This window comes from Lygodium microphyllum, chromosome 12 (assembly GCF_053477565.2).
Source record: "Lygodium microphyllum isolate KBCC chromosome 12, Lygodium_microphyllum_v1.1.10, whole genome shotgun sequence".
NCBI classification, from domain to species: Eukaryota; Viridiplantae; Streptophyta; class Polypodiopsida; order Schizaeales; family Lygodiaceae; genus Lygodium; species Lygodium microphyllum.
This window is the reverse complement of record NC_141146.1, coordinates 8,980,554-9,052,642: the sequence shown is the minus strand read 5'-3', so window position 1 is coordinate 9,052,642 and position 72,089 is coordinate 8,980,554. Positions and strand designations below refer to the sequence as shown.

At 40.1% G+C, this 72,089-nt stretch overlaps 1 protein-coding gene across 1 annotated transcript; it reads right to left on the bottom strand.

The window, feature by feature from the left end:
* Positions 1-34,470: 34,470 nt before the first annotated feature.
* On the bottom strand, positions 34,471-64,419 carry LOC148027435 (MICOS complex subunit MIC10-like). Its single transcript, XM_087689120.1, has 3 exons — positions 63,985-64,419; positions 48,380-48,528; positions 34,471-34,718 (listed from the first exon to the last, which is right to left on the bottom strand). Exons 1-3 carry the CDS (start codon positions 64,196-64,198, stop codon positions 34,713-34,715), a joined length of 369 nt encoding a protein of 122 aa, XP_087545246.1. The 5' UTR covers positions 64,199-64,419; the 3' UTR covers positions 34,471-34,712.
* Between the last annotated feature and the right edge of the window lie 7,670 nt (positions 64,420-72,089).

Sequence of the window (72,089 nt, the reverse complement as noted above, 5' to 3'; positions counted from 1 at the left end):
TTACTCACTCAATGTTGGTCATGATCCTCTAGAAAGCAAGTGCCATGCATCCAGGAGATATTGTCTGATACCTTTAAATTTCATGCTTTATGCAAATTGTGAATGTCCATGTGCTCAAACAATTAAGAAAATCAGCATTGGTGCACATGTGCAAAAGCATTCTTTCAATTAATTTAACTATCGCTCATATACGGCATTGCATGAACCTAGCACCGAGAAACCCTTGTGCTAGTAGGTCCGTAATTTTTAATTATCGACCAACCTAAATGGTATGCATAAAAACTGGCAAGCTTTTCATCATTTCATTCAGCATTTAAACACCTTTCATACACTCTACCCCCTCACCCGTTTAGGTTGTACATGTTGCATATGTTTAGGGTAATATTTTCCATGTTTTTATTGTATGAAAAGCAATAAAAACTCACTAAAACATAAAGGTAGGGCTGAACTGAGACTAAAACTCATACTTCAGACCCCCCATACATCCACAAACATGAATCTTATTTTTTCTTAATTTTCGGCACTCAAAATCCATTTTTTCCCTATTTTTCTCCATTTTCTCTATTTTTCTTGTATTTTTTGCAATATTAAATGACTGAAAATTCAAAATGAGTTAGAGTACTAGCTTATGCAGTTTAGGGCAATGGTAGGTAGGGTACTAGATTCATGGCCTACATATACTCTAATTATGTAGCAGGACATGTAAATAATAGGAAGTCCACCTCTGGCTAGGTAGGATACTAGAGTCATGCAGCCTTCCTTGGAAAGATGATGGGTGTAGGATGAGATGATATCTATTCCTCATCCTATTGTACCTATATGTACACATTGTATTTTAACACCCTTTTTTTTTCTTTTTTTCTCCACACTCAAGCACATCCACCTTTAAATGGGATGTTGTTAGGAGTTAAAGGTCATCTGTACATTTATTGCCAATCACATCGTCACATCATTATTTATACTTTCTATGACAATAGAATAAGGGAAGGTAGATTATACATAGTGACTATTGGAGTTCCTACCATCATCTTGTTTCTCTCTTGTTTGAACCTCCATAGCTCTTGCTTTTCTCTTCCACTTATGCTTCCACTCTTGCTCCACCTTTAAAGACATGGTGGAAAACTGATTTGCAATGTGTACCCATCCATTTTTCCCAAATTTTTGCATCCAATTGCATGAATCTATGACAGAATATTTGCTAGGCAAGGAGTGCCTACAATGTATGCTATGATCTCTCCCTAAATTATAGCTACTATTCTAAAAAAAAACACAAACACACATACACATACATAGAGAATTCCTAGGACATCCTTAGAATCCTAGCCAATCCCCCCATTATACCATCTTAAGGCACCTCAAGAGTAGGACCTACCAAGCATGCCCGAACAACCTATCACCCTAAGCACTACTCCACAAAAATATCCATGCACCAATTGTGTCTTCAAGTATAGGAGAATGCTTTAGGCTTGCTCAATGTTCAATCTATCTCTCGATTACACTAACTCAAGCACCATTCCCTCCTCGAAGAAGCAGCCCCATACTCCTAGGGGGTGCACTGAAATTGCAAGCACATGAAGATCTATCCTTTGATACTAGTGGCCATGCTCCTTTCCTCTACCACAAGTCATCATAATCAAATTTGGCACCCTTGATAACTACTCCTCCTCCTCCAAGTACTAGCACGTGTGACCATCTGCCTACCACAAATTTACCTTCCATTGAGTGCCATGGGGATTTGCACTCATCTATAGGAGGTGTTGAGAGTCAAGCTCATCTACCTATCCTACTTTATTGACAATAGGCATATGTAGCTTTTAGCTAGACTAGACATGTGTCTGTCTTAAATAAGTCAGGTAGGTTAACTCTAATTAGTTAACTATGGTCACTTACTAGACCTATCTCTTTACACTATTGTAGACTCAATTAGAATGTGTTACATAGAATGAATTAATAATGCAAATGAGAGAGTACACTACTCTCAGTTCATGGCTCCGTGACTTTGTGTGTCTCTTCCCCTCTCTTTGAACATGGTATTAGAGCTTGGCTTCACATTACATAGGAGTAGTGGAGCTTGACCCGACCTTCAAGCTGAGAAGAACCCTGCAGAGGTTCATTGACATCCATAGCTACATTTGAAGTGGTATGTATCAGTGTGTTTTGACCTCTACTCTTGAAAAAGCCTATTGAGGCTTTAATAAGTGGCTCATTGGCATGTATTGGAGCTTGGTAAGTGATCATTATCGCTAGCATTGACATTAGCATTCAATCTTGAATCTTGACATATCTGCATCTAAATTTTCACGTTAGTTGTTGGGGGGTAGCACCATAGCTGACAAGGCAAGTATATTAAGCCTTAGCATTTATGGGTATATTTACTATATATGTTGGAGCATATTTAGTTCAATGGAGTGCTCACCATGGCCATCATAAGTAGCAATCAAACAACATATGAAATCAACATGAAAACTATGCTTGTTCTTGTCAACAACTTTAGAAGTTTCCAGTCATTTAATGCTTGATAATGGCATACTCAAACATCAATGAGATGTTCAAAAATTATCCTAGCATTCTTTTCATACATTTGGGCATCCTTGGAGTGGATTGAAGGTCATCTATTAGATGTATACAGTAGACTATGTGCTATCATAAAGTCTATGATAGTTGTACTTGTTGGTTTGGGCTCACTGAAGCTTGAGTTGTTGTTCATTAATGCTTGGATGCCACATGATTGGTGGATAGTTTATGAATGGCTATGAGCACTAAATGCTCAGTTTTGGACTTGTTTATAGCTAGTTTAATAGGTATGTTGGCTGGTTACAGCATGTGAGAAGCTCCTTTGTCACTTCTACTTGATGTATATACAAGCATTGATGCTCATATGTCCATGTATCGACATCCAAAGGTTATCACACATGTCTAATATGCTTCAAGGCTATTATGAGTAGAGAATACCTTAGTTATAGTAGAGGTTTTATGACTAGTTGTTTCAAACTACTTGTTAGTGGTTATTGGAAGGTACATCTTCATATTTGCATGAGGTTTATGCAATCAATGATATCTACATGAAGTGCTACTATTCATATAAGGTTTTTACCATATATTTGGGGATTGAAATATCAATGGTTACTGCAAAATATTGTTGGAATCTACTGTAGGATTGAAATTGGCCTATCTAAGCAATGGCAAACCTATGTTATTTGACTGAAATTATTGGGATTTTCATTGAATAACTAATGTCTGTTATACTGATGAGTAGCTACAAATGTACTTGTTGCTTGAATGTTATGCAAGAGTTTTATCAGTGAAAAGACATCTTGGTCTACAATGAGACATGCATTATTAGTTCTAACAACTTAGATATTGCAGTAAATACTTGCAACTATAGATATGGCAAATGCAACAAGAACTAATAATATCCCTCATATTTTGGGGGAGAAACTTGATTATAAGAACTTTTCTTTATGGAATTTTAGAATGTAAAACTTCCTAATTGGCAAAGGATATTGGGATCTATGTACTAGAATTGAAGAAAACCAAAACTACCATAGAGAAATTTGACTCCTGAGAAGCAGAAGGCTCATAGATAGTGGTCAAAAAGAGTGAGCAAGTGCCACATTAGTTCTCGTTATGTATCTTGGATACAATTGCTATGTAGATTACTAGATTTAGTCCCCAAAGGATGCTTGGGACATTCTTATGAAGAATTATGGCAATGTTACTCATGCACTGAAAATTCAACTGAAGCAACAGTTCAATAACATGACAAGAAATGGCAGGAGCATGCAAGCTTATACTACAAAGATTTAAACCATTGCAGATTAGGTTGCTACGATTGGTTCAAAAGTTGAGAATGATGACCTGATTGCAATCATCTTGAATGGATTGGGTAAGGAATATAAAGCCTTTGACACATTGATTCCTATGAGAGAATACCCCCCTAATTGGAATGAATTACTGGCATTGCTACTACATGAGGAAGTCAAGCTTGGCTAGAATACAAGTTCAAGTAACTCTTAGAGTAGAGATACCATATTTTATTATAGTCAGAGAGCTAGAGGTGGCAGAGCTCATGGAGCTTCTTGAGGTTGTAGTGGTGATACTTGGAATGCCTATGAATAGCAACAATAGAATGCATGGCATAGTCAAAATGCAGAAGGTCTAAGAGGATCAGGATCCTTTAGAGGCAAGGGAAAATCACCTCCCTCGAGGCAAAGGTGGTTCTTGTTAGTCTCATGATTAGTTGAATAGAGACAAAGGTTGTCATTATTGTGGTAAGTATAGGCACATAGCAAAGGACTATCATAAAAAGCTGGTAGACATAAAAGTGAAAGGTAGACATCATGGAAACTATGCATCCTATAATAACACTCATGATGATCAAACAAATAGGTTGTTTGTTATGCAATATGTTTTTAATGATATGCCTAAAAAAAGCAAGGCTAATGAACACTGGTATATAGACTTAGGTGCATCAAATCATTTGACTCCGCATGGTGAGTGGTTTGATGAGATGCTTGCAAGCTCTCATGGATATGTATGCAGCATTGGTGATGATATGCAACATGATATCGAGCATACATGTATTGTACTGTTGGTCATGCATGATGGCAAGAAAAAGGTTTTGTATGATGTGTTGCATGTACCATCTCACTAAGAATCTACTATCTATTGGGAGCAGAATTTGCAAGTCAGATTCAACAGAGATATCTATTTTATTAAAGAGTATGGAAATAGAAGAAAAAGTTGATTACTAAGGTAAAAGAGATGGCAAGATTTTCACTCTAGATGCTTCTATTCTTGAGTTAAAGCCAGACATGTTTGCTCATGATATGATATGGAGCAGTTAGAGATGTGAAAATCTAGCATAAGTGCATTAGACATGTAAATATACAAAGGTTAAACACCATGCAATAGAAGGAGATTGTACTTGGCTTGCCAAAGTTCAAGTATACATATTTAAGACATGTATATTCCACTTGTCAGCTTGGGAAACAAGCAAGGTTTCCATTTGTCAGACATGTCCAAAATAGTTCTAGATCTTTGCAATTGGTGCATTGTGATGTATAGGGTCCTATGCATATGTATCTTTTGGTGGTGCGAGATACTATGTCTCATTTATTGAGATTATTTCAACAAATATACATGGCTATATATTTTGAAGCACAAAGATGAAGTGCTAGATGTTTTCATGGATTTAAAAATACATGCTGAAAATGAATTTGGGTGTTATATCTCATGCTTGAGATCCAATGGAGGTGATGAGTATGTTTCTCAGGAATTTGACAAGTATTTGACTATGTATGTCATTAAAAGGCAGCTTACATGTAGTTATACACCACAGTAGAATGGTGTGGTAGAGAGAAAAAACTGAGTGCTTATGGAAGCTAAAGGGCCATGCTCAATGAAAATAATTTGCCAAATTGTTATTAGGCTGAAGCAATTGTAACTATAGTTTATGTCTTGAATAGAACACCTATAGCTAGCATTGTGGATACAAACCAGATATTAGCCACCTTAAAGTATTTGGCTACATTACTTATGTATATATGCCTAATGCGAAGATGAAGAAGTTAGATTCAAGGGCTACTAAGTGTGTCTCTATTGGTTAAGCAAAGTACAGAAAAGCCTATAAGTGCTACAATCTGTCTATTCGTTAAACACTGATTATCAAGGATGTAGTATTTGATGAGTTGGCTTCATCGTATGGTGGTCAAAATGCAATGGTTTCTAATGGACCAACCAATCATACTCATGATAAAAATTATCCTTCTAGTAGTAGTATAGTGAGTGGACCTATAGGTGATGAGTCTTCCATTATCACTCCTAAGACAAGATGTCTACAAAGTCATGGTTTTGTATCCATTGATAGGAATATTTCAGTGATGAGGGGGAGACTATATAAAGACAAAGAGAACATGTTTGATGATGTTATTGGCCCACTTACCCTTGTATATGAGTCACCTAGTAGTGACAATCTTAATAATGAAATGGGTATACCATCTGTTACAATGCCTAGAGTTAGGTAGAGAAAGTATGTACCCCCTCATGAGAAGGAATCAAATAGTGCATCATAGTTAAGAAGGTCGAAAAGGGTCAGAAAGCCTATTGATAGACTGACTTACAGTGGGTATTCAGCTAGACATTTTGCTTACATGACTAAAGTGATGGGTCACAAAGAGCCTATAAAGTTCAGTGAGGCAGTTGGAGATAAAAAATCATGTGCTACCATGGATAAGGAATATGCAACATTGGTTGAAAATGAAATATGGGACTTGGTCGATGATTTGCCTGAAGGCAAAACACCCATTGGTTGTAAATGGGTCCACAAAGTGAAATGCCAGTTAGATGGATCATTGGAAAGATACAAACAAAGCACAGCTGGTTGCTAAGGGTTATGAGCAGCAGTATGGCTTGGATTATGAGGAGACTTTCAATCCACTTGCAAATATGGAACCATGAGAATTGACATCACTTTAGTAGCATCTAAGGGATGGAAGCTTTGGCAAATTATGTCAAGAATGCATTTATGAATGGAGATTTTATTGAGGAGGTGTATATGGAATAGCTTGAGGGCTATGTACACCCTCATAGTAGCTTAGTTCTCGAATGGGAAATGCAGATCATAGTCTATTTATGAAGAGGGCAGAGATAGGTTATGTATTCTTGGTGATTTATATAGATTACTTGATCATTACAGGAGATGATGACCATGGTATTTCTAAAATTAAAACCATGTTATAAGCTGAGCTTAAGGTAAAAGAATTAGGAGAGCTAAAATATTTTCTTGGCATTGAGGTTGTGTCTACACCTCAAGAAATTTGGATGCTATAGAATCAGTATGCACAGGATATGCTATTGAAATACGAAATGATTGTTAGCCCATAGAAACACCACTAGATTAGAATGTTAAACTTGTAGTTGATATTGGAAGTGAGATAGAGAATGTCACCATGTATAGGTAGATAGCAGGCATCTTGATCTACCTTAGTATTACCCCGTCCTGACCTTAGTTATTTAGTGGGGCTCATTAGTTAGTTTATGTAGAAGTCAGGAAAGCCTCACTTGGATGCAGTCAAGAGGATTATGCAATACATGGAGGGTACTACTAACTATGGGGTATTTTATGGGCTTGGAAATCCAATCGATTTGACAAGATATATAGATGTTTATTGGGTTGGTTGTACATAGGATAGAAGATCAACCAGTGGTTATCCTTTCAATCTTGGCAGTAGTATGATCAACTGGAGCAGTAAAAAGTAGCCTATCATTGCTCTCTCTAGCACAAAGGCAGAATATCGAGGTGAAACCTTAGTTGTATGTGAAGCACTTTGGCTTTTGAAACTACTACATGACTTGGACGTACATATGAACAGGAAGGTCATATTGCATTGTGACAACATGAGTAGCATGTTGTTGGCTAGCAACCTAGTCTATCATGCTAGATCAAAGTACATAGAAGTTTATTATCAAACTATGGTCAGTTGCTAGACCTATCTCTTTACACTATTGTAGACTCAGTTAGAGACTGTGTTACACAAAATGAATGAATAGAGTACACTACTCTCAATTCATGTCTTCATGCCTTTGTCTATCTCTTCCCGTCTCTTTGAATAGGAGCGGGTAATGTTTGACCCTCAGCAACAAAAGAAAAGAAGGTCAAAAAACCCCAAATTTAGTATATGTTTTTTGTGATTGCATTTTCTTCAATATTAATGATTATCTAGGCCACAATGTAATTAATGACCCGATGTTAATTAATTTTGTAAGAGTTGAGCTAACTTTTGTGCAAATTGTAAAAACCTTCTAATAGAACTTTAGGTAATTCAATCCTTAGTTAACAAGAAAGGGTTCTTAGTACCAAGTGTTGAGTGGAAAAGGGACCATCCCAACAACCTCAATAAAGGATAGCATGGTCAATTTAAAGGGGAACCCTAGAAAAGTACATGTATAAAAGTTGGCAAAATTGAGCAAAAGCTCATTCTAGTGTGTGCCACTTTGTGTTCAAGCTTCTCTTGCTCATGCCTTTGAATACTTGCATACTAGTATGAGAGAGAGAGAGAGAGCGAGAGAGAGAGAGAGAGAGAGAGAGAGAGAGAGAGAGAGAGAGAGAGAGAGAGAGAGAGAGAGAGAGAGAGAGAGAGAGAGAGAGAGAGAGAGAGAGAGAGAGAGAGTGTGTGTGTGTGTGTGTGTGTGTGTGTGTGTGCGTGCGTGCGTGCATGCATGTGTGTGGGACTTGAGTGAGTGACTAAAGAGTAGAGAGTGAGCATGAGCTCAAGAGAGTATGAGGGACAAAGCACTCAAACAGATTTGCGATCTCCATCTTCTTCTTCCTTCTTGTCTTCATATTTCTTCCCCATTTTCTTATGTGGCGGCTCAAGCTTGGAGGAGGTTCATGAGTATAGAGTGATGGCTTGGAGCAAGAAGGAGGTACAATAAATTCTGAGGCCATCTCCTAGACTAGATCAAGACTACAACAAAAGGAAGAAATGAGGTATGTTTATGATAAACCTGGAATTATCAGTTTGCTTTTGCATGCTTGTGAGGGTGAGCTTGGTGGTTTGGAGAGGAGAGGAAAGTGACTAGGTGAGAGCTAGTCTACAAATGTGATTTAGCTCTTGAAAGAATAAGGGTCCTGCTCATGTCACAATGTTGAGTGCATGAAAGCCTTGACAAGAAGTCCCTTCCAATGAACTAAAAATGCACCAAGGATGGTAGTGGACATGGGCATGAAATGAAGAGGCAAACCATCGGAAAGGCCTCTTCCATTGGTAGTCTTCTGCTGAAAAACATGAGTAGCCTTGAGATAGCATTATCATAGTAATGTGAACATAAAGCCTCCATAGGGAGGGCCACAATAGCCTTGTGAACCTTCTTCTACACATATAGAAATGTGCATTTATTTTCTTCATTGAGTTTGTGCATGTTAGCAACAAATGCTTTAAGAACTGATTTTGTATCAAGGTGTACAATTTTTACCTGATTATTTTACATCTCAACTTCCATGCCTTTCCCATTAGACCTTGGAGGAGAGTAACTAAAGCTCAACTATTACACAAAGCATAGAGCATTGAAAAGAGATTATTTTTATTAAAATGGATATGTACAATGGAAGTGTGAAACTATAATAAACTTTCAAAAGAAAATCAAAACCGAAAATCAACCTTCACAATAAAAACACTTTCAAAAGAATGGTATGTTCAAATGAAACCCTTCAAATAAATTCTAGTTAATGGTTTCAATGCAACTAAAATTAAATTTGAAAAAAAAATCTAATAATAATTTTAATTCTGAATTCTCAATATCTTCTTTAATAAGTGTGTAAAAGTAATGATAATAAATGTAAAGTGACAAGCTTAACTCTAGATTGTAACCTCTCTCTCCTCTCAAAATGAGCATGACTTGTCCTCACACAAACACAAACACACACACACACACACACACTCTCTCTCTCTCTCTCTCTCTCTCTCTCTCTCTCTCTCTCTCTCTCTCTCTCTCTCTCTCTCTCTCTCTGTGTGTGTGTGCATGGATGTGCATGCACGAATGCACTTGCCACATACTTGGACTTGAATTGGCACGGGAGTTTACATCTCAATATTAAATTCATTGCAACTATTCCCCTTACTACCAATATTCATTGGTTACAAATAAATTTGTTATCATTCTTTTTTAAATTTAAAACAACATAACAAGGGCCTATTTAAGTATTGATTAATTGATGCCATCATGATGTTCAATGTTGAACATTTGAGTTAATTACGTGCAAGCACAAATTTGAGTTTTGGAACTTGACAAATCACTATAATAATGCATTTAAAGTTTTAGCAAATCTACGTGAGTTCCCTATCCATTTCATCCCTTCATCTCTGTTTTCATTGTGTGTACCCCTTGAATTTGATTTAAAATATTACAATTATATTTTTTGTTCTTAGTTTCTTTTTATGGGTATCTTAATAATATGTCTTTGTTGCTACATCAATAGCTTTGTAATGCATTCATGCTATTTGTTCTATGTATATAAAAAGAAATGAGTGGATGTGCATGAGTATGTAAGTGTTGCATTTGTCTAGCTTGCACATACATATATTATTAATTGTCTAGCTCGCACATACACATGCATTTGTCTAGCTTGCACATACATATATTATTAATTGTGTGCACATTAGTTTAAGGTTTGGTCAATATATAATTCTAAGGATGGGAAGGCCTTGGAAAGACGAGCACCAATTATTACTAGATTAATTAGGGATCACTCTCCCACCCATTGTAATCTTATGGTCTACGAATTGTGACATTTCCTTCCTGATTGATGGGTGCTAAAAGAAACTTCCTAGCCTACGCTTCTCCAAAGCAAGGCCTTTTCCTGGCAAGTTATCATTTTATCATGATCTATTATCATCTTTTTCAATTGTTACTTAATGCTTGTGTAGCTTAATTTTTTATAGCACTCGCTCCACATTTCTACACATTGCAATGGCTTCTTTTTTCAGTTGCATCCTATAAGCAAATAAAATATACTGATATAAAATTTTTTCCCATGATTTTGACAAAATCATATAATGAATGAATATGAACAAGATCCAATGGAATATTGAAGATGGGCTTCCAAGTGTGATCTTCTTTATTGCACGTCAATGCAATACGTCACCCTTTGCTATAGTTCTTCATCATGTCCTTTCCTTCCATCCTCTTTTTCAAGTAATATAGCCATGGATGCTTTGCATTTGCACCACTAGAGATTCCACACATGCATTTTTTAGTTTTTAAGTCTCCCACAATATGCCATTCCACCAAGTATTGACCATATCCTTCAACTAAGAGCATCTTGCCATGTTTTAGACAATGGATAATGTTTGGAATGCTTGTGTGCATAAAGAACACCTATAGCACCTCGAATATTTCTTAGGAACCTCAAATGCAGCAAGCCACCACACATGGTGCTCTGATTAAACAATTAATTTCCCTAGGTTTCTCTTGTCAAATTGTACATCTCTATTCATCAAAGTTACACTAACTCTTTCAAGATTTACTCCTTTGAAAGCCTCACTTTCATCTAACTTTATGACAAACTACAGTTTATCATTACATTTCTCAATAGACATATTGTAGTACATTACCATTGTCATCTACGTCTTGTATAGATCTAGACAATAATTATTGAGATCAGTAAGCTTCACCTCATATGCATTTTTTGGTCCCAACCTTTAGTGTTTCCATACCTTGAACATGCATGGGATCTCCTATCAACTCCAAAACCTTTGCATTAAGTTGCCGTTGGGCCTCTTTTAACTTTGAAGATCTAAGAAGAGGCATTACTCTATTTCTCTTCAGCAAATGACAAAACTCAACCTTCACACCCTTGAATATTTTTTAGTAAAGTCGTTGTACTAATGTCACCCCTATCACAAATGGATTGTGCATCCACAACTGCTTGTTTGATACATCTTTCGATGTGGACTCAATCACCTTCTCCTTCACAACCTTGAACTTTGGATTTCTCAAAGTGTTTTCCAATATACTCGCCTTTATCAATCTTCTAATAGATGATCCAAGCTCATCTCACCTAGATTTTCATTCTGGGCTTCCTTGTATGCTTTAATATGTCACTTCTACTAGTTGCTATTCACAATTAAATCATTGATTGAATTTTTCTTTCGTTTGCACTCTTACCTTAGCTTGTTGTTTGTTGATCTTTCTAGGGTCATCTAATTGTGCCTTTGCCTCCTCATATAAGATACCAATGTCATGGATAGTGTCATGCATTGTGACAATTTGATGATTTTGTCGAATTATAGTCTCATTCAGGTACGCCACTTGTCGTATGAACTATTGTACATGAAGTTGATATGCAACGATCACATCATGACAAATTTTTATGGTTGCTTGTTATATTCTAAACACTTTGAATGCCTGATCATTGAGCTTCTTACCCTCACATACATAATTCAAAAAATGTGTAATTCCTATAAGAAAGTTGGAGATTTACTGGTTAGGGGATCAATTAGGTAGATTTTCCCATCAATCCACAAGTCTACATGCTTCAATCCCATCAAACTATAACTCTATAGAACCTAAGGGTTGTTACTAGTTTGTTGGATCCTTTAAAAAATGGGGTATATTTGATCTCTACCGCAATATGCAACTCTTTCTTTCCTATATGCATTTTACTTATTGCTTGTGCCCCAGTTGCAGGTATATGAATTGATTACACAAAGATGCTAATGAGAATATGAGGTTTAGTATTTAGAGAGTTAGACTAGAGAGAAACCCAATGACACACTTATATGTTAATAAAAATAGGGCTATTGAGATTACAATGATAAACCAGAGATGCACAAGTAGAGACACTGAGATAGACACATAAAGACGTTAATCGAAATAGTTGGTTTGGTATCTATATGGAGATAGATTGGAGGGGATGCATCGAAATATTAATAGAAATGGAAATCCATTCTTGGTTGTCTTACCGAGATAAAGTAGAGATGCACATAGAGGTACACAAAGGGAAGGAGGTAGCTTAGTGCAAGGAAGGATAGATAGATTGCATAGAGTGGTTATGGATGAGTGATTGTGAGCAAGAGAGATGTAAGTAGTTCTCTATATTAATGAAGGTTGCATAATCACATAAAATAGGTCACAATAGGACCATGAGAGAGTGAAGAAATGTGAGAAAATGGCTCAAAGAGTAGGGCTATCCAAGAGTCCTTGTATTTTTTAAAATATCTAAAAACATCTCTAAAAAATAAAAAATTGACCAACGTGTTTATTTTTGACCAAAAATTATGATATAAAAATTTATTGAAATATCTTAAAATGAAATTTTAACATTTTATTTTTCTTATTTTTATTTAAATATCAATTACTTTGTATCTACTAATCATTTTGCATTGAAAACTAAGCACCACACTCATGTAACTAACTCTTTTTTAAATATAAAATTTGGTTAAAAAGGTTCTTGAATGAGGAGAGAGAAGGAATCTACGAAAATCCTTTGTGGATAATATAAAAAAGGCAAAATGAGATTGCAAAAGTAGACAAAGAAGATGATTATTTTACTATTCTTCTCTTCTCTTTTCCTTGTTTAAGGAGGGACAGAGAGAGAGGGGCTAAAAGGTTCATTTTTTGGTTTTTTTTCCTAATAAATGCCCTTGGTTTTTTTGGTTTAACTGTGAGCTTATCACAAATAAAGTTTGGAATGGTCTAATAGAGTTACAAGAAGTCCAATAAATTTCCTCCTCAATCTTTAGACTAGTTAAAATTGGGATCAGTTGGAAATACCACTAGTAGCAAGGGTCTACAATGTTGTCAGGGGAGAAGGAGATGAGGGGGGCATATGTGTTAAGCCACTAACTGCTCATGTTCAAAAGACAAGATAGGAGACATGAAAGAATCAAGATGAAACCAAAAGACATTGAATAAACTCTTGAAGAAGACTCTCTATGTTGTAGTAGCACACACAAGTTACAAACCCTGTGTCCAAGGAGATGGCTCGTTAAGATGATAGCCTGACCACACTATGCAACCTATAATCTATTTACTACAACAATACAATGAAAATACAATGCTTTAGTCTCACTAAACAAAGATAACCTAAAATGCACAATAGAAAAATCTTAACAGATTTCCACTTGCTTTCTCTATCACAATCTTATGAAAAAGACTCTATTATAGAGTAAAACTCTTCCAATTAAATACCTACAATAGGAGGTATCTCTTAATGCAAATTTATCCCAAATTTTGTACTCTCTAGAAAGCCTTTCTAGGCTAGGGGCACTTGAGAAGTGGTAGATTTACTTCGGCTCTCTATAGTATAACAGTAGATCACTTCTATGATTGCCTAGGCCTTCATACATCAATCTATGTACCTTATATAGAAGTTCATTGCCATGCTTTCCATGCTAAAAGCATAGGGTTTTTCCTTTTATGCCTAGCTTTTTGCTTTTCCCTACATTTGTTTTTGTGTAGGCCTTGAGTCTAGCTATAACTTGATAAGGCTCTAATTTTGTAACACAAACTCCAAATATGATTGTCCAGGTACTCAAATTGAAGGGAATAAACATGTTCTAGAAGTCAACATGGACAAAAATGTAAAGATCTTCTCAGAATAGCCAAAAACACCACTTTTTATAAAATGCATAACTTTTTTATATTTTTGGGCTTGGATAACTTGTACCACTTAAGATAAGTCCTTGGATATATCTAGATCCACCCAAACTTCACATTAAATCATTAGAACTTAATAATGGGCATTCAAATTATTTTGGAGACTAGTTTTGAACCTAGAAAAAACTATTCGTATCCTAATTAAATCTTTCATAAGCATATATATATATATATATATATTCTTACTTTTTCTTCACTAAGCATGTAGCCATATGATATCCATCCCCTCTGAACTTGCACATTCTCCAACATGTGCCACCCTTACTCTTCTACAAGTTCAAGGTCTTTATCACCTTCCACATGCTCATCAACCTTATCATCTTTAGTGTCATCTTGCCACATGTCTTCTACTTCATAGTATTCTACTCTTTTCTTAAATATCTTGATCCTCATTATTTTTCATAACCTTTATATCTTGCTCTACCTCTTCATCTTCAAGCTCTATCTCTTCAAACTCTTATGATTCTCTCCTCTTGAATAACTTAATTTTTCTACCTATATTTAGTATTCTAAGCTTTGTTCCATCCAATTCATGTGGTATTATTATTCAAATGTTGATGTCAGTACTTTGTATCCATCATGATTAATCACATCCTGCTTCGGAAACTGTCAATCAAGACGGCCCTATAGAAAACTACTTAAAACATTTGATCCATAACTCGGATTGTCAACCTTTGTAAAGCAAAACTATAGTGCTACTGTCAATCTACAACTTTTGTAAAGACATTGAAGGGGGTGTGCACAGCAAGAGTGTTGTGTGTGCAGTAGTAGAGAGTGCAAAGAGAGCCAAAAAGTGACTAGGGTATGTACTAGTGCGGTACACAAAAAGAATTAAAGCATGTATTTATACTTAGGATACATTACACTTGCACCCATTAGGGTGTGTTTACATATATAAGTAAATATATACATGAAAGCGTAGCAAAGGGCCTTTACACCCAACAACCTCCCACTTAAAGGTCCGAAGTGCAACTCCCACTAGTCAAATGAAATGCTCATGTTGAGCCTTTGCAAGGTTCTTAGTGAGAACATGCGTAAGGTTATCCTGTGTTTTAATCTTAATCAATATGACTAGACCATCAACTAGAATCTATCAAATTAAGTGGTGCCACACATCAATGTGTTTGATATGTGCATGAAACATGGCATTCTTAGCCAAGCATATAGCACTTTGGCTATCACATACAAGTGTTTTAGTGGGCAACCAAAAATTATTGACCAAACTCCCAAGCCAAATAGCTTCTTTCGAAACATCAGTGGTGGCGGAAATATATTTAGCCTTAGTGGTAGAGAGTGCTAATATCTTTTGCAATCTAGAGCACCATAAAACTAGCCCACCACTCAAGGAGAAAATGTACATGCTAGTAGACTTGCAAGTATCCAAGTCACCTACTATGTCTGCATCACAATATCCTTGCAAATATAATTGACCCTTTCTGTAGCATATACATCTTCTTTGTGTGTTCTTAGGGTACCAAAAGATGCATTTCATTGCCTCCCAATGCACTTTGCAAGGGTTTGAAATAAACCTATTCACAACTCCTGTTGTATGAGCAAAACACATTGAGGTACATTACCATTTTGTGATAGAGAAGATGCTTGTAAGGGAGATTGACTTGGTATATATCAACACACATGATCATATAGCTGATATTTTCAAAAAGACATTGGATATAGAGAAGCTTCAAAATTCTTAAAGCTTACTTGGAGTTGTAGAGATACAATTGAGTTTAAATATTAGGACTACTATGATTTTATTGTGCTACATTTATTGCATATAAATATTCAAACTTCAAGATAATATAATGAGATCAAATAAAATTTCATTACAATAAGTTGTGGTGGATGAGTGATCCACAAGCTAAAGCATAGGGAACATCCTTCATAGTACTGGTTGCCTTATATCTTTTGGGCAATCTGCGCTTTGCTAAGCTTAGTGTATGGTGGTAATGATACACCAAGAGGCTTAGCATCAACCATGGAAAACATGCCAAGTACTTTGCCTACATATTTTTCTTATAAAGAAATAATATCTGCTGCTCTCTATCTCTGATTACCCGCATGCCCAAAATGTGTTTAGCTACACCCAAATCCTTCATGGGAGAAGGTTGAATTCAGATGTCGTTGCAATGCATTAACCTAGCTCTTATGCTTACCAACAATAAGCATATCATCCACATAAAGAACAAGAATAATAAGGCTTCCATTTATCAGTCTTCTTTGTATATAAGCAGTGATCTGCATTGCTTCTCTTGAACCCATGTGTGAGAGCATGAAGGTATCAAATTTCTTATACCACTATTTAGGAGTCTACCTTAGAACATACAAGTTTCTCTTAATCATGCACACCAAATGCTCATTTTCTAGCATAACAAAGCCTTCTCCAGCTACTTCATGTCAAGATTGTGGGAGAGAAGGAAGGAGTCTCGCTTGAAGCTTTCTTGCTTGCACAATGGGGGAAGACACACAAGGGTGGAGGCTGAAAATAGTTTTCCTCTTCTTAGTTGTGTAAGCCAAAAGAACTCAAGTACAAAGAAATAGAAGAACCCTCTATATGGGTCTCAAACCAAACTCAACTAACTAAGGTGGCATACTAACTGAGCCACGAACTAGAGTAGATAAGGATAGCTATCATGTAGCTATTATTCATGGGCGGTGTACCAACCGCGTCTGCAACTGACAAGTCGGTGACATAAATACACAACGGTCACCCTGGCGTATCACAAGTGGAGCTCGATATCTCAACACTCCCCCTCGAGCTCAATCCCAATTCCTGCACACCAAGTAGGTCTCTGAACTTGCGCAGCTTCTCTGCGCCCAATGCCTTCGTGAATATGTCAGCTACCTGATCCTCTGTGCTGACATAAACTAGATCAATAAGACCTAGTAAAACCCTCTCTCGCACATAGTGATAATGCACCTCAATGTGCTTTGTTCTAGCATGATAGACTGGGTTATTTGCCAAGTATATACTACTCATGTTGTCACAATAAATGACAACTGGTCCATCTGTAGACTGATGCATATCATAAAGTAGCTTATGCAACCAAGCTACCTCACATGCAGCCATTGCTGCACCCCTGTACTCAGCCTCTGTGCTCGACAAGGCAACTGTAGGCTGTTTCTTGCTGCTCCAAGTGACTGCAGCACTCCCAAAAGAGAACACATATCCACTGGTAGATCGTCTATCAGAAATACTACCAGCCCAATCAGCATCAGTGTATCCATGCAACTGTATCTGAACCCCAGTCTCATAAAATAGTCCATACTGCAATGTGGACTTCACATACCTGAGTATGCGTCTAGCCGCATCCAAATGTGGTTTCCTTGGAGCCTGCATAAACTGACTTACCAATCCAACAGCATAGCTCAAATCTGGCCTGGTAATAGTCATATAAATCAAACTTCCTACTATGCGTCTGTACATAGTAGGGTCTTCTAGAAGCTCACCTGCATCTGTGCTCAGCTTCACATTCTGCTCCAAAGGAACTGAAATAGGCTTACAGCCTGTCATCCCATATTTGGATAGCATGTCCAATCCATACTGCCTCTGCAAGAGCTGTATCCCACTTGGTGATCTAATCACCTCAATGCCCAAGAAATAACGCAGCTCTCCCAAATCCTTTATCTCAAACTTCTGCTTCAATAGCATTTTCACATGAAGGATATCTTCATCACTATCACCTGTCATAATCAAATCATCAACATAAATGACAAGTAGCATAATACCTTTCTCTGTTTTTCTCACATAAAGTGAGAAATCTGCCTTGGAAATCTGAAAGCCAATAGTGACAAGATACTGTCCTATCTTGTCAGACCATGCTCTAGGTGCTTGCTTCAAGCCATACAAGGCTTTCTTCAACCTGCAAACAAACTTAGGATGAACAGCATGCACATAACCTGGTGGCTGCTCCATATAGACCTCTTCTTGCAAATCACCATGCAAGAAGGCATTCTTTACATCCATCTAATGTAAAGACCATCCCTTTGATGCAGCCATAGCAATGACTACTCTTACGGTTGCCATCCTTGCAACCGGACTGAATGTTTCTTCATAGTCAATGCCATATGTTTGTGCATACCCCTTGACTACTAATCTTGCCTTGTATCTATTCACAGAACCATCTGCATTGTGCTTCACCTTATAAACCCACTTACAGCCAATTGCATTTTTACCTTTAAGCAAAGGTACCAATTCCCATGTAGCATTTGCTTCCAAGGCATCCATTTCTTCATCCATGGCTTTCTCCCATTTTTCTTTTCCCATGGCTTCCTCAAAAGAAGTGGGTTCTGGTTCCTGTATCACTTTAACCATATATGCATAGTGAATGGGTGTAAATCCATCATATTTCAGCCTATCCACAGGATACCTAGCTCTCGTAGACCTGCGCAAAGTAGGTTCACTCCCAGGTGCTCTCAAAACATCCCTGGTCTTCCTTACTCCAGGTGTAACAATAGAAGGAATACCCAACTCATCATCAATGCTCTGTTCTGAGCCACTGGATTCACCATCCACATAAGAGTGACCTACATTCACATCAAACATGGGCTGATCAACCTTCTCTTTTCCTTTTCGTGATACATGCATACCACTATCTGCATTACTTTGAGAAGATTCTCCTGATCTCAATCTGCCTGTCCATGGCGAAGAATGTGAATCACTGCTAGAGGACGCTCCAGGTCCACTAATATTTTGTGACTGCTGTTGTGAATTCTGTGCAGCATTACCATTTTGTGCATCTACATCATCAATCACATTTACTGGTTTATACCAGCTACTCATCTCATCAAAAACAACATCTCTGCTCACTGTAAACTTACGAGTAGAAGGGTTATAGCATCTATACCCTTTTTGCTGCAGAGAGTAACCAATAAAGATGCACTTCTCAGCTTTTGAATCCAACTTGGATCTCAACTCATCTGGCACATGTACATAGGCAATGCAACCAAAAATTTTCAAATGAGAAATATCTGGTTTCCTACCAGTATACCTCTCCTCTGGAGTCATTCCATGTATTGCTGCAGTGGGAGTCCTGTTCATTATGTAGACTGCTGTAGCAACTGCTTCAGCCCAATAAAAATCTCGCAAGTCTTTTTCATTGAGCATGGCACGAGATACCTCTCCAATATGCCTGTTTTTCCTTTATGCAATTCCATTTTGTTGTGGGGTATGACTGCATGAATATTGCTGCTTTATGTCATGCTCCTGCAGGAACCTTGCAAACTCATTTGAGAGGTACTCTCCCCCTCCATCTGACCTTAGGCATTTTATCTGCAGGCCTGTTTCTTTTTCAACCATCGCTTTAAGAGTTTTGAAATGCCCAAAAACTTCACTTTTCTTTTTCATAAAATACACCCAAACTTTTCTGCTATAGTCATCAATAAAACTGACAAAATAATGACAGCCTCCAAGAGATACAGCTTTAGTTGTCCACACATCAGAGTGGATTAATTCCAATGGCTTCTTACTCTCTTGAACATGTCTAGGAAATGGTTTCCTTGCCTGTTTTCCAAATTGACAGGCTTCACATACCTTATGCATTTCTGCAACCTTGAATTTCGGCAAACCTGCAACAATATTTTGGGCCTGCATTGATTTAAGTCGCTGTACATTAACATGACCAATGCGTTTATGCCAGATATCAATATCTGCAACTACACCGGTCCCATGTGCAAACATTGCTGCACTCAATTCAGACATGTCTGCATCCAATGTAAACATTCTGCCCTTCTTCTTTCCTTTTGCTATCAAGCGACCTTTATTTTTCATATCCTCAACAAAGCATCCATGAGGATTAAATCTGACCTGCAAGCCCTGTTCAACCATTTGACCAACAGAAACCAGATTCTTGGTGATATTCGGGACATGAAATACATCGGACAGGTATTTCTTTTTCCCATCCTACATAGACAAGGGAATTTTTCCAATCTGCACAATAGGATGTGCAGTATCATCACCAGTCTCCACAAATCCTGGTTTTTCCATTTTCCTTGCATCCTCCATCCATTCTGCATGACATGTCATGTGGTTTGATGCACCTGAGTCAACATACCATACATCGTTGCTTTCTTCTGCACTCGTCACAGAATTGTTCATGTGCTGCACCATAAACAGATGCTCATTTCTGTCATCACCCTATCTACTAGAGGATGCATAATTTCCTTGTTGCAGTTTTCCATTCATGATGTCATTCTGCTTTTTATAGCAGTCTTTAGCCATATGACCCATTTTACCACAATAGTAGCATTCAACATTATTGTTTGCATTTTGGTCTCTTTGCCATCTACCACGACCTCTTTGGCTCCCCCTGCCTCTAGAGTTACCACGTCCTTCTCCATAGGACTGGTTTTCTTGAGTTTGCTGCATTTTCTGATTTCTGCCACGGCCTGCAAATCGGCCTCCTCTACCTCTGCCTCTACCTCCTCCAGCATTTGAGTAGAAGACAGCTTCTTTTGAAGTTCCTCCTGAAGAAGATGCACCACCATTTCTCTGTTCCTCAGAAATTAGAAGAGCAATCAACTCCTCAAAATCAGGAAATCTTTCACGAACTGAAATGGATGTCCGAAACTGTGCATAATCCTTTCCTAGACCATTCAAGGTCACAGAAACTAAATCATCATCTTCCACTAGTGACCCAATGGAAGCAAGTGCATCTGCAATCTTCTTCACCTTCATGTGGTAGTCGTTGATGCTCATATTTTCTCTTTGCACATTGTGCAACTCTTGCTTGAGCTGCATTTTCCTGGCTTGCGTATTTGTGCTATACATTTTTGACAAAGTATCCCATGCCTCCTTTGGCGTACTTGCATCCTGAATATGCACAATCATAGAGTCTGAAATGCTGATAGACAGCCAATACATAACTTTCCTGGCTCTCTCATGCCATGCTTTAAATGCCTGCATTTGCTGTTGATTGGGAACATCAGGAAGAACTGGTTCTTCTTCATTTCCCGCAACAAATTCCCAATATCCTTTTCCCATAAGGAAATTCGTCATTCTAAACTTCCATGCTTGGAAGTTGTTCTTGTCAAGCTTTTCAGTGACAATCTGTGAAAGAGAATCAGATGCCATTACAGAAGACTGCAAAAAATTCTGTCACTGCAAAAACCACAGCTTCACCCTCACAAGGGAAAATCTGCAAAACTGGCGAAAGTGGTATTTGACCACAGAGTCACTTCCTAGTGACGATTTTGCATCAACAGGCAACAGGGATGATTCTGTAACTCCCGATGTCTCCGCGCACAAGCATACAATGCAATTTTTACAGTAACTATTCACCGACCTGTAGAACAGTGGCTGCACAGCATAAAACTGGGCCTTTTCCTGAGTGCGTGCAGAAAACTTCCGCCTCCAAAACAAGCCCCGAAATGGCCTCAAATTAAAAAAAACAAGGTCGCCAAGGGCTAAAGCCCTTTTCCGCAGCATATACTGCCCTTTTGCTTCACCACGAAGGGCGTCTCAACCTGAGACAATGCACTCCTGCACTTTCCGGCTGTGCTACCTGCAGAGATCTGCTCCCGAAACAGAAAATGAAAGCAACACTGCTCCTCTTACCAGAACACCGCGAGCTTGGCTTGCTTTCTTGAGCTCCTTACCACGAACAAGGCTCTGATACCATGTCAAGATTGTGGGAGAGAAGGAAGGAGTCTCACTTGAAGCTTTCTTGCTTGCACAATGGGGGAAGACACACAAGGGTGGAGGCTGGAAACAGTTTTCCTCTTCTTAGTTGTGTAAGCCAAAAGAACTCAAGTACAAAGAAATAGAAGAACCCTCTATATGGGTCTCAAACCAAACTCAACTAACTAAGGTGGCATACTAACTGAGCCACGAACTAGAGTAGATAAGGATAGCTATCATGTAGCTATTATTCATGGGCGGTATACCAACCGCGTCTGCAACTGACAAGTCGGTGACATAAATACACAACGGTCACCCTGGCGTATCACGAGTGGAGCTCGATATCTCAACACTTCATGTACAACTCTTCTTCTAAATCATCATGGAAGAATGAGGTTCTGACATCCATCTGATCAAGCTTCAAATCCATAGATGCTATAATGGCAAACAATACACATACAATGGTCATCTTGACAACAAATGAAAGCACTTCCTGAAAGTCAATCATCTCTTTCTATGTATAATCCTTAGCCACAAGCCTGGCTTTGTTTGTATTTGGGTTTGCCATTTATACACTTGATTTTATAGACCCATTTGTTAGGAATGGCCTTCCTATCTTTGGGCAATGGGACCAAATCCCAAGTATCATTCTAATACAAAGATTTCATTTCTTCATACTTTGCTAGCTCCCTCTTTTTCTTTAACTCACAAGATTGTGCCTCTTTGTATGTGAGAGGCTCACCCTCATCTATGAGTAAAATGCGATCCAAAGAGGGATCAAACATTGATATAGGTCTTATGACATGTATAGACCTCACCTAATGATCTGTATTCTCGAGCAATGGGTCTACATCCAAAGAAATGTCAATAACCTCATTATTTGGCTATTGTAATCCATTTTTAGCATGTTGATTATGCTGCCTAACATAATTTTCAACATCCCTTTACTGCCCATTTTCATATGGTTCAATAATGACATATTGATCATCAAAACTAGCATCAAATGAGGCTAAATTTTTAGTTGGTTGATGGCTATTCAACTGATTGATCATGCTAAAATTTCACATTCTTCTTGTTTCAGTCACTAGATGGATAATAGTTGCTTGAGTGGTTGATTATGTTGAAATTTTCAATGCTAATGGCTATCCAAGTGACTGATCATGCTAAAAGTTTACTTTCTTCTTGTCTAAGTCACTAGATGTGGCATTTTTTAATAGCTTTGATTCATTAAATACCACATTTCAATTGCAATTTACCTTTTTCGTGCTTGGAATCCAAACTCTATAACCCATTTTACCTTCATCTCCATAATCCATGAAGATGCCTCTGATGGATTTCATGTCAAGTTTGGTTCAAACTCTATAACCCATAAGTGGTCATATGAAGTAGGCTTGCCAAACCAAACCTCTTTATGGATGCCATTATCAAGCGCATAATGTGGGGATCCATTGCAGCCTCTCCCCCCCAAAATGATCATGTGACTACACTTCTGCAACTACAACAAACTTTCTAGGAAGTGCCTTGAAGTGCAAATAATACAAAGTTCCTTTTTCATTGCCTCTAATGATAAGCATGGATTCTTTCTACACCTTCCACATTGCACTACCAAAAGTAGTGAAGTAACCCTTGCTGTCTAACTACCCATCTAAAAGCAAACTCTTCTTGATGCCAGGTACATACCTAATATCATGAAGAATCAATTCCTGGTCATTTTCAAGATCCAAGTATATAGTGCAACTCCCTCTATGTCACATGCATAGTTATTCCCTAAGTAAAGTTTCCTAAGGTGACCTCCTATATAAGAAGAGAAACACTCCAAAGACAAAGTTACATGAAACGAAGCACCACTCTCAACAATCCATGATTGTGGCAAATCATCATGAGCAAGCAACAAGACATCTATCACATCCTTTTTTGTGATATACATGTCTTCTATTGTCATAGCATGTGAATCTGAAGATGCAACTAGCAAATCTACAATATCTTCATTTTCTTCTATTTCTTTAATGACAACCCTAGATAACCACGTTTGCCTTGTCTATTTCTTTAGGGATAGAGTTGCTATCTTTCTCATTCTTTTTTCCTTTTGCATTTATCTCTTTTTATGTCCTTGTTTCTTTTTTAGATGCATGCAATCAAGTTTTTTATGCCCTTTGTGTCCACACTAACAGTAAGTGACATCTTGCTATTTTTTCTTGCTTTTGCTATGACTTTGTGTTTATTTGCATCATTTGACTTTTTTTTAGTTCTTCCTCTTGCATAATAGGCTGATCCACTGCTGTGCCCACTTACCCTATGTCTAATTTCCTCATTGAGAATAGAACCACGCACACCAACAAAAGTCAAGTTGGGGTTGTTGCTCAAAGAGATAACCAATGCTTCCCATGAACTTGGTAAAGTCATGAGCAAGAAGATAGCCTTCAAGTTGGGATCAAAAAGTGGCAAGCCTACATCTTGTAATTGACTCAAAATCCCAGTAAATGCATTCAAATTCTCTAAGGTGGATGTGGACTCATCAAGCTCCAAGTTAACCAACTTCTACATGAGATGGACCTAATTAACAACATTCATATTCTCATATGAAGCTTTCAATTTCACCCAAACTTCACGTGTAGTGGAAAGCCATTGATATCAACCAAGCGCTCTCCACAAACGATAACTTGATATCAACCAAGGTATCATTTATGACTGCCATTTTGATGTAAGAGATAGCATTCTTATTCATATTAGTCCATTCCCAATCTGAGAAAGCAACAAGCTCTTCTTGTTCCAAACCATTATCACAATCCTTTAGAAACAAGATACCTTACATACAATCTTTCCAAAGATCAAAGTTGTTGCCATCATCTTGAAAATATTCTTTATGTCAGAATTCAATGCACTACCAGCTATTTTCAACAATAAATTTTTACATGAAAGTTGAATACTATCATCCAATAGAAAGATTGTTGAATATAATAGCAAATATACAAAATGCATATCCAAAGGTGCTCAAGAAGTAGATAATTTGCTACAATTCAATCCAAATAGACTAATTACAACATATACGTGCACAAAATGTGATAAGTATGCATAAAAGACAACTCCCACATTAATAATACATCACCGTAATGCCCATATGCAACAACATAAGTGATGTATATGCCACTCTTTCACTGCAAAATGAGCATTCAGCAATACATGTACTAAAGGAAGCTACCTTTTGACAACATTTGATACATTCCAAGTAAGAATTTCTCCCACTCAACAATGAATCTCTTGTTATTTCATTGCTAAAGCAAAAATTAGCACAAAATACATCACCAATGTGAATAGTCCCAAAATGTCTCTGACAAATCTACCCTATGTGTATTAATACAAGTTCTCGAGCACCAAACAAGGGCAAATATTGTAGAATTCAAATAAATTCTGTAAAATCCCCAAATTTCTTGAGTCCTAATGTGCACCAATGTTAGTGAACTCAACTCAACTGAGCAAAATTTCACCGATACATGAAAGACCCAAATGTTCCAAAGTCAATGTGCAAAATGTCTCCAAGTCTTGGGTCAAAATGTCACTATACAAGCATTCATTGTGCAAAATCAAAGAAAATCCCAGAAGGGTTGACTATTGTAGTGTGAAGAGATTGCTCTAGATTTAATGAATGTCAGTTGAGAACTGATAGCAATACTGCCATGTCACCATAGGAGGGCCTCACAGTTGTTACACTATTCCAAAAGGTATTGCCATCTATCATCGATTTGATTTTAGGGTTTCAAATTGTTTATCTGATTTTAGAATTTTAGATTGTCTGATTTTAGGGGTTTAGTCTATCTGTTTGATTTTAGGATTTCAAACTATCTGATTTTGAGGTTTCAGACTATCTGTATGACCAAAAACAACTTGTGCCTACCTACCGAAGCAAAAAATGACCTGTGTCTACCTGCTTGAGCAAAAGCGACATGCACGTGTACCAAATTTAGGGTTTCTTAGCATGCAATCCAACACACACAAGACCCAGAAAGTGGGAACTTAATGATTTTCTCACACTGAATGAGTTGGATCTGACTCACACACAAACTCTAAGAAGCATACACACCTTGACCAAAGCTCTAATACGAGTTTGAAGAGGGTGTGCAATGCAAGTTTGTTGTGTGTGTAGCATTAGAGAGTGTAGAGAGAGCAAAAATGTGAGTAGAGTGTATACCAATGTGGTACACACAAAGAATAAAAGAATGTGTTTATACTTAGGGTATGGTACACTTACACCCATAAGGGTGCATTCACATGTACAAGCCAATATATACACGGGAAGCATAACAAAGGGTCTTTACTCCTAACAGACACAAGGACCAAATTCTGAAAGCTTCAATCTCAAAATAATTATGGATAGCCTATAACTCTATTTTCTTGTATGCACTCTCTTTCAAGCATCAATCTTCTCGAGCATATAACTCCCACATACCAACTCAGATGACTACTAAACTTCATATGCCTCTTCCTTAGGTATAAAATCCTATCTTGAAAGTGTCATCCACTATCAAACCTCTATGCTTTAGAGCAAATTTTGATATCATCAAATCTATCTCAAACTATCTACCATAGCAACATACGTATATATTCTCCTTCTCAGTAAAAAATGGCCACTTGATAATCATTGAATAAATTATACATACAACCCAAGAACTCCTTCCTAATCCAAACATATCATGCGTATCAATACATGGAATCCCCCAAGATTAAAGGTCCACTTCATTCTCTAACATAAGTCATCCTCTTAAAAGTAGTCATTTAGATCATAAACTTGAATATATCCTATATACTTTGCATTCCCCATTATAATCTGTTGCAAACTTTTTGACATCTTATCATCAACAACCAATTCATCATCATCATTAATCAAAGCATTCATTCTCTTTGTATCCTAAGTCACTATTTCCACTACATCCACTACTTATATTGTCAAAGCATAGGTAGAGAATATATCCATGTCATCATACAAAGAAAGTATATCATCCTCGAGAAATACATCCTCTCATATCTTTATATCAGCAATATCTTCAAGCAAAGCATCATCCATAATCACAATCACTATATCCCCTACATTCACTATCCAAGCATAGTCATTAGACAAAAGCACACATATCCTATATACCCTCATGCAATACCATATATGCATGCACAATCACTGTTTCATTTGCATTCACAAGTGTTATAGCATCTACACTTGTAGTTACAACATCATCAATATGCACTTGCATCATCTCTAACATATCCGCATTCTCATGTAAAGTATGTATATCATAATTTGTATATATATCTATAATACCCTCTAGAAAATCCTTCTTATTTTTCCCTTTTTGCTCTTTCTACTCTTCTTTTTGCTCTTTCTGCTCTTCTATTTTCTCCTTCTACTGTTCTCTCTACTCTTTCTATACTTTCTCCATGACATGTTCAAGTTCAACCCTAGCAAGAGGCATAGACTACTCAAGATCAATCCTATCATTCACTAAACAAAAGCAATAAGATACGGAGGTTCAAGAGTTCATCATCATCATCACCTTCTTCTTCATTCTTGTGCTCTTTCCATTGTCCACTAAGTACACACAAAGTATCCCAAAAAGTGATAGATATCTTTTGACCTTTTTAAGTCACTTCACACACAGCTTCTGCTTCATTTATGCATACATAGGATATGACATAGCCTATGTCTTATTTCTCAACACTCCCCCTTAAGTTCAAAATGAGCTTGCAGATATAATACCCCAAGTGTACTTCCTTAAGTACTCAAACCTATCTTTACCTAATGCTTTGGTAAAGATATCTGCGACTTGGTTGTTGGTTTTGACATGTACCAAGTCTATCTCTCGATCCATAACCTTCTCTCGAATAGAATGGTAGTGCACTTCAATATGCTTCGTCCTTGCATGGTAGATTGGGTTCTTTGCTAACATAATGATGCTAATATTATCAAAGTACATGATACCTCCACTATTTGTCTCTACTCCCATATTACATAATAGTAATCTTAGTCATGTCTGCACACATGTTGCCAATAGAATACCTCTATACTTAGCTTCTATACTAGATAAAGAAACTATGGGTTGCTTCTTGCTACTCCAACTCGCCGCAGCTAAACCAAATGAAAATTCATAACCATTGGTGGATATCCTATCCATAATACTTTCTGCCTAGTCTGCATCTATGTCTCCAAATAATGTAGGTTTGATCCCTTTCTCATAAAACAAGCCAAAGCTGACTGTCTTCTTCACATATGTCAAGACTCTCCTCACTACATCCAAATGTGACTTGTATGGTTTATGCATAAATTGGCTCATGACTCCCACTGCATAACCCAAGTGTAATCTTGTTATGGTTAGATAGATTAGGCTATCCACCATATTTCTAAACATAATAACATTGTCAACATATTGTCCATCATCCACCATCTTTATGTTCTGATCTAATGATGTATCTGTTAGCAGTCATGTTTGTCATGCCTTGTCATCTCCTGCCTGTGAGCCTCAGTCTGAGTCAGACGAGGACATTAGGAGCTCTGACATGTCTGTCATGTGTTATGATGGGGGAGGCTAGTCACTCTTGACTGGCTGTCTTAGGTTGTGTATTTCTTTTTGGCCTCTTTTAGTGGGCAGCCACTGGCTGCCCGACCACCTTTTTGGTCACTGTTGTGGGGCGCCCATTTTAGGGCACTTTTAGGGTTTGCGCCCATTTTAGGGTTAGGGTTAGGGTTTGTCCGTTGCCTATTTATTGGCAGCCCCCCTCCCCACTTGGTCAGTTGTCTTCTTGCAGATTCCGACACTCCTTCTCCCCCGTGGTGGTGTTGCCATCGTCATTAGCCTGATCTGGTGCCCTCACTGACGCTGTGGGCTGCGTGCAGGGACTGATCAGTCCATTTCAGTGTATTCAGCATTCATTTCAGTCAGTGCAGATTTCTCTTCCTTATTTTCTGCTTTCTCTCTCTCTCTCCCTCCGTGTTCGTATTTCCTCTTCCGTTGCGCACTCTCACAGTATCCACTAGCTTACATGCTATCATTCTATACTTCTATAGTATTTCCAAAGAGTATTGTCTCTACAATAACCAAACTCTATGTGGAGTATCAATCACCTCAATGCCAAGAAATTACCTCACTAAACCAAGGTCCTTGACGTTAAATTTATTGTGCATACGATGCTTTGCTTCAGCAATCTCTCTTTCAAGAGTACTTGTAATGATGAGATCATCAACATAGATAACCACAATAACCATTTCATCTATGTCTGATATAAAGCGAATAATTAGTCATGCTTTGCTAAAATCCCATGCTACATAAGAACTTGATGATCCTCTCACACCAAGCTCTTAGTGTTTGCTTCAATCCATACAATGTATTCCTCATCTTATACACACAATACAGGTATGTATGGTGTAAATACCCTTCTAGCTAATCTATGTATAATTTCTCTTCCAATGTACAATTCAAGAAAGCATTCTTCACATCATTTGATATAATTTCCAACCATAGATAGAAGCTAATGCAATGACCGATATCTCACTATAGTCATCTTAGCCATTGGATTGAATGTCTCTTCATAATCCAAACCATATGTTTGAGCATAATCTTTCACAACCAACCTTACTTTGTATCTCTTCAATGAGCCATCTAGTTTGCATTTAACTTTGTACATCCACTTGCAACCAATTGCCTTCTTGCCATAAGGTACCTCAACTAGATCTCTTTAGTGACAGGATCATAGCATTTGTAGCCCTTCTTCTCATATGGATACCCAAGAAAAATGTATTTAACAACCTTTGGTTCCATCTTTTTCCTCAAATCGTTAGGGATATATGTACATAACATACACAACAAAACACTTTAAGATATACAACTATAGGTGTCCTTCCATAAATATTCTCATATGAAGATATATGATGAGTCGAAGAAGCTATAGATGTCATGTTCATGATATGGATTGTAGTATGTACTACCTCAGCCATCATTGCCCTTTCTACTTCTGCAATAATTATGTTCTTCCTTTCTACCACACCATTCTATTGTGGTGTACACATGCATGTAACCTATCTCTTAATCCCATGATCTCTCAAGTAGTAAGAGAACTCATTTGACATATATTCTCCTCCATTATCTGATCTTTGACATTTTATGTAGCTCCCAAATTACTTTTCTACCATGGCCTTAAAACTCCAAAAACTTTTCAAGAGCTTTACTCTTATGTTGCAAAAGGTACACCCATGTCATCATGTTGAAATCATCAATGAAAGTGATATAGAATCTACATTTTTCACTCAAAGAGATATTCTAACACCACGGACCCCAAGTATTGAAATATACCATTCCAAAGAAAATTGTCTGCTCTCTCCCTCTTCAGAAATGGAAGTTTAGGCTACTTGAACATTTGTTTAAATCTTTGCAAATTCACATACCCAATCCTTCTAGTCATAGTTCAACATCTTTATCTTGTACATGCCCTATCTCAACACACATAGAGCTATGTATGATTGAAGTTCTAGTATCCAAAGCAAATAACCTACCTTTCTTTTTATCACAAGCAATAAGCCTGTTAGGTTTGCCATTCCTAAACTCATCAATGAAGCAACCATACTTATTAAACCTTACATGTAGCCCTTGACGAACTAAAGAGAAACTTTTTGTGATGGTAGGTACATACAAAACATCCCCAAGCTTACTTTTTGTCCCATCTCTAGTCACCAAGGGAACACTCCCAATATAAGTTATATTACAATGTGTCATCTCCTATAGCCACATACTCTTCAATTTGCATTTGCTACTTTCTATCAAACCATTTTGCATGGTGTATCATATTATTTATATCACCTAAATCCAAAAACCATTCATCTTGAGGAGGATGTGTCATACTACCAAGTATATGCTTCATAGTAAAGAGATGACCTCTAGGTGATAAACCACCTCTAAAACCATAGCCACCATCACTATATCCACCTACACAATGTCCAAATTGGGTCCTTCCTTGACCCCTAACATAGCATTTTTCTCATGAAAGCACACTCTCTCAAAGTGACCAAACTATCCATAATAATGACATGCACAATCTCTCTATGAATTAGAGCGTCCTTTGCCTCTAGAGTAGGATCTTCCCCTATCTCTAGGCATAAAATCACCACATCTAAAGGTACTACAATCACATGCAAAGCTATCTACATGACCATATCATGATCTAGCTCTAGGTTAGTTACCATGACCTCTCTAATGATAAAACACACTATCTTGATTTGCATTCTTTCCACTACTTGATGCATTGAGGCTTAATTTAATCTCTTCCATAAGCAACAAAGCAATCAACTCCTCAAAATCAATCATAGAGCCTCCTCTCACGAAAATGGAGGTATCAAGGGACTTGTATGCATGTTTAAGTCCATTTAGAGTCACAAGTATCAAATCATCATCATCAACTAGTACATTTATTGAAGTAAAATCCTCTGCAATCTGTTTTATTTCTACTACATAGTCACTGATGCTTCTATTTCCTCGCCATGCACCATGTAATCTCTACTTTAGCTATATCTTTCCTAACCTTCATGTAAGTACCATTTTCTCAATGATTTCACAAGCACATTTACATGTACTAGTCCTTTTAACGTGCGAAATCAATGTCTTTGAGATACATATAGATATCCAATACAATAATTTCTTATTTTCACCTAATCCAATCCTTATATGCTTTTCTTGAATTCTTTAGTGGCTCATTAGAAAGTTTTGGACATGCATCATCACCTATAATGAGGTCCCATTGACCTCTCCCAATTAAGAATTTCTCCATATAGTATGACCATACACTCTAATTATACTAAGCCAATTTATCACCCACAATTTGTGTGGAATTCTTTGTCATAATAAGTCTTGCACACATAAAGTATCACCAATAGTGATAGATACATTTTAACCACACAACTTCTATTTCATTTATGTATACATAGAATATGACTTAGTCTATGTCTTATTTCTCAACACCTCTTCTTTCACTTTTTCCCTTTTTATTTGCAAGTATGCATAGATAAGATATGAATTAGCCTATATCTTATTTCTCAATATCTCTTCTTTCATTTTTTTAAATTTTTATTTACAAGTTACACATACTTTTAATTAGATCATCCATACTATTATCCTTTACAAAAGAAACTATAGAAATATACTACTTGTCCATAAATTATGTGGTCTTACTAAGCATTGGAGTAGCTACAATAGTAATAGACCCAACTTGCACTCAAGCTAAATGTCTTTCATTCTTCACAAGTGAGACGACATCTTTGGTATCCTATCAATCTATATTCAAGTCTTGTTCTTTGGTATTGTCTTCAAGAAGTTATACACTTAACTATAATCTTAGATCTATATGTTGTAAAAATAATTTAACATTTTCTAATTTTAAAGCTATTTGCTTTACAGCACCCAATTGTTCATATATAAGTTCAAACTCTTGTAAAAGCTCAACTGCAACTAATCCAAGCTTACAAACCCATTCCATGAAAGATCTTGTAGTAACCAATCTTAAATCTTCAAGAAAATATCCTTCTTTCAAAGCTTGCTTAAATGCATCCCAATCAGAATCCTTGGAATAAATATTTGATATACACAATTTTAATGCAAAAACACAAATCCAAACAAAATATTCACTTATCATGTGTGATAATACTCTAAAGAACTCCACATTTGTAAGCATATAGCTTCAAGTATTCAGAAACTCTATGCCATCAAATAATTTCAACACGTTCACTTCTACTTTTAATGTTTTAGATACTACAAACTCTTGCTTCATGAAAACCTCTAATTTTCTATAATATTGCTATTATTGCAAATACATATTGAAGGATTAAAGTAGTTGCATTATCTATCAAATGACCTAGAAGCATGTCTTGAAGATCCTATCTTCGCAATTCCGAACGCGGCTTTTCACATCCAATTAACCAAATGTCAAGAAGATGGAGAGGAAAGGGTGAGGAAGGGAAGGAACCGATACATGTGTCAAGCCACTAACCACTGGGATTCAAGAGACAAGACAAAAGAGGTGAAAGAATCAAGATGAAACCAAAAGACACAATAAACTCTAGAAGAAGACTCTTTATATTGTAGTAATATGCACAGCTTATAGACTTTACGTCCAAGACGATGGCTCAGACAAAACTGTATCAAGACAATAGCTTGCCCACACTATGCAACATACAATCTCTTTGCTATAGCAATACCATGAATATACAATGCTTTAGGCATTGACCAAAAATAACCCAAAATACGCAATAGACAACATGAATGGACTTTTGCTTGCTTTCCCTATCAAAATCCTATGAAAAAGACTCTATTACAATAGTAAAACTCTTCAAATCTAACACCTATGGTAGTAGCTAAACTCTTTCCACCCAAACTTCTCATTGAGTTATTAGAACTTAATAATGGGTATTCGTATTATTTTAGAGCCCACTTCTGAACCTAGAAAAACCTTTTTACATTCTAATTAAATATTTCATAAGCATATTTTCCTTGCTTTTCCTTCACTAAACATGTAACTAAAGACAATGTATTGCTTGGCTCCAAGGATACACACTTTTTCAATCGTAGAACAATCATTTAAAATAATAAGGGCATGATTTGATAAATGGGACTATTTTGAAGAGAGCACATTAAGAATTTCTTTTTAACAATCTATATATAGTCACATGCAATTGATATCACCCTAGAATATGAAAGAAAATGATAACAAGAAATCCTTATCAACCATTTCATTGGAGAAAGACAAGCTTTTGAAGAGAAATTACAACTTAAATATATATATTCTCTCTTTGCAAATAGACAAAAGTTGCAATGCCCCAAAACTTAGCTTGCATAAATCTACATCTAGTTTCAGTGCTAGTATTATAAACAAAAATACCACCACCAAACTATAGCGCATAAAATCTAACCACAAAGAACTACATAACCAATTAAATTGACAAATTCTTTAAAATAAGTCAAAAGACTATAAAAATAAAGATCATTCAGTGCTAGTATTATAAATAAAATACAAGCAACTTTTCTTTGTTTTTAAATTGTAGACCTAAGTCTCATACATCACACTAATATATACATTTAACTTCTACAAAGAGACAAAAACTTCAAAACTTCCATTGTCACTCATGTTCAAGGATTTAAAATGTAAGGACCCACTAAAGCACCCATGCCAAATCACACATGTTTTGCAATGGAACATAAGAATACAAATTTAAAAATCCCAAATTGACAAGATAGGATCCAACTTAGTGCCTTACACTACAGAACTCTCATTGGTTTCAAGTAATGAAAACAAGGTCTATTATGCCAATATTAACAACTTTTTTTGGAGGGTTTTGTTTTTAAGGGAGAGTAGAGACAGATAGAGATAGAGGCAAAGAGAGATACTACACTTGATCGTTGAATTTTCCTTAAGCTTTAGAATGAAAATGAAAACCAAGACCACCAATAACCATAATCATTAACAACAATTTCTTGAACATGATGCTCTCTCTCTCTCTCTCTCTCTCTCTCTCTCTCTCTCTCTCTCTCTCTCTCTCTCTCTCTCTCTCTCTCTCTCTCTCTCTCTCTCTCTCTCTCTCTCTCTCTCTCTCTCTCTCTCTCTCTCTCTCTCTCTCTCTCTCTCTCTCTCTCATCGCAATATACACAGATATCAATTGCACACACCACGCGTGATCATAAATAGAATGATGCATTATTAAGACATTCAGGCTAGCACCAAATCTTTCAAATTGAAGACCAACCAAAACCTACATGCGAGAGAGAGTCTCCCAACATTACAAACATGGATTTGTATTTATTTAAAAGTTGTCATCATGCCCCTCACCCTTGATGAAGTTCATAGGTGTCTTTGAACGGTGACATCATGAAGTGAGCATTGCAATATTCTAAAAAGTTGCAAAGGAGATCAAATATCACTCCTGCCACATGAGCATTAACAAATAATGATGGATAAGAACTTGGGACCAATGATCCTCACATATAAACATTAGTAACCAAAAAAGGGCCCAAATGCAACTTCAGAATTATATGAAAACTTGTATAAGTTAAGAGACATGAAAAGACAAGGATACATCTCAATTTGGTATTTAGCAAGCACAATAGCATCATAATCCCTTACGAGTACAAATATGAGAAAATGATAAGCTTAACAAAAGCAGCATAGCTTTAAAGTTCCAAACTTCTAACTGAACCATAAGCCAACACAACAACCCACCATGTGCCAAACCATTACCAACTAGATCACAAATTCCATGAAGAACAAATTGTTAGAATTTATCGTTTCAGGCAATGCCGATGTAATTTGTGTAGTGTGGACACTTAAGTGTCACTTTAGCGTGTGTACCTGGTGTCTTCATAATTAAAAGTAGTGACACTAGAAACTAGAGTTAGTTAGCTTAACTCTAGTCAGTTGGTGGAGGGAGTTAGGTCAAAACCCTTGACCAAACTTAGGTTGTACCTTCTCTATCTTTTTCAATTCAACACATACTCTACTCTCTTGCTTTACCTCATTATCACTATCTCGCTTCTCTCTCCTCTATAACTGATCCTGAGTTTCGCATATTTGGTCTCAGCCTCTCCCACATGGGCTCCAATCAACCACTATTGCTAGTGCCGCTCCACCTAAGGTCCTGCCATCATCAGCCTTGGTTCATTCGAGGAAGGGCTCAGCTGCCCAAAGCTCAGCTATTGTACAACAATGACCAAGTCCGCCAATTCCACCACCCCACTGCTAGCTGTGATGCACATCCGCCAACGAGCCACTCGCCAATGCTTTCCATTAGCAACGCTCCCTTTTGCCATCTGTTCGTCATCACCACTATTGGGAATAAAGGGCCATCGTGCCTTTTATATGTGCACGAGTGTGAACCCAACCTTAGCACATTTGTACTTTCATATATATCTATCTAAAACCTAAAGAGGTACACTCATCATTGTACCGAATATCCATTGTGTCGTGCTCACTCTCTCCTTTCTATTGCTCTCTACTCTCTGTGCATAATATTGGTCGTGTTCACTCTCAGCTCTGTCATGCTCCATCAAACTGGTATCAGAGCTAGTGTCGCAGGACGAGTTGTAGGATTTGCAGGTGTCGCAGGAGGAGTTGCAAGTGTGTCGCAGGCGAGCAAGAGTTGCAGGTGTTGCACGGCACGCAATAGTCGACGGGTGGATCGGGCAACTAACACACTGCCAAGCGGACAGGTCAAGCAGCTGAAGCGCAAGGCGAATGGGATTAGCGACCAGGACCAATGCGCCAGGAGACTAGCATGCAGCAACCAGTCCATGCTGGCCAGGTGACGACATGACGAGCAGACTCGCGACCCAACAACCAAATGGTGGCTCACGTAGTAGGCGAAGACCTGTTGGACAAGTCACGCTGGTCACGAACCTGACCTGTACCATTCTTTTTTTTTTCTTAACTTCTGTAGTCATTTTACTTAGCGTTTACACGTTAGAGACATAAGTCAAATTTTGCCCAAGAAAATTGGGGCTTTTTCTGAATTTAGGGATTTTAATGCAGAACTGGACATTTTGACTCAAAAATTGCAAAATCGATGCACATTTGCTTGGGGATTTTGGGGCTCTTTACATTTTAGTGAATTTTTTTCAATTTCACTACAATTTATACACATGGGACCCAAAAAGCAAGACACAATAGTTATATTTATCTTAGAAATTGCAGGAATTTGTGACATCTTGCCTCCGACATTTGGGGTTTTTCATGTACATGCAAGAATCGGGCTGAAATTTACCCAATTTCTCAACATTGATGCACATTGGACCCGTGCAAATTGGGGCTTTTGCTGTTTAGGCAAAATTTCTGCGCCATTTGGTCATTTTATGTACATGCGGGTTTAATTCCATGCAATTTGGACATCTAACACTTGGAAAAATGTGGGGGTTTTTCTAAAATTGCTCTATTTTGGCAAAATTGGCCTATTCTATGCATGTCAGAGACAATGCAGATGTATGGCTGATGCTTTGCGCAAAAAAAAATTGGGACTTTTGACCATGCGTGTCAAATTTTGTGCCTGTGGGTGCATGTACAACAGAAATTGTAGCTAAAATTTGGGACTTCTCATGTAATGTGATGTATTTGTCCTTGGAACAACTGTAATTAGTTGTGGAGTGCTGTAGCACAAGGTTTAGTACTTCTGAAAATTTATTTACAGATCTGAAATTTTTGCTTTTATGTGGTTATTTATTTTTGATTGGTACTTTTTTGTACCTTGGTCACTTGTGTGACAGTTAGGGCCTGCATTTGCTGAATTTTTTTGTCACATTTGGGCTGAAAATCATGGCTGAAAATCATGGCTGGCAGCAGTGAAAACTATCATCTCATGCACATTAAAAAGCTTGAAGGAGCATATAACTTTGCAATCTAGCAAAAACAATGCCATAATATCCTATTGCAGGAGTAGCAGGCAAGGCCAATTAAAAGCACGCAGATATGGAACAGGAAGATTGGGATGAGTTCAATGAGCTTGCACACTCAACCATCGAGCTATCGATTTCTGATGCCTTGCTATTTAACATTGAAGGTTTAAATTTTGCCTATGCAATTTGGACTTGACTGGAAGAATTGTATGCCCAAAAGAGTGTTGCAAGCAAAGTTTACTGATTGAAAAAGCTTATGGATTTGCGTATGAAAGAGGGTGCAACAATGTCTACTCACTTGAGTAAGTTTAACTCCATTTTCAGCCAGTTGGTTGCTTGGAGTTCAAGATTGATGAACAATTTAACCCTATGTTATTGCTTTGCACTCTGCTACAGAGTTGGAATACATTCAGGACTGCTACGAGCAATTCTAATGCGATGATTTTGTATGCTGATGTAGAGAGTGCTCTACTCATGGAAGAAATGAATCAGCAGAACAAGGCATCCAATAAGTCTTACAATGCTTTGCATACTAGGGGCAGATCACAGCAAAAAGACAAATCTGATAGCAAGGGACGCAGTAAAACACATGGTAAGGATGTTGAATGTCATCATCGTGGCAAGAAGGGTCACTTTAAACATGACTGCTACAAATGGAAGAAAGAGAAAGAGAGGGCAAGAAGACAGATGATAGCAAGAAAGAGAAGAAAGAGAGTCAACCTAAGAAGAGCAATGTCAAAATTGAAGCAGTGAATGTAGTCACTCATGACAGTGACAGTGGGAATGATGTACTCTTTGTCTCTTCACACTTTAGTACACATGCTTTACTTACAAATACGGATGATGATATGCACACTTGGATTCTAGATTCAGGTGCTTCCTTTCATGTCACCCCTCATCGTGAGTGGTTTTCTGATTATACAGGGGGTTGACATGGTGTTGTCCATCTTGGGGACAACTATACATGTGACATTGCAGATATTGGCAATGTGCAATTGCAGTTTCAGCATGGTTCTGTCTTTACACTTCAGCATGTACAGCATGTACCTGAGCTCAAGAAGAGCTTGATTAGCATAGGGCAGCTAGATGACGATGGATTTCATACCACCTTTAGTAATGGGAAATGGAAGATCTGTAAGGGATCTAGAGTGATTGCCAGACATTGTAAAAGTGATACCTTGTATCCTCTCCGTGTACCTAGTGTGTGTAACCATATTGTTGTCATGATCGAGCAACCAAGTGTTTCTTTGTAGCATGGCTGGTTGGGACACATGAGTCAAACTGGAATAAAAGTGCTTACTCGTTTGGGTTACTTGCCTTGTCTTTGTTATACTAATTTTGAGCATTGTGATCATTGTGTTTATGGTAAACATGCACAGATATCTCATAAGAAGTCTCTTTCGTTGAATTCTTCTCCTCTAGAGTTAGTACATTCTGATGTATGTCAGATGCTAGGATTATCTTTAGGGGAAAAGAAATACTTTGTCACATTTGTTGATGATACTATATGGAAGAGATGGGTTTACCCTATTCGTAGCAAGAATGAACTACTTGACAAGTTTCAAAAATTCTTGGCATTGGTTGAAAATCAGACTGATAAGACACTTATGTCTTTGCTCTAACAATGGTAGGGAATATGTGTCCAAGGCCTTTCAGGCATTTTGTGACAGCAAAGGGATAAAGAGGGAGTTCACTGCCCCTCATAATCCACCCCAAAATGGTGTTGCAGAGTGTATGAATCAGACCATTCAAGACAAGGTCCATACAATGTTGTCGCATGTTGCTTTACCTCATGATTTTTGGACAGAGGCTGTTATGATAGCCATACACTTGATTAATCGGTCACCAAACATGTCTTTAGGGGGGGGGGGAGTTCCCCAAGAAGCATGGTTGGGCAAGCCACCTTCATATGCACACTTGAAAGTGTTTGGCTACGAAGCATTTGTGCACATACGTAAGGAAGAACGCAACAAACTTAAGCCAAAGTCCTGTAAATGCATTTTCCTAGGATATGGTAACGAGGGTGAAATGGGGTATAGATTATGGGATCTCGAGAAAAGGAAAATAGTACATAGCAATGATGTTATCTTCCAGGAAGATCGTATGCATAAACTGTCAGAAAAGACTGAGGAGGTCCGTAGGGTTGTATTCCGGGAAGAAATACCTTTGGAACAACAAAATATGCCTGTTGTACAGCAGCAAATACATGTTATAAATGAACCTACAAATGCATAAAATAATGCTGGAAATGATCGGCCAGCTATTGCCCATAATGATGAGCCACTAGATGTGCAGAAACAGCCATGACAGCAAGCTGTTAATGCTGATTTGCAAGCTGAAATGCTAGGACAGCAAGCTGAAAATGGAAATTTGCAAGCTCAACAGCCAACAAACAATGATCATTGGGTTAGGAGATCGTCTAGGGCTACTAAACAACCTGATAGATTCGCTCCTGGTGCAAACAATGTAGCTGATTATGTCATGTTGATAGACTATGGTGAACCGTCTTGCTTCAAGGAAGCAATGGACAGACAAGACAGCAAGAAATGGTATAAAGCCATGTTGTCAAAGATGGAATATCTTGAGAAAAATGACACTTGGGACTTGGTGTAGTTGCCTAAAGGGCAGAAAACCCTTCCATGCAAATGGGTTTACAAGATGAAGGTCACTTCTGGTTCCTCGCCAAAGTACAAAGCAAGATTGGTTGCGAAGGGGTACAAGCAAGAACATGGAGTTGACTTTGATGAGATCTTCTCGCCTGTAGTCAAGATGACTACATTGAGAACCATTTTGGGCTTGGTTGCAGCTGAAGATATTGAGCTCATACAGATGGATATAAAGACTGCATTCTTACATGGTGATCTACATGAAGACATATATATGCAGCACCCTGAAGGGTTTGTGGCCAAAGGGAAAGAGAAGATGGTATGTAAACTCAAAAGGAGTTTGTATGGGCTAAAACAAGCACCAAGAGAACGGTATCATAAGTTTGATACATTTATGTAGTCTCAAGGTTTTCATAGAAGTCAAGTGGATCACTGCTTGTACACCAAGAAGGCAGTAGATGGCAACTTGATTATCTTGGTTCTGTATGTTGATGATATGCTAATTGCTGACAAGGATACTCATGCCTTGGACTCACTGAAGCAAAGTCTTCATGGCAGCTTTGACATGAAGGATCTTGGTGATACAAATCACATTCTTGGCATACGAATACTCAGAGATAGGTCAAAAGGATTACTCTATCTATCTCAGCAAGAGTACATCTCCAAGGTTTTGCAGTGTTTCAATATGGAGGGGAGGAAAACAATTGGGGTTCCATTGCCTCCATATGTGAAACTCAGTGCAAAGGACAGCCCTACATCTGATGATGAGAAGGCTGAAATGGCCAAGACACCATATGCTTCAACTGCTGGCAGTTTAATGTATGCTATGGTTGCTACACGTCCTGACATTGCCTTTGCAGTAGGAGTGGTTAGCAGATACATGGCAAAGCCTAGTAAAAAGCATTGGGAAGCAGTGAAAGATATTATGAGATACCTCAAAGGAACAAAGGATTTGTGCATCTACTTTGGAAAGCAAAAGGCATCTATCGTTGGCTTTACAAATACAAACTATGCTGGTCATGCGGACTGCAGAAAGTCCACTTCTGGGTATGTGTTTACCTTCACAGGAGGAGCAGTCTCTTGGATCTCCAGGCTACAAAAGTATGTTGCATTGTCTACTACAAAGGAAGAGTATGTGGCTGCCATTGAGGCATGCAAGGAGGCTTTATGGCTTTCACGTCTGGTGGGAGAGCTTAGCATTACAGAGTTACCTGTTCTCCATTGTGATAGTCAGAGTGCTATCATGCTAAAACGGAATCCCGTCTTTTATGCAAAGACGAAGCACATACAGGTGAAGTATCACTTCATTGGAGATGTACTTGACAGCAAGAGCATTGAGCTTGTCAAAGTGCATACAGATGATAATTCTGCAGATCTTCTCACAAAGGGTCTTCCAGCTGAGCGGTTTACTCATTGCTGACAAATGATGGGAGTTGGATAGGTATATGTATTTCAGCTTTGTACATACCTAGACTTAGCTGATTCTTTTCTCCTCTTAAGGCACATTGCCTTTAGGTGTTGATGAATACAGAAAGAGATTAGCCAAAGAGGACTCCGGTTTGGCTATCTAAGAGACATCAACCAACAAATCTATAATGGTGATGCTTTGGCTAACTTTGTGGAGGACTATGCATTTCTCACATGCAGTTATGATTCTTCGATGGCTAATTTAGCGTTTACTGTTGCTGCTACTGAAATGCAACAAACACGGTATTTTGACAATGGGACATCAAAGCATATCACTTCTAGGGAATGTTTGTTTACCTCTTTGGATTCCACTATTTGACTTAGAAGATCACTTTTCTTTATGTTATATCTTATCTATAGCTTGTGTACATTGTATTGTGTGTGAAATATTGAGATAGCAAGCTTAACACGTACGGACATTGATGATGGACCACCTGGTTAGATGAGTCCGTACATCACTTAGCACGTTGGTGGTCATTACGATTCTCACATGGCCACTAACTTCTCACTTATTATACTTAGTTTGTTGCACCTACCTATAGCTTGCATAGTTATAGCGCCAATTGATCAATATAGTTAATTATGCATTGTTTGACTTCGTAGACCACTTTCCTTTCTATTATATTTTATCTATATTTTGTATACATTGTATTGTGTATGAAAGAATAAGAAGAAACTAACAAGAAAACGAGAGAAAAAGCATACAAAGAGAGAATACAGAAAATAGAAGGAACAATGCAATTGCAATGGCTGAAGATACAAGGTTGCAAATGGTTAGCCTCAACATATAGCTCTATGTTAGTATGGGCACCAGATGGTAGTAGAGGGATGAGAAAATGAGGAGGGTCGTCTGATCATGAAGGATCAATGATAGATAATGAATAATGAAAGTAGTAGGACACACTGCCTATATATAAGCAAAAAAGAGAGAGAACCCTAAATGTGGTCAAACCCTAAAAAAATAACCAAAAGTGCACAAAAAGAAATGCACTAATATGCCCTCTATCTAAAGTGTCTTAAACGCATAAAATGACAAACAAGGACAATCTTAGAGCTCCTAATGTACTCCTGAGGCTCACAGACAAGAGATGACCACACATGACTACTAAAACCCCCTCTCAAATTCTGGATGTAGCGGAAGGCCAAAGGAGATGCGGATCCGAGGGTGGCAAGAAGAGTATCAATGCTGATAGACTCCATTGATGAAGAAAACCAGTCAAGGACCAAGGTCCCCCTCTTCATATTAAAATCCAATCAAACCGACAGGCATCAAAGGGCAAAGGAAACAGAGAGGCCTTGAATGGATCATTCCACAAAACTCCAATCGAGGATGGGTCGACCAAGTCTCTAACCCAACTAGGAAACAATAGTGAGGAACTATCGAAGGTGCCATGAGTTACATAGAAACACTAGGGACCAAGGACCAAGGGCCAAGCAACGAGGAATGGTGGCTCAATGATGATGAAAAGGGATAGCCGCATAAAAGAAAAACCCAAAGTAGACAAGAAACCCTGAAGAAACTCCTCACGATCCTGGGAAGCCCTCTCTGAAACACAAGGGACTAGGAAACCCACATCCACATCACCAATATTATCCCCCTCTAAAAGGGATGGGAGGTATGAGGAAACACCAAAGGAGATGGTGGGAAATCATATGGAACCTATGGGATAAATTGTGCATATTGAAAACAAATGTGGCTGTAGAAAGATGCCTCAGAGGGCCCTACACAAAAAAAGAAGAATGGAGCATAGATAGTCCCCTCATCTACCAACCTCTCACAAAAGGGGCTCCTATAGAGGAATCCTCAACAAAGACGGCTAGCTCTGTGATGACAACGTATGTTCCGAGTCTAGGAAGGCCATAAACTAAGAGGAAGGCAAGCCCAAGTCAGAAATATATAGAACCTCAGAAATGGAGCTCAATGGACAGTTGGACAATAGAGACAAGGTGCCAACACCACTAATAGGCATGGAAGAAATGTCACCAATAATGATGATACCGTCTGACAGACGGAGAACCTATAACAAATCACCTTGAGGAGTCATAGGACTTGATGCACCATTGGCATTGAGCCAAGGTTGCTCAAAGAAAGAGACAGTCAAGGAAGGCTCCTCCACCAGATAAATGTGTAGAAACACAAACTCAATGGTAATAGCACGTGACAAAGTAGAGGTAGACAAAGGCTCTGATGTAGATAGATCCACCCTTGACTTCTTCCGGACAAAGGTGAGGGCATATCCTCTAGCACTTCTTGAGGCGTGAGGTCTTCCCACCATGAGGACGCATGGGATATTCTCTACACTTCCCCGCAAAAGCCGTATCAAAGTTGAAAGATGACTCCAACTTTTTTGTTTTCCTCTCTTCTCCTTGGCTTATCTTGTACTTGTAGATAAAACCACATAAGCACGGCCATGTGCATGGGCTCCACAAGAAACTCGTTAGTGTGACGCGCATCCTACTCAAGCACCAATGAGACTAGCACCTCCCAAGTGAGTGTCTCCTGGACTAGAACAAGATCGCTCGCAAATGGTGTATCTGCAATAAACATAAATCTACCCTACTCCTCGCCTAAAAATGAGGCCACCTAGCATCGAAAAGAAGTCGCCTTGGTCAAAAAAGACCGGCCAGTATGAGAATGCGGCAAAGAAAGAAATCTGTCCGCCTGTAAACATGCTGCCCAGCAAAGAACAGGTGCCACCCAGGAGGGCCAATGACATGTCTACACAAAACGCAGAGATACAAGGGCTGCCTGCCCATAATCGCAGGTAATGCAGGGCCTTGTTCTGTCACACATGTAGAGGCTGCTTGCGAAAAACGCAGGCCTATTTTGGTGTCATCTAGCCAATAGAATGGCCACCCAACCTATTTGATGCCGCTTGGGTGTAATAATGGCACTGCCCAACCTCGTAGAGGCCGCCCAAGAGCAAAACACAAATCTGACCTGGTAAATGCAGTCTAAAAACGGGCTGGAAACAGGCTGCCCTGCCTTGTTTGACTCTAAGTGCATGGTTTGTAGCATATGAGGATGGTGCCTAGCAAGTTTTGTTATGGACAACACGCTCCTCTTCAAGATCTTTGCCTCCCATGTGACTCTGATACAATGTGAGAGTGCACAACGGAAAAAGGAAAGTGAACACAGAGAGAATAAGGAGGCAAAGAGAATACACAAGAGAGAGGGGAAACAATGTGACTGCAATGGTTGAAGGTACAAGGCTGCAATGGTTAGCTCCAACACACAATTCTACGTGTCAATGTAGGCGTCAAACGGATGAGAGAATGAGAAGAGCTAGTTGATCATGAAGGATCAATGATGGATAATGGATAATGAAAGTGAAAGGGCAGACTGCCTATATATAGGTGAAAAAGAGGGAAGACCCTAAACGTGATCAAACCCTTTAAAAATAGCCAAAATTGCACAAAAAGAAATGCACTAATGTGCCCTCCATCTAAAGTGTCTAAAACATATAAAATGACAGACAAAGACAATGTCAGAGCTCCTAATGTCCTCGTCTCTAACTCAGATTGAGACTCACAAGTAGTAGGAGATGACCACACAAGACACACGACTGCTAATATGATGACCCTTTAGAGGTGTCATATGGTAGATGCATTGCCTCCACTGGAGACTCCACCTCCTCATGCATATGAAGAATGTATTTTGGGCAAGAATCATAGGTTTGCCTTCAAAACGGATAGTGCGGTCTATGATGTCTGAAAAATGTAGCTTATTCACTCTTATGTTTGTGGTCCCATGAGGACACATGCACTTAGGGGTCATCTTTACTTTGTTACATTTATTGATGACTACTCTCGGTATACATGGGTGTAAGGACTGAAGTCAAAATCTAATGTATTCGTGCATTTTAAACATCTTGTTGCAAAGTTTGAGGTTGGAACTAGCTTAAAAGTGCAGACACTTCGCATAGATAAAGGAGGGGGTACATGTCTCGTGCTTTTGAGACATTTGCTTAATCATAGCATTATGCATCAAGCCGCTATTAGAATGGCCCCTTAGTCAAATGGAGTTGCTAAAAGAAAGAATTGGACTCAGATAACTCGTCGTATATCAAAAAGCAAGGGGTTGCCTCATAAATTTTGGCTAGAAAGCCTTCAGTGTACAAATGTGTTGAATCGTGCACCTACTTAAGTATTAAAGATGATCACGCCATTCGAAGCTTGGCATGGCAAGAAACCCAAAGTTGACTACTTTCAAGTGTTTGGTTGCATAGCCTATGTGCATATTTTGAAAGAGCTTCCTTGGAAGCTTGATAACAATGCTGTAAAATGCATATTTATCGACTATAGTTTGACCCACACACGAAGAAAGTTTTTATCAATAGGGATATCATATTTGCTGAAAATGCTGCATTTTCACATGATGAGTTTCAAATGCCAACCATTCATGACATTGGCAATGTCTTTGAGAGTCTTTTGCCACTTTCCTTAGAGTCCATGCCTACTATAAATGGCAGAACAAACCTGATACAACAAGCTATTGCTGCACCATATGCTCCCAAACAGCACGGTGTTGATGATGGTTTGCCACATGCAATGGAAGAAGCAATACAGCAAGAGATGCTATAAATGCAGCCAAAACAGTCCTGAGATGGCTGTTACAAACTCTCCAGGAGAATAAAACGGATGATCTTTACCTCAGCGCCCTAGAAGGGCTGTCAAACATGCAACACATGATGCAAGGGGAACACATTTGGCTGATTTCATGGAAGTAGATGATTTTGATAAGCACGGTTGGTAGGAAAAGGTTATGCACAAAAGAAGGGCACAGATTATGAGGAAACTTTTGTTCCTATACCCCATATGAGTATGGTGAGATGTGTGATTGCTATAGCTTGAAAGTACATCGATTGGACATTAAGACAGCATTCTTGATTAGGGATTTGCATGAGATTGTTTATGTGTCACGACCTCTAGGGTTTGTGGTGAAGGGGAAAGAGCACATGGTATGCAAACTGCATAAAGCTCTTTATGGTCTCCAACAGGCTCCCCATGCATGGTACTCTAAAATTGATGTATTTGGCCAGCAAAGAGTTCAAAGACAATCCAACTGCTCCCACTCTATCCATTAAGAATGAAGGGGGGGACTTGCCAATTATAATTCTTTATGTAGATGACATACTGTTCATTGGATCTACAGAGGAAAAATTTGCAAAGTTTTAGGCTGAATTAAAATATGCATTTGCTATGTTAGATATGGGCTATCTACGCTATTATTTAGGGATTCAGTTCACCCAAAATCAACATGGTATCATCATGTCACAATCACAGTATGTGGATAAGTTGTGACATAGGTTTAATATGCAAGATTGCAAACCTATGAGCGCTCCTATGGAGCCGGGCTTAAAGCTGTCTATGCATGATGTTGTGATTTATAGATAGGTTGTTGGCCATCTTATTGACCTTTACAACACACATCCTAACATTCAGTATGTAGTATCTCAAGTGAGCAAGTATATGCACAGCCCACAGATTGTACATTGGCAAGCTGTTAAGCGGATCTTTAGATATTTGCAAGGTACTTAGTCACATGCATTATTATTTCCCAAGGTGGAGACTTGCACTTACGAGCTTACAGTGATTCAAATTGGGCTGGTGATGCAGAAGCTAGGCAATCTACTAGTGGATATTGTCTTCCTGAGCTGTTCATGCATTTCATGGCTAAGTAAGAAACAGCCTACAATGGCTACCTCGTCTTGTGAGACTGAGTATAGGGCAGCCTTCACGACAACAGTGGAATGTGTATGGTTACTCAAATTGTTGGTTGATCTACATTTACCATTGAAGGGTCCTACACCTATTCTTTCTAACAATCAGAGTGCTATTGACTATGTTTCTACTTGCACGAAACACATTGAGGTGCGTTTACCATTGCCATTATGTCAAAGAGAGATGCTATGCAAGAGAGATTAGCTTAATGTATATACCCACACACGAAAATGGTGAAAACATTTTCACCAAGGCACTACCATGTAAGCAGTTTGAGGCTTTTTGAAAGTCAACTTATTCTTGAGTTGAAATGTGACCAGCTATTCTCCAACACAAACTACAACTTGCAGCAATGCAAAGAGTGGAAGTCCTTCAAGCAAAAGCCAAATGACAATGTGTTGATGTTTGGAATATGGATTCTTCTTTCTCTACTAATGTGGGGGCACAAAGGCTGCCATGTGCAGAAACGGAGTTGGCTACCAAAAAGAAGGGGGGGAAACAAAAAATGGGAGCCACTAAAGCAATGATTTCAAAAGCTAGAGACAAGGAATCATTCAAGGAACATGGTGGAAACCCTAACAAGGGCCTAACAAGGGGACAGGTGGCTGTAGAAAAAGGTGCTTCAAGTGTAGGAAAGAAGCTCACAAGCATCATGAATACCCTATTAGCCTTAGGAAGGTGGATGCTTTCTTAGCATCAAGGAGACATATGATCGAGGTGCAAAGGAGCACACAAATGTTATAAATTTTAAAAGGCCGTCCTCATTATCAATCATCTAATCTAACATCTTCGTAGACCAATTTTCTTTGTCTCTATCATCTTTTGGTGTCTTCATTCATGCGCACCCATTGGGGGGGAAAATCCCCAACATACCTTGAGCAAGAAATGAAAGGGCCATAGTTAGATGGTGGGATCACTCCAAGGCAGTGATCATGGATTATCATTAGTTCAGGATAACCACATGGATAGCAACACAGTAAGTGATGCACAGATTCAAAATCCTCAGGTTTGAGATCGGCACTAGTAGCATCACTATGGAGCAGTGGGGCACCAACAATGTGCAGATAGATGGGAATGGAGATGTCGCAGTATGGCTCATTTTGACGGCGGTGATTGATCAGAATGTGGTGAATTGCTGATAGCAACTTAATTTAAACCCTTTAAACAATGAGCCTTGAAAGTAGATTTTGTGACCTGATGTTACCCAGCATCAAGTTAAATGATAGTTTTACAACTTAATAAGCCGTTGGGCCTCTTTGCTTTTCAATTCCATGATTAAGTGAAGAAATATAACACTACTAACACAAAATGAATGTATTAATAACCCTCCTGGTGTCATTCCTTGGAATAATATTCATTTAATGACAATATGATACTTTAAACCATAAAGAGGATCTTTGACATACCTGCGATGGTACTTCAGCCACTGGAAGATCAGGAGGATGAGGGGAACGACTTGAGCGGACATCCATAATATGTAAACAGTCTGTGTAAGCAGACCCAAGACCTAAACCAGTGCCAAAAGCTACAGCTGCCCATCTTGTCGGTGGAGTTCCTGCCATAGGTAAAAAGATGTTAATGTTGATGCAATCCTTATGTAGCACAAAGATCAAACAGTGTAATAAAAGGCTCATCTGCAAAGATTACAAACAACGCCTTCGCAAAGACATCTGTACAAAGGCAAAATCTAGCATTAGATTTAACGTGACCCTATAGTGGACCTCTTATCTCTACAAGTGTTGTCTGAAATAACTCTACAATGGAGACACTTATTCAGATTAGAGGCTAATGGGGATGGAAGCAGGTACCTATTGCCAATTTGGGCCATTGAAATCAAGGAACTGCCATAGTTCCGGACAACAATTGAAAAAGAAATTCTTTTGCATAAGAAAATATGTAGTCACCTGAATCTTTATTTTAAACACCAAAAAAACCATTCCAGCAGACAATTGTACCATTTTATCAATGATGTGTTTAACAATTTAGATCTGCAGGAAACCCAAAACCTGGACTTTGTTTAAGTTTGGTTCCACTTAGTGATTTTCCCAAATCCCAAACTTGGGAGAACTTCCAGCTTCCGAGCTGCACCAAGTAAAATATTTGTTGAAATGCGGGTGAATTTCAGGGGATGGCACAGCACCTTGTTAGCACTTAGTACATCTCATGGGTGAGTTGTGCAAGCATAGCAAGCTATTTCCAGTTGTGATGCTGTGGCTACATTTATTGCACCAGTTTATGGCCAATTGACACTTTGTTGGCTGGCCAAATGTAATGGTTGGGCACTTTATTTCTGGCCAACCTACATTCATGAGGTTCCAGATTTGTGGCCAACCTGATCATGATTAGAGCATATTTATAGGCTGTTGCTCCCTTCTCAAGTCTTGGCATTCACTCACAGGGTCATGCCTAGTGGAGAGGGAGCCAGTGACTCTCAACCCAAGTCTTGTATTGGCTTGTGCCTTGGTATACGGATTCTAATTCCCAAGTATATCTTATCTGTGTTCTGTTGTTCTTTTGCAGTATTCTGCAATGTTTCTTCTTTGTTTCTGTGCTTATGCAGTCTATTACAGCCAATGTTCATGCTTCCATTGCACCCTATTCTAACATGGTATCAGATTTCAAAGTTCGCGTGCCTGCTGCTGATCCTGCCTTGCTTTCAAATATCTATGTTTGAGGACTTCGTGCTGTTTTCTGCTAATGATGGTGCATGTCCAACCATAGCATGAAAAATGGTACCACCACCAAAGTATCCTTGCTGTCCCGTGCTTGCATGTGCATAATTGCCTTGCTACCCATGTTCCCATGGATTGGCACTACCAAGTTGGCCATGCATTTGCACTTGCTGCCCCACGGATACCAACTATTTGTGCTCATCAAGCATTTTGGGCTCTTCTAAAGAAGGCTTAGGCATTTCCTTCAGTTCTTGTGGCTGTCCCGAAGCTATAGAAGGTGTCTTCTTCTCTTTGCATTTGTTGTCCTTCTTTGGGGCATTCAAGAATCAAGTAAACTAGGGATCCTTTGCCAATTCAGTAAAAAGATTTGTTGTTGTGCGCATTCGATCCTTGAAGCTATCATCAAATTCTTCAGCCCCTTGCTGGTCATCAGCCTCTTTATGCATTGAAGTGCCAACATTTGGGTCATTTCCCACATTTTTAGCATGCTTTCCATGCTAAGAACCATGTCCAACATCAATCATTGCATTTCCCCCTTCACCACGTGATTGACCAAGGAGTGATGTATCCTTTCCACTTGATCCCGTACCACCATGTGAAGACATGCTTGCTGTAATTCACTGCTGAGAACAATTTCAGCAATAATGCAATAGTCCCAAGTTGCAATCAAGTACCATGGGCCCACCAATTCAAAGGATTTGATGGTGTCCCGACAACGGAACCATGTAACCAGACTTCCTTTCGTGGATGGGTGGTAAATCCCTGATTACAACTTAATTACAACAGCAAACAATTAATGCAAATTTAAAAATACAAATTTACCTACCGATCTTGGACAATGCACACCCAATTGGCCCTGAAATTGGTGCCCCTTTCAATATTTCTTTAACTTTACTGAAGAAGAAGTTGATTTACAATGGGATTCTCCCAATCCCCTTCACAATCCAAACTCCCCTTGCTATACAAAGTGACCAGCAAGTCTTCAATCTATTTTGCCCCTTGATTCAAGCACTTAATTGGCCTTCACCCATTTCATAGACGATGGAAATGCCCCAAATTCAATGGCTGGCTAGTCATCCATCTGAATTCAGCTAAAATTCACCTTCAGTCCTGAAAAATCCAAGTCTTGGAGCTTCCAATTTCTGGCACGCTTCCCGAGGCTGCTGCTAAACCCTGATTTCTACTGTAAATTAGGATTTACAGCAGATAAATTTGCAATTTCTTAGCCTCCGAGGGTCCAAATGCTGAGATCTTCGGAGCAAGGCTATGAAATGACTGGGAGATGAGAGAGAAAGCTGTAGAGAGATGATTGGGGGTCTTCCGCTTGCTTCGGCTCTTTCCAAGCGACGAATCTCCAATGGCACCTGTTTCTTTTGCACCACTACTATGGAATCCGCCCGCCACAGATTTATTTCTTGCCCCGTCGCTAAGAAAGTCTGGTTGTTTTTGTCGGCCGTTTGGCAAGGGGTGGTTGGTATCACACTGCGCCCCTTTGATTGGGTTTTGGGCCAGCCCAAATACCCTACTCCCGCACAGCCACATATGAAGTTCATGTACCACTTTCTTCGATACTGGGGCTATTGGCATAACTGGACCATTCGGAATGCTTTTCTGTTTGACTCCGCCCATAATGTTCAGCGGCATATTGTGAGGCTTAAGGGCCTCTTGTATTGGCAGTTAGCTCTTCTCCATCGTTCTGATTTGCTCTCTACGGAGGACTTCCGTCCTTGGCATATGGCAATTTCCTCCGCATCCTTGCCATGAAATTGTAACTCGTAGTACTTAGCACCTCTTCACATGATGGCCTGGCTTGTCGTCATGTATCTTGTAATCAAGTAATCTTGTATTTTTTTCGTAATTAATACAATTATCTTTTACGAAAAAAAAGAAAGCTGTAGAGAGAAAATTCAGAATTTTGTCGCGAAGAATGACTGAAAATCAATCAAATGCAGCTGCTGCCCTGCCACAACAACTTGTAGATGCAAAGAACTAAAGAAAATCAATCATTTACTACTGCTGCCCTATCTCAACAGCCTGTAGATACTGTCACCTACTATTAATTGGTCTTCTCCTGCCCCTGGCTGCCTCAAAAGGTCCTCCAATGGCTGCAAATCAAACAACAGTATCTCCTCCCTCTCTCTTACAGGCTGAATACACTAAAAATGCCTCTCTCCAGCCTCTAAACACGTTTTTCCAGCATTATCCATATATTAGATATTAATTTTGTCTTTAAATACTGAAAACTAATCTAATAATTATTTCAATGCCCTAAAAAATAATCTGGCTGGCCAATAATTAAATTGGCTAGGCATATTCCACTCCCGAGTGTCTTTGCGCCATCTTTGACCATCAAATTAACGTTAGGTACCATTAAACGCCACTTCTCTAGTGTCACCAACTGACACTCATGGCTAAATGAATAACCTAGGTCAACAACTGACACCAAATACCACCAAGTACCTGTGCGGCATAACTTATAGGAACTTTTGCCCTTGACATCCCGTGATTTTCTTGGGTCCCGGGCTTGTAAATTTACTCTAACAATTACACCTTACATGTGCAACACACATGTTAAGTGAGGTTTCAAAAATACATATCCTCATGACATAAGCCCTATATCCAAATGTCAGTTGGGACACAGCATAATGACCTAAGGATCCAATTACACCTCACATGTGCAACATTTACTTAACCGTGTGATTAAAAATTAATCCACATGTTAAGTGAGGTTTCAAAAATACATGTTCTCATGGCATAAGCCCTGTCCAATTGTCAACTGGGACACAGCATAATGACCTAAGGATCCACTAGGTAATGCCATGGGGGCAAACTGTGGTACCAATTGATCCACACTCAGGAGAGACTGGGGAGAATACCCAGGCTACAATGATCCCGAAAGTGTGTGAGGAAAAGGTGGAACACCACTCGACTGAGGAAGAGATGAGGTCCTAATGGCTATGCCTAAGTTTGAAGAACCCTCCGGTGTGGTGAATGAAAACACATGTGGTCCTTCATGAGAAACAACCTGCAGTGCACTTAATAGAGGCTGAAAGGATGTGGCAGCAACGGAATAAAAGGATGGGATGGGAGGGAGATTAAATGGATTTGTGATAGGTGTAGATGTGAAAAATAATGTGGGTTTCTCTTGTCCATTAAATGCATTAAATTGAAATAATGATGTTGAAGATGCACCTACTTCATTTTGACCTTTGCAAACAAAATTGTTTGAAGGTAAAGAATAGGAAAGAGTACTCATTGTCTCTTGTTTTAACTGCTTACCTAGTCTTTAGTTCATAAAGAAATATTTATCTTCCTCATTATTCATAAACCAGAAATTTTTTTACATATGTCATTTATCATGAAAATCATCCATATCAATAAGAAAAGGAAAATCATCATTAACAGAATCTGAAATGGTAGGTATACTTGGCACCAGAGAGACTAAGTATAAAGGCAATGGAGTGTACTCTATGCCAATTTCCACTTGCAGATGGGCCGGTCCTAAGTGGAGACTCTGCCCTTCTCACATAGTCAGTAGATCGATGCACCGAATCTAAAGGGTGAAATTCAGACTTACCTTCTATCTACTCCTAGACTCTATGCATCAAAATGAGATGGTACTCAACTGCAATGATCTCATAAGGCCGTGGAACTCTATGGTAGTCCAATGTTTGTCCAGCCTTGTCGAGAGCTTGTGAAGCAAGCTATGAGGCCCACTCCGACTTGTTCCTCGATGGATTTAGCTCGGATGTGAGAAGTGATGCGGAAGTAGTATTCAAAGTCATATGCCCTTCTGTTATTTCTACTTCTTGTATAAAGCTTTTGAAGGCCTAGGTTTCTCTTAGAGAACTCAACTCTGATACCATGTGAAGAAATACCCTAACACAAAAACACAAATTACACCATACGACAAAGCACAGACTGATAGAAGAACACAGTTAGGGTTAGGATAACTCAGAGACAATGAACATAGAGAATAAATGAAGTGATATGACTATTGAATATACAATGCTCATGCAACAAACACACTATGTAGTGAATGAATATTGTATCTCGAACTCCAATATCTCAAGGATCAAGGCAAGGATAATGAGCTAGAGAGTGTGTCGTACTCCGAACGGATCCCGAATTGCAAAAAGGCAACCTCCGAATATCGAACACCAGCAAACGCAGCCAAAGAAGGCTGGATCTGATGCAAACGGCAGTACACGAGAGAGAAAGACTAAAAACGCAGGCTGCAGGAGAGAGAAAACAGCAAACATAGGCTGCAGGAGAGAGAATGACTAAAGACACAAGAAAAACCAGCAACAGCAGTCAACACGCTGAAATCAGTACCAAACAGTGTGGTAGACTCGAAACAGGCGCCAAACTATTGTAGACAGCAATGGCCAGCTTGGACTGCGATGTCCTCCGCATCCGAGGTATGGACAACAAGCTGAAATGCTTGAAATCTGCAAAAACGAGATTAGGGTTGAATGGAGGGCAGCATACTTATTTATAGAAAGTTTGGGCCCTCCCAAGTGGATTTATGCTTATGAGATACAAACACTCTCTAAGATCACATTTCTTTTTAAATAAACAAGGTTTCTTTCCTTAATTAAGCATGTTTTAGGGTTGTTTAAGTGAAGCTAATGCATTTTTAGCTCAACAACTACATCCGAGTTTAGCATCAATTTTTATGGGCCCCGATGTGCGGCGTATGATGATCAGTTTTCTTCTTCCATTGTCTTGACAGGCACCCTTACTAAAGGTCTCTATTATCTTGATACTTATGATCAGTAACTTGCTGAAAATCCTATTGAAATTGGTGAAGCTCCAATTAGAGGATATGGTCAAAGATATTCCAAAAATTCACTTGCCATCAAATCACATTTGTGAAGGTTGTTTACTTGGTAAGGTGCATTAATTCTCCCTTCCTAAGGATTCTCATGTCCATTCGCCATCTATTTTGCATCTCCTTCACAGTGATGTTTGTGCTCCTATGCAGGACAAATCCATTGGCGGCGTTTCTTAGTTTGTCACATTTATTGATAAAAAATCTTGATTCACTTGGGTATATGGGCTGAAATCTAAGTCTGAAGTCTTCTGTTGCTTCAAGACTTTTATCACTATGGTGGTCAAAGGCTCTGAGCACAAAGTTTGTCGTCTCAAGAAGGCCTTATATAGTTTAAAGAAAACTCCACGGGCTTGGTACGCCCACATACATTCTCATCTATTCCATCTTGGATTTCATAATAGCCCTATCAGGACTACTCTTTACATTCAACATCAAGGATCTGATTTTATTATTCTTGTGCTTTATGTTGATGACAAGCTTGTCACTGGGACTAATGCTAGTCAAATTGCAGCATTTAAGTCTGATTTACAGCAAACATGCCATGACAGATCTTGGTCTACTTCACTATTATTTGGGTATCCAATTTGCCACCATTGAGGGGGGCATCATTATGACATAGTCCAAGTATATTAGACAACTTCTTCAACGTTTTCAGTTTGAGGATTGTAAGCATGTGTCTACTCCCTTGGAAGCTAGTTTGAAATTCACTTTTGATGACGGTAGTGGACCCTTTGATACTACTTTATATCAACAAGCTATTGGATACTTGATTTATCTATGTCACACAAGGCTCAATCTTTAGTTTGTTATGTCCAAATTGAGTAGATATATACACAGCCCTTTAGTACTTATACTGGAGTGTGTTTAGCTCTGCAAGTTACTTGCAGACCTTCATGTGCACCAAACGGCTCCGACACTTACCTACACTAATAGCCAGAGTGCTTTGGCCATTCCACGGAACCCAATGTTCCATGCCCACACAAAGCATATAGAAGTTCATTATCATTATGTTCGTGAGCACATGTCAACTAGAGAAATAGAGTTGTCTTACATACCCACTGAAAACAACTTGGTAGATCTTTTCACAAAGGCTCTTCCTCGACCAAAGTTCCAGGCTTTTTGGCAAGCCTTGAACTTGATTCCATTTGTTCCATGATCTGTCATACTCTGTGTTGTCATAGGTTGCTATATTCACTTGGATGAACTTGTGCAACCATGACCTTATATTTTCTTTCATTTTCGAGAATTTTGCTATTTTCCCTAGATCAGTCCACCCATTTCATGGAGGGGGGTTTGTAGGCCATCTTGTGGGGTACGTGTTGATGCCCTTTGAACCATGATCCGGGCTCCCTAAGCATTTAAATTGTCATCAAATGCAATTGTTGCCCTGAGTGTCCTAGCACTAAGTGACACTAGGGTTAGGGTTTATTTTGGGATTTCCTATGATGGTTAAGCCGTTAGGCTTTCATGTTTTATTATTTAAAGACACTTCATGACTCATTTTGTACGAGTTTGACATTATTCAGTGTGATCACCTAGAGCGTTGTACTCTCTCTCTCACACATTAATTCATTACTTTTCATTCGTGATCGAGTATTTTTGTGCATTGATTAATTCTTTCATTCTCATTCATTTTCTCATTAAATTAATCGCACAATCAGTCCATGCCTGGGCCAACAAGCAGGAGATAACAAGGCATGACAAACATGCCTGCTAACACCCCCTCTCAAATCCTGGATGTGACAAAAGGCCAAGGAAGAAACAGATCCTGGGGTGGCAAGAGGAATGCCAATGTCAATGAAATCCGTCGATGAAGACTGCCGATGAAGAAACTCCTCACGATCCTAGGAAACCTCCTTTGAAACACTAGGGGCAAGGAAATCCATAGCCGCATCATCAAGATCATTCCCCTCCAAAAGGGATGGGGGGTACAAAAAGCAAGAAGACATTGTCAAGGTCAAGATACGCAGACATACGCATTGTGCCCATGTACATATCTGCATTCCTTTGTATTCAGCATACTTCATACAACAAATCTTGTTCTTCTCTCTCTTTCTCTCTCTCTCCTCTCTGTGTTCACCCTACTCTCTTAGTCTTGGTCCCACACTTCCGCATCGTTGCACTCTGACATGGTATCAGAGAAGTGAAGACGGACTAACTAAGTGAAGAACCCATTTGAAGAGGAGATTTTAGCACAACACAAGGCTGCATTTCCAACATTCGAGGGTGAACGGGAGGACTGCACATCGGAACAAGGCTGAAGCAAGCGTGGGCGTGCGGGAAAGGAGCAAAGTTGGTGAAGTTGTTGCTGTTTGTTGCTGTTCCAAGAGGAGGAAGGCTGAGTTTTTGGCCTTCAAGTGCAAATTTTACATTTTCATTGCCTCCAACGGGTGAAGAAGGAGCGCGACGAGTGAACCATAGTCCTAGCAAGCTGTATTTTCACAATCAAAGGGGGCTGCTTTTTGTGTTTTGTGCAGGCATTGTAGGTGAAGATGTCTTCTAAGGCGCCGAGACAGAGTTTCAAGCGATCATGGACCGTCTTAACGTCTCTTCCATCAAATTAAAAGCTCGATGGCGAGAACTACTGCATCTGGCGGGTCATGATGCTCGCCATTCTGGAGTCCTATGATTTGGCAAAAGCTTGTTACGAAGGCTATCCATCGTCTTCCTTCACAAGACGAGTCCAGACTCTATTCCCGTGATAAGGTGGAGTTGGCGAAGGCTCGAGCCCATTGGGATAAACTCAATGCTCGCATTCACTCATTTTTATTTCTCTCATGTACTACAACTATTATCTCTCATATTGAGCATTTAACAATGGCCCAAGAGATATGGCTAGAGTTGAATCAAATGTACAATTGAATGACCGTCATGAAGCGAGTTTCTTTGGAAGTGCAGATGTGGACCATGAGTGTCAACAACACATCTTCTATGCGGGAGTATATCAACAAGCTGAGGCAGCTTCAGATGCAAGTTCAAAACGCAAGGAAGGTGATCACTTCTGAAGACATGGCAATAACTCTTCTTTCCCACTTACCGCCCCGCTTCAATGTTTTTTATTCCGCCTTGATTGCTTCAGGGCGGTCTGAGACTCTTCAATAGGAAGAGTTGGTTCCTATGGTCTTGGACCAAGAGGAGTTGGACCTGCTCAAACAGTAGCAAAAATCCTCCACTCCAATGAAGGCAAAGACCGGTGGCAAGTTCGGCATCCGCTTCTCTTCTTCTTCCACTACATCAATATCTCGTTTTTGCAGATTTCAAGTGTTTTCAGCTTGCTGCCCACACCCCTTTCGCGAAGAATATCGCAGTCTCAATTGTCCCTTGTTGTCATCTACAGTCTGGCGCCTGTTTCCAGCCTTCCACCCACAGTTTGTAGCTGTCTACAACAAAGCGACTGTTACTGATCACTCTCCATTCAGAAAACAATCTCGTTTTTTCAGATTTCAGGTTTTTCAGCTTGCTACCCACACCCCAAACGCGGAGGACATCGCGGTCCAACCTGGCCATTGCTGTCTACAAGTTTGGCGTCTGTTTCCAGCCTATCACACACTGTTCGGAGCTGATTTCAGCATATTGACTGGTGTTGCTGTTTTTTATTGCGTTTTTAGTCTTTCTCTCTCTTGCAGCCTACGTTTTTAGAGTTTCTTTCTCCTCACCTACGTTTTTGGCCTTTCTCTCTCCTCACCTACGTTTTTCTACTGGTTGCAATCTCTTACTGCTAGTTGCATCCTCCTCCCACTGGCAGCTCACTTCCAACCCTTCCACTGCCCTCCCACCCCTTGAGGTGGGCATTGCGGCTTGTGCTTCACACTGCCCTCACACCCCTTGAGGTGGACATTGCAGTTTGTGGTTCATGGTGGCTGACCTCTTCCTTCTTCAGCAAGGCACATTGGTATCCATGGCTTCTTTACCAACAGATGACTAGACTACTAGGTGCTCCAATTGTGGCATCACCGAACACACCACCGATACTTGCTGACTTCGACCTTTGCTCCCCACCCCCCCCGGAGTATATGCGTCTTCCACCAGGCACTCCTTGTGCCACCTCTCCTTTCTGAGCCACAAAGATCATTTTGCATCGGCTATCAAGAGTACTATGCTCAAGGCAATAAGACGCATCCGATGCACACTAAGTCCTTTTGAGCACCGATTGGCACTATAACCTCCTGGAGATCATCTAATGCCAGCGGCAGTCTTCTCCCACTTATTTTCAGGTACAGATGGCTTCCACGACCTACGGATCTACAGTTCGCTCCATCGAGAGACAATGATTGTTTGATACAGTCTCCTCGTCAGTCCGCTCCTTTGAGAGACAGTGGCTGCTCGACTCCTTCCTCTTCTTCGGCTACCTAGTCCACTCCACTAAGAGACAGCGATTGTTGCCCACCTCTTGCTCATTCTGAGCCCGACCCTTCCCCACCCTCGACTACTCAAGTTCGAGAGGCTACCGCTGGGAGCTCTTCGACACCCCAGATACCTTCTTCAACACGACTGGCAACACTTTCTTCGTCATCAGTCCGAGCTTTGGCATGCTCAGTTTGGCCACCTCAATTATGATTACCTTCAGAAGGCATCTAACTTGCTAGATATTGTGGTGAGCCAGCAGCCTTGTATATCCTGCATCCGTGGGAAGCAGACTCGTGATGTTGTTTCCAGTAAGGCTTCGGGGCAGTCTTCAGCACTCTTGGAGCTTGTTTCTACCGATCTTTGTGGACCAATAAGGACGGAATCCCTGAGAGGGAGCTTGTATTTCATGCTAATTGTGGATGATTACAGCAGGATGACATGGGCCTATTTCTAGAGGCTGAAGTCGAAGGCTTTCTCCAATTTTAAAGATTGGTTGCTCTTTGAGGAGAACCGATCAAGCCAGAAGCTAAAGACCTTACGATTGAATAAGAGCAAAGAATTTGTTTCTAATGAGTTCGCTCGATTTTGTGCACATCGTGGTACTCACCAAGAGTTGGCCAATACAAACACCCCTCAAGAAAATGGCATCTTGGAGCAGAAGAATCGTTATGTGATCGAGATGGCTTGTACCATGTTGGAGCATCGTCAAACATCTCAATGCCTATGGGCTGAGGCTGTGGCTACTGCAGTTCACATCCTTAATCGTTCCCCTACTTCCATTGTTGTTGGTATGACTCCATATGAGGCGTGCTTTGGGTCTAAGCCAGATGTTTCTTATTTCAGGGTTTTTGGGTGTGATGCCTATGTTCACATCCCGAAGACACAGAATGACAAATTTGAAGCGGCTTCCAAAAGACAGGTGTTTGTGGGCTATAGCTCACAGTCTCAAGGCTACCGATTGTATGATCCTGTTAAGCGGGATGTCTACACGAGCCATGACATTCACTTCATGGAGGTTCCAGCCCCGGAGGGGGGTGAGGACCACCCTGTTCTTGGAGATCCCGGTGATAGCTAGGCCCCAGCGACGACTGTTCCTCTGGATCCTATGCCTCTTGAGGACTCTTCTTTGGATGAGGAGCTTAGTTCCCAGCCACCGGATTCACTGATTGCTCCTCGCCATCGGTGGACCTTTCAAAAACTTCCACAAATGGAGAGTACCGAGGCGAGATCCGGCCTCCTCCTCATTAAACCCGTGACACGCTCCAAGATTCAGGGATCAAGGGGGTCCCCGAGGAGTGGCAACCACAGGATGGACCGCGGAGGTCACGGCGGCACCAGGCACATTCTATGGAGCTTGTTTGCTCTAACTACTCTTTGATATCCCGTCTTATGCAAGATAGCGAGCCTACCTTCGTAATGGAGGCTTTACACTCTAACCATTTGGCGGAAAGCAATGGAAGCCAAGTTGCAACGATGTGAGTTGCATTGCCTTGGCACAGAATCCCATATTCCATGCCCGAACGAAGCACATAGAGAACCAGTACCACCTCATCAGAGAGAACCTTCTAAATGAGACCATAGATGTGGAGTACTACAAGACGGAGGACGATCTTGCAGATCTGTTTACAAAGGCACTTCCCCACACTCTACTTCAACGACATTCCAAATCCCTTAGCCTTATGCCTTGTCCAGGATCTGAGAGGGGGTGTTAGAGATTGTCATCCCTTGGACAGGCATTTTCCTAAGTTAGGCTGTGCACATATGTATTTTTCCAGCCGCAGTCATTCTTGAATTGAGATGTCCTCCGTGAACAGGGTGGGGACAGCAAAGGTAGACGCCAACAATTTACAAAACATGATTAGGCTGAGTGGTGGGCAGCTTGTCTATTTATAGATGGACAAGGGGGGCCTCCCAAATTAGGGTTTGGCTTATGGGGGACAAACACTCTCTAGGAACACATAAAAATAAAAATAAAAGAAAGTTTAATAATTCTGAGTTTGGGGTTGTAATCAAGAGCTAATTAGTTTATGATGCATTTTTAGCTCAACAAATTGGAACCAAGAAGGGTCTTTCAAGATACCTCAAGGCCAATTTTTCTTACCCCGAGGCGTCCCATCCCACTGTTGTTCTCCATGAGGCGCCTGCTGTCCAGCCCCTTCCTACTGTTGGACACCATTTTGAGCCTGATGTCATCGCCTGGACTGCTGCATTACTACTGTTTTCACTGTTCCAGCCTGTGTTTGGACCTGTCCAGTCGTCATCAGCCTTCCACACGGACTGTTGTACCTGCATTTGCTGATTCCAACTGTTGCATTACTACTGTTTTCACTGTTCCAGCCTGTGTTTGGACCTGTCCAGTCGTCATCAGCCTTCCACACGGACTGTTGTACCTGCATTTGCTGATTCCAACTGTTGCCTAATGTGCCACATGGACTGCAACCTGCATTTTGCAGATTTCTGCTATTGCCAGGCTGCCACATCATCACATAGCCTGCATTTCGCTGATTCCACTGCTGCCTGCCCCGTCTCTAACCCTGATCCAGCCTCACAAAGCTGTGCTCGCTGCTGCCAAACATCTCCAAAGGCTATTTGCTGCGATTCGAGATCCGTCAAAGTACAACACACACTCCAACTCACACTCTTTCCCCCAGTCCTTAGAGACACGGGAGCTTGGGGGTTAATATTCACTTTGCATAGTATGTTTGCTGCATTGAGTATCATATATATTCATTATTCATTCTTTCTTCTTTAAGTGTTCATTGTCTAAGTTACCCTAACCCTAATTGTTTTCTTTATCACTCTATGCTTTGTCATATGATTGTGTTGTTAACTGTAGACAAGTATTTCTTTACAAAAGAATCATATCACAAAGATTGAGGAGGTACAAGATGAGCTTGCATCCCTAAATAAACATGCTATATTGGAAAGGAACGAGTGAGGAAGCCTAGTTCTGCATCCACCTCTACTTCTATGCTTATATACGAGTCACTTTTTCACATCCATAAGGTGGACGATTTCCCTTTGGCTCTCTCATCTTCAGGGATGCCCTAGCTCATAGATACGATGCTAAGAGTCACATGACTTAAAAGGATGATTGGCTCTAGGATCTCCCTTCCCAAGAGGATATAGTCACTATAGGTGACACATCAACAATGCCTATTAGAGATGTTTGCACACATGCCACTTTTACATGATCATCCTTCAAATTTTGTAGCAAAAGTCCTCCATGTTCCAATTTTGGGCAAGCCATCCTTGTTAAGGATGCTACCTTACAAGCCATACTTTGGATAGGTCTTCAGGTGCATGAGCTTTATCAAGTCCATTCCCCTTCTAGTTTGCAAGGTCCTCCTCAAAATCTCCCCATTGCTGCACCCATCAAGTTTCCACCCATCCCCCAAGTTACTATCCATTCCCCACCATCTCCTCTAGTGGCTCCCTCAAAATCTTTATCCCTTATAGAGGGTGATACCAATACGGATGATGCAATTGTGGATTGCTTGGTCCTTTTGTCAATTTCACAATGAGGGACTCTTTCAGGGATGCACATTAACTTGGGCCTTTATGTCATGCAATGGCTTCTTTCCCTCTTCTCCGAGCCACCCTTCCTACATGGCCATCCCATGCTCTTTGATCCATGATGTTTCTATTTGGCAAGAATACGTTATGACACCTTCAATAGCTCCTCGCTATTGTCCTTTGGTCCAATCAGGAATATGGATCGTCCATTTCCAACTAGATATATTTTGTGTGACTCCTTCAAGGCCTCTCCACTCCCATTGGCATCTTCCCGCCACCCCTAGCAATGGATTCTCAATTGGCATAGTCACAAGTGATGCAAAATGAGACAATAATGGTAGACCGGGAAGGATTGGCGTCACTTATCACTTTATGGTTACATGATATGGGACATGGGGCAGAAAGAACCTACTATCCCCACAATCCTTGAGTCCAAAAATGACCATCACTTGTGACATCTACCTCGACAAGCTTCATTGACATGCACATGGTCTGATCTTCCATCAGACTTTCAGCTTCTCACTCCTTCAATCATACCCAGGTTTTGAGGGAGGTGTTAGAAGGCATGTTATTCAATATCTTCTTTTGTACACATCTCGTGCTTGTGAGCCGTAGTCTAAGTCAAATTAGGACTTTGGGAGCTCCCTCACTATCTTAGTCTATCATTCATTCTCATGTGTCAATCTTCTTCATTTCAAGCACATTAGGTGGAGATTAGAGCTAATTCTCAAATTCTCCCACCAGTTACTTGAACCTATTCACATTGCACACCGTTGTTTAGTTGGTGCATTTGCCACTTATGCCACATGGCAGCTGGGCACCCTACTTGCAGCTAGTGGTCGGCCATATAGCTTGTGAAGATCCATCTGGGTAGGCGTGCCTGTTTGCTGGTCATCATCTATTTATAGGTGCCCCAATCCATGTCTTCCACATCACATCATCCGGCATCGTTCCAGCCATCATCATTCTCACTTACCTTCCTCAGTCAAACAGTGCTTGCATATCAGTATTCCTTCTGTTCTTTTGTGTTGCATCTCTGTTCTTTCCCTTCTCTCCGTGTTCCTCTTCCATTACAAACTCACAAATCCCCCACGAGGGTCTCCCTACAATCAAGTTGAGAGCTCTGTTGTTCACTCCGCTTGCAGGCTATTCTATATAAGCAAAGGAAAGATGTCAATGTGGCTCTTGCCTGCTCTCTCAGCTAATACTCAAGAGGGGAAGCATCCCCCTTGTGCGCATTCAAGTAAGTGTCGTATCTCCCAAACCAAACAAACAAACCCAAAGAAAAAAAGGCCTTCAAACAAATGAGTGGGTGCTGCTGCCTCTGGCCATTTCAATTCACTAAAAGCCAATAGCCAATTGACAATGCTTTTTTCAAAGCACCGAAGTCCCTTAATCCCCGATTCCCCAGGATAGAAATGCCTCATAAGAAGAAATGGGAAGCAATTAAAGGAACTACTTAAGACGCAGCTTTTTTAGAAACAAGTATTCAAGTATCTGACACAGGTGCCCCACAAAATACCTAGAATTCGACTGCACCTTTCGTTTCAAATGCGCGAGATCCTCAGGATATAAAATGTAGGTCACAAGAACCTGTGAAATTATCGATGGCGGTGGCAATCCCAATGTAAGTACTCACTGAATACTAGAAGCGCAGCAGCGGCTCCGGCCAAAGAAAAGTAGCAGAATCGCCGCAAGATGACGTCGGAGCATGCGTCCCACTTCGGATCGGAGAACAGCTGGGGAGAAAGACGAGGAGGAGGAGGCAGTGATGACGATGATGGCGGCGCCGCTGGTGGTGGTGGCGGTGGTGGTGGTGGTGGCGACGGCTCTGGGTCTTCTTTCTCTGTCATGGCTAGTTTATTTGTATTTTTAATTAATGCACCAGATTATGTTAGAGGATGCCAAGACACCCGTGACCCCATCGGGCCCTAGGACATATGGGTGAGCCAAAAGACTAAAAGCCATCCCTAAGAATCTAACTCAGATGGAAGGCGCACACACATTGTTGGCATAGACTAGCTCGTTGCTCAAGTCGTTGGCATGGCTAGTTTATTTTGCTTGCATGCTCTAGGGTAAGGGAGCCGATAAAGTGATGGCTCCCTGTAGAACAATAATGCACTCTCTTTTCAAGAGACATCAAGAGCCATTGAAGGAACGAATTCCAGCAATTTCATTGGAGGAGAGAAAGAACTTAGCAATTTCCTGCTACCATGTCTATTGGCCCAAGCCTACAACTATTTAAAGGGCTTTTTCCAATACGATAAGAAAATTCCTAGGCTTCAATCTTGTCACGCAGATTAGTGTGGAGCATCATATTTATTTTCTCCCCTTGCCTTGCTCTAGCCAATCCCTATGCAAAAGGGTTTCTTCAAATCTGGCCTGCATCAAATTCCCAAGGGGTGGCTAGTTAGCTGTCACTGTACTGGCCCCTTTACCCTAGTTTTTCTCAATTCCTTTTGGCTATTATAATGGTTGATGTGTATATTTCAAACTTAACTACTCATGCTTCAAAGTGAGGTTAGGATGGTGTTCCTTCTAATGAGCTAAGGTACTATTTCTTTATCACGTTGATAGCAAAGGCTACCCAATTAAACCTTCCAAGTTCCTTGGCCTTAAAAATGTTGGAGAAATTTGAGTTTTCTCCATGCTACCAAGTTAAGCTAGGGTAAAGTGAAGGCAAGGTGTTTAATCATTTGTCTACTTTTTACTTATTGTGTGCATTCACTTGAAGTCTCATCTATGTAGTGTTGAGAGTTATGCAGTCACACCCATGTGACAGCCTCTTTATATTGAGCAATAGGGCAAGACTCATATAGTTTACTAGAGAGGATGCCTAAAATGCCGAATGCATGGATCCCATACGCATAGTGGAGAAAAAGGGAACCATCATGAGCCTATAAAGCATTATACCTTCTTATCATTCAATGATCAAATACTATTATACTTTGTCATTTCAGTCATAGTCAGTGCCATACACAAGATTGTGTTTATGAGTCCAAGCTTCCATCTTGGAACCTAATTCACTTGAGTAATAGTTGGTCTCTCTAAACTATGTCATCATGAACATTATCTTTGTGTTCCATCCGCCATAGCCATGCTCTAGATCCATGCTTCTCAACATGGTATCAGAGCCATGGTGAGCATGGAGCAACTCCCTTCTCTGCTCTCTTAGCTCCTCTTCACTTGTGGTCAGCTCATTGCCAGCTCATGAACTCAATTCCACCTTCATCTCTACTTTTCTCTTCATGTCTGCCATAGCCAAACCTATACCATGTCACATTAGACCTCTTGGATCTCTCTATGCAAGCCATATCTTCATGAGCTTCCTTCTAGGATTTCATTCGTGACTCTTGGCCCTTCTATCTGTTACATCATAGTCAGACATTATTGATCAGAGAAGCCGGCATTGCACAAATTCCAGCTTGCTACCCAAAATGCGCATGTCTCTGGTCCTACAAGGTGCCTTTGCTCACTGCGATTCCTCTTGCCTGTATAGGGCATTTAAAGCCCTTGGTCTAGGCTCTATTCCCATCAAATATCCTGCTGAATGGTGCACGCTTTGATCTTATTCAAGCAAAACAGTAGTTGCCTCCAGGAAACCCTACTGTGGTAGCCATAGCCACAAGTACCAAAGCTCATATTTGTTATTATTTCTTTATTCCTCTCAATTCAAGAAACTCAATGTCTTTATGATCTACTATCACACTAAAGACACATCAAGATTCACCACTCAATTCATCAAGGAGGGGAAGTTTTATTGGAAGATTTAAAGACCTCAAGCATCATCAAGCTCCTCAAAGGGTTTGCCACTCTCTTTAAGCTAAAATCCCAGCTCAGTTTCCAGCAAGCATTTATGTACTTGCCCTTAATGCTTTTGTCATAAGCCTTGTAAAACTCCTCATGTAGCCTATGCATAACAGTCTCTACACACTTAATGAGGCCTTGTAACAGTCCCTAGATATTTTCCATGTTTGGGTGTACCCACACTTAGCAAGATGTTTTGTTTTTCCTACAACAGCATGCAATACTATTATACTGTCATTTTAGTCATAGTCAGTGTCATACGATTGTGTTTATGAGTCCAAGCTTCCATCTTGGAACCTAATTCACTTGAGTAATAGTTTGTCTCTCTAATCCATGTCATCATGAACATTGTCTTTGTGTTCCATCTACCATAGCCATGCTCAAGATCCATGCTTCTCAACATGGTATCAGAGCCATGGTGAGCATGGCTCAGCTCCCTTCTCTACTCTCTTAGCTCCTTTTCACTTTTGGTCAATTCATTGCCAGCTCTCTCATGAACTCAGTTCCACCTTCTTCTCTACTCTTCTCTTCATGTTTGCCATAGCCAAACCTATACCCTGTTACATTGGAGCTTCTCTCTCTCTTTATACAAGGCATATCTTCATGAGCTTCCTTCTACCAATTTGATTCCTGACTCTAGGCGCTTCTATATGTTACATCACAGCTAGATATTGTTGATCAGGGAAATTGGCATTGCACAAATTCGAGCTCACTCCTGAAATGCAATTGTCTCTAGTCGTACAACCCGTGCTATCTCCACTCACTGCAATTGCTCTTGCATGTATAGGGCATTTGAAGCCCTTGGTGTAGGCTATATTCCCATCAAATATCCTGATGAATCGTGCTCTTTGATCTCCTAGAAGTAAAAAAACAATTGCCTCTAGGAAATCGTACTGTGCCAGCCATAGCCACAAGTACCAAAGCTCATATTTGTTATTATTTCCTTATTCCTCTCAATTTAACAAATTCAGTATCACTGAAGGGAGCTCTCTAGCTCAACCCCTGAGACCTACGAATTGCTTATTGGTCAAGAGTTTCAAGCCGAGTGGCCATGGCTACCTCTCATATAGTCAACGCGCTATCTCTACCCATGGGTTGTATTGAGCTTACCTTGATGCTCGATTGAGTACCTTCCTCTCTCTTGCACACTAGTAGCTCCACAATCCTTGAGGCAAGCTCAAGCAACCTCAATCCCTCTCCATCAAGCTCCATCCTCCATAGCCGTGAGAGACAAGAGAAGAGAAGAGAAGAGAAGAAGATGAAGAGAGGAGATGGGGAGCTTCTTCTCCTCAATCCCTCACTCTCACACACTCACTTCCTCACTCTCTCACACTCCCTCACTCAAGTACAAGCAAGAAGACAAGAGAAGAGAAGAAGAAGAAGAAGTTTTTTGCCACATGCCAAGAACGAGCTCTCATTTACTTTTTAAACTTTATATACAAAACCCTAAATCCCTCTTGGGCGGTCATCCTCTTATCCCCCTTTTCTTACATGGCCAGTGCACTTTTTCCCATTGTCCTCCTCTCTTCCTAGCTTAGTCCTACCACCCGTTCATGGTTACAAATTGCACAAGAGGGAGCTTGACGCTCTTTTATAGAGGTTTTGGCTATGCCTTTATATTTAAAGGTGCACCTTCTTGCTTTTGGCTTCTTGTGTCTTCCATGGTTATGTCTTATACTCTTGGTGGTTGTTCCCATGCTTTTAGATTTCTTCTGGACCCACTCTCTTGTAGGGCATCTTTTCCTTTTTTTTGCCTTGTGCTTTTCCTCTTGATGCCTCGTTTTTTGCTTCCTTTGCTTACTCAACCCGTGAGACCTATGGACTGCTTATTGGTCAAGCATTTCAAGTCGAGCGACTGTGGCTACCTCTCACATAACCAATGCACTATCCCTACCCATGGGGTGTAGTGAGCTTACCTTGATGCTCTATTAAGTACCCTCCTCTCTCTTGCACACCGGTAGCTCCACGATCCTTGAGCTTGAGGCAAGCTCAAGCAACCTCAATCCCTCTCCATCAAGCTCCATCCTCCATAGCTGCGAAGAGAAGAGAAGAAGATGAAGAGATGAGATGGGGAGCTTCTTCTCCTCGATCCCTCACTCTCACACACACACTCCCTCACTCAAGCACAAGCAAGAAACAAGAGAAGAGAAGAAGAAGAAGAAGCTTTTTGCCACACGCCAAGAATGAGCTCTCATTCACTTTTTGAACTTTATATACAAAACCCTAAATCCCTTTGGGTGGTCATCCTCTTATCCCCCTTTTTGAACTTTATATACAAAACCCTACATCCCTTTTGGGCGATCATCCTCTTATCCCACTTGCAATCCTTGCTAGAGGAAGGAGTTTCCCCAAGTGGTCGTATCTCGGAGGGTGCATCTATCTTAAGCAAGGGTGTTGTTGTTGGTTGGGCTAGTATTGCTTGTTTGTACTCCACTGCTCAACTAGGAGCGATCGCACTCCATCCGCATGACTCCTCTCTCAACCCTGCAAGCATTCCCTCTTTGGGGCTTGGAGTCTACTCTTATATGCTCTATTACCCCTCCTTCGGTGTCGTATTCTATGGTGTCTATTTCTCCCTTGCTTTCCTCACTAACCGAGAGGCAATCCTCGTACTCATCATCAGAATCGCCACCTTCTAATTGCTCATCATCTCCTAGACTCTCATTGCTGACTCAAGCCCAATTGTATAGTAAGTTCACATCATGCACCTTGGTCCATCTCCACTTAGGTTCGTCCAAGAGGTCTTTGAGAGACTTGAGATTAGCGACGAGGTTGCTAATCATATACTCAAGGATCTTGTGAAGTTCTAGCCTATTGCTAGGAACATGGAAAGAGACAGGTCCTAATTGATTACTTGAGCTCCTGGCCATCATATAGAGTGGCACTGGGAGCTCCTTCTTTGACACGCTCACAGTTTTTGTAGCATGTTTGTACATCCCCTCTTTGGCGAAAAATGGGAGATCAATGGTTGCTAGGACGTGCATCCAATCTTGCTCATCCTCAAGACAAGGGATGTATTTGGTCAAAGGCCCGTAAGACTTCCGTACTGGCTTGTCGCCTCTAAGCATGGCAAAGATGGCATCTAAGTCTACAAGGGCTATCTTCCAAGTGTCTATCTCGACCCTTACTGCTTCCGTTCAGTTTCCTAGGAAGATAAAACCATTGCTCCAATCTTCAATGACTCGAGCGTTCCTAATTCAAGCTCGGCCTAGCAAAATGTTATAATCTACTCCCTTCATGATGATGAACTTCACAGAGAACTGGGCACGTGCGATCTTCACTGGCCAATTCTTCAAGACTCCAAATGGCCTTACTTTCATTCCGTTAGCTAGAGTGACATTTAACCTAGCCGTTTCAACAGGCGGATTTTCCCAAGCCTGGAGCACAGCATGGCTCAATACACTCACTCCTTCCCCAATTTCTACGATTCCCTTTTGTGTTATGTCTCCTAGGGCTAGGATAGGCAAGACTGTGTGCGTCTTAGTGCCTTCCCAAAAGGCATTGATGTATAGTGACTTTGGTACAGAGTGTAGCGTCAAGCTGGGTATCTACGTAACTGCATTGTGATCTTGTAAGTCAGCTGCAGCATGCTCCATTAGTTCTTCCACCTAGTGTTTCAACTCCTGCCATACGGAAGCGCTTAAGGACTTTATGAATGTACTCCCTAGTAGAGGAGTCCCTGATGCATGTCGTGTCTAACGCACATACCAAGTATGTGAGTGGCCTGTCCTAGATCTTTCATCTCAAAGCTCTTCTTGAGCTGAGCCTTAAGAGCATCTAGCTCATCATGAGCTTTCCCTGCTATCAACATATCATCCACATAGAGTACCAAAATCAATAAAGAACCATCATGGGCTTTTTTCGTGTAAAGACATGGATCCATAGCACTCCAGTTGTAGCCCTGTGACTGCATAAAGGCATCAAACTTATGATACCACTCCCTAGGTGCATGTTTCAAGTCATAAAGACTTTTCTTCAATTTGCACACTAGGTGCTGCCTGCCAGGTTCTGCAAAGCCCTTAGGCTGCTCCATATAAATCCCATTATGTAAGTCCCCATGTAAGAAAGCCATCTTGACATCCATCTGGTATAAATCCAAGTCAAGCTGAGCAACCAAAGCCAAGACTAAGCGCAGGGTGGTCATCTTACCCACAGGAGAAAAGACCTCGTCAAAATCCAGACCATGCTCCTGCTTAAAACCCTTTGCTACCAATCTAGCCTTGTATGCCGGCTTGGGGTGTCCAGGGGTACTTTTTAGCTTGTACACCCACTTGCATGGCAAAGCCTTCTTGCCCATAGGCAAGGAAACCAAATCCCAAGTGTCATTCTTATGTAGGGAGTCTATCTCAAACTGCATAGCCCTCTCCCAGGAGTGACTATCACCCCTGCGCATAGCCTCATCATAGGTGAAAGGCTCTCCTGCATCTATAACCAAGACATAATGCATCGAGGGCTGAAATCTATCAGGTGAATGTCTGTCTTTAGTAGACCGTCTCACAGCAGGCTTTGCTGCCTGCCCAACTGCCTATCCAACACCCTGACCATGAGCATCTGTTGCACTGTAGGCTATCCAACTGGCTATGCGGGAGCTCTCGGCTCCTCCTGAAATATGACCCTGCGGATCTCAACAACTCTCTCAGGTTGCGTATGCATTTTGTCATCATGGAAGACTACATCATGACTGCGGATGACTTTCCGCGCTTGCGGATCCCAGAGATGGTAACCCATCTCGCCTGCATCCCCATAACCAAGGAAAATGCATTTGACACTCTTGGGATATAGCTTACTTCTCTTGTCCCTGGGCACATGGCAAAATGCCTCACATTCAAAGATACGGAGATGTGTATAAGAGAGAGGTTTTCCAGTCCATATACCTCCTCTGCAACTTGGAAATCCAAACCACTAGAGGGTGATTTGTTTATGACATGCACAGTTGTACTAACTACCTCGGCCCAAAAGCTCTGTGGTAGGCCTGCATGGCTAAGCATATTGCGTATACGCTCCTGGATGGTTCTATTCATCTGCTCAGCCAAACCATTTTGGGGGGGGGGGTGTAGGGGGCGGTCAATTGACGCTTAATACCCCTCTCATCACATAACTGCTCAAAAGCACGTGAGACATACTCACCCCCATTATCTGTCCTTAGGCATTTTAGCCTCTGGTTCTCAACCAATGCAAGCCATCTCTGAAACACAACCAAGACATCAGATTTTAGCTTAATGGGATAAGCCCAAACTTTTCGTGAAAAATCATCTATGAACGTAACAAAATACTTTGCACCACCCATAGACTAACAAGGCATGGGCCCACAGACATCCGAATGTATCAATGCCAAGGGCTCACTCATGGGTGGCCTACCAGACTACTTATGCGTAGACCTAGTTTGCCTGCCATAAAGAAAATGCTCATATGAATCAAAACATGCATAATCAAGGGGCGGTAAGTACTGCAAACCAGAAAGCATTTTCATTCCCTTCAAAGACATATGGCCCAAACGGGCATGCTAAAGAGATACATGTGGGATAGAACCCACAAACAAAACATGATCAAGGGAGGAAGCTAATATAATCAAGGGGTAGAGACTGCCAACCTTGGCACCTCTCACAATCACAAGTCTGCCACGAGTGATCTTCCATGCAGAGTCTCCAAAACATACATGATATCCTACGTCATCAAGCTGTCCAGCTGACATGAGACTGCGTGTCAAAGTAGGTACATGACGTGCATCTTGCATAACAAAACTACTGCGCCAGAAGGAAACTACAGCCTAACATCACCAATGCCCACAATATCAAGAGAGCTATCATCACCCAAGCGCACCGAGCTCGAAACAGTACGGTATGAATGAAACCACTCTCGGCAAGGTGTCACATGAAAGGACGCACCTGAGTCCAAGAGCCAACACTGTGCATACATAAAGTGTATCTCTATCATCTG

Bases quoted from the DNA above. Each gene is read 5' to 3' on its own strand.
- LOC148027435 (XM_087689120.1), bottom strand. From the start codon at position 64,198: ATGACAGAGAAAGAAGACCCAGAGCCGTCGCCACCACCACCACCACCG. The intron at 48,529-63,984 runs GTGAGTACTTAC...TACCTATGGCAG, and splicing joins TGCTGCGCTTCTAGTATTCA to GAACTCCACCGACAAGATGG.